The following is a 72,089-nucleotide window of genomic DNA, read 5'->3' on the forward strand; positions in this document are numbered from 1 at the left end:
AAATCTCGACGCCATCTTGCAATGACTGGCTGTTTTGCAGCCTGGCCAACACGTAATATAAGAAATTCACGGTGTCCTTTATCTGTTACATGTCTGCCACTTACTTGGGCCACAGCTTTCAGCACATGGGCAGAACAGAGGTGGATAAATGTAGAGCTTCTGAAAGTCTTCCACTTCTGTTTGCCCCTGCAAATGGCAAAACACCGGTTAAGGTAAGCTGAAACGCTTTCTTTGTTAAAAGAAAGGAGAACCGCTTGAATCAGGGCCCAACTGTAGTCTGTCTCCACATGCCTGACTGTATGTACCGTAAATTTTGAGACAGTGTGGAGAAAGCGCATCAACCAGTGGGAGATGGATGGAACGGTGTGGTCATTTGACAACATCTCCGCTACTGGTAAAGGTGGTGCGCCACCGTCCCTCCGGCCAAAACCAGTGCGGAATATAACATACGCTTGTTCTGCTTCTGGATTTTAGACACCACACTTCCTGTGGCGTCTAGGTAAAGGCTTACTGGTGCTTTCTTCCTCAGATGGCCAACCAAAATCCCAATCCCTGTCTCGCGGAACATATGAGTACTGAATGGGTCAACTTGAAAATCTTGGATGTACCCAGGGAAATGTATGAAGTTTGTGTCACATTCCCTCATTATTTTTTGAGTGAGAAGGACCTCCAACACCACATTTTCATTTAGGGATGCAGCCTTCCTGACTTCAGAAGATATTGCTTTTAAAATGTCTCTGTTAAGAGATCTTGTCAGGTTACCTGCCCTAACTTCTTCACTCGGTGTTTGACTGAGGAGCTGGTAGTACGTATTGCTCACTCCCTTTTGACTTTTGGCAATTGTACCTCTTTTCATACCCTTTTCGCTGCGTTTCCTTTTTTTTGTTGTCTGAGGTGACACACATGTCCGTGGCGGTAAAACAGTTAGGGGACACCTTTTTGTTATAATGTTGGCCTTTTGCTCATCCAAAATGTGTATTGTGCCCGGCAGGAGGGAAATGTACACACAGCCTTGATATGAACATATGGGCAATTTCCTTTTCTGCTGTTTTGCAATCGAGCAGGTTGATATTTGAAGGCAAGAACACAGCAATGGTTTGTTTGGTTGAATTTATCATAGATTACATGTGTCCATGGTTCCCTTAATTTTTTGTTCCTTTCTCTGGTCTGATTGACCTCCAAGTTTTATTATCTAAAAATATTCTGAACTTCTTAAGAACTGGAGAAATCTTTCTATTTGTATTCTTTTTGTATTCTTTTTTGTTTGAAATGCAACCACTTTTTCTGCTGTTACAGGATTTGAAGCATCCTCTACACTGTCTTCTGCCTGATCGTCTCCATCTGTAGCCACAGAACCAATCTCTCTACCAAGCTCTTCATCACTTACATGTGTTTCATCCTGTTCAGTCTTTTCTTCCTGATCATCTTCGTCTGTAGCCACAGAACCACTCTCTCTACCAAGCTCTTCATCACTTACATGTGTTTCATCCTGTTCACTCTTTTCTTCCTGATCATCTTCGTCTTTAGCCACAGAACCACTCTCTCTACCAAGCTCTTCATCACTCACATCTCTTTCATTCCTTTCAGACGGGGCTACATCATCATTGAACTCGGGCAAGTTATCTATGATCATGTCTGATCCAGCTCCTTTACATACATCTGATGGAATACAGTCTTCAACTTCAGCATTAGTTTTGCTTTCCTGTCTATGCACCCTGTCTCTAAGACCCCTCCTGTTGCTGCTCCATATTACCCACAACCAGTGTTTTTGGAATAGTTTTTAATTCCCAAAAGTGGAAATGGACAATTCTGACCATAGATCTGAACTGTAAGTGGCACCTCTCGAGTTAACTTTTGAAAATTCCCTCACAACAGCCTCCAGTCCTCCTGCTTCCCCCCCATAAATAACTTTCTGGGATCCGCTTTCCCTTTCTCAGTTTTGGCATTTTCCTAAACAAATTCAAAGGACAATTTAAAATGTAATAGTTGATGAAAACGTAATACTCAAAGACACAAACAGTATTTTTTATAGATAGACACCCGTAAAATGCATATGTGAAGGTGGTTCTGTCTGGGATGTTTTTTTTACCACAAAAGTTGCTTTGTTAGTGATTAATTTATTCTTTGTTATTGCAAACATAAAACTAGGCCTATACTTTTTTGTCTCACTATAATAATTATAAAGTAATATATAATATATTAAAGTAATTAAACATTATAAGTTAGTGTTCTATCATCCTGTCTTTTGTCAAGCTCTTGAATGAAGCACATAGACCTAAAACCCCCATCTCAAACCGCTGTAAATTTTGATATAATTTGACCACAATTAAATGTAGCTCACCCAATATTTAAGCCCACCTTAATATACCAGACCACCTTAAAGTGTTCATATTATGCTTTTGGGTTTTCCCCTTTCCCTTTATTGTGTTATATATCTTTTTGTTGCACGTTATTGGTTTACAAAGTGAAAGGCCAAAAGTCCCCCCAAAGGGACTTACCATCTCCAACAGAAATCACTGTTCACCAACTGCTCCAAACAGCTCTATTGTAGTCCAGCCTTTACTTCAGAGACAAACGTGGTCACTTTGAAACACACACGTTATAATGCTCGCCTAGCTGCTAACGTGTACGCCCCATAACTCTGCAACTGACAAGCTAGCAGTACTTACTGAGCATGTGCAACTCCCAACAAAGATTGTACAGAATTGAGATGTCTCACTCTGTAGCTAAAACTGAAAGCTCAACACACAGGGTGAAAAGAGGAGCTGCAGCAATGTCCACTACAACAAATATATGGTGTTTTCTGAAAATTAAACCACATAAACCTATTCTGCTACAACCTCAAAATACTATTATGAACCTGAAAATGAGCAGAATATGAGCACTTTAATGTTCTCCCCCTCCAATGTATCAATCACTCTGCTCTACTGTCCCTACGCGCTCCCCTCCCCGATACCCCAGTTTCTTGCAACATTATCAAATTTTCCACACATTGAAATGAGTGCCAGCCTCACTATACACAATAAAGTAATAGTCCTAAACTGTTTTTGCATTTTAACATGCTTGCAAATACAACTTTAGGTATCACATGATAAAAACATTTTTTTCTCTTTTTCCCTACAATGCACTGCGCACCAAGCATTTACTTCATAAAAACTCAATAAAATATGTTTAAAATTTGACATGTTTACACTATTCATCAGTAACCTATTGTTGTATTTTACCTTACCTTAAAGCCCAAAACTTCGAATAATTCCATATATTTGAGGAGATAACTGCATTTGCATGTGCATGTGTGTTTCTGTCTGCATCACAATCTTCAGAATAAACCCTGCCCCCACCAAGCACACATATATGTAACACTTATTTTGTTCCTCTAGAAACAAGAATTCTAACTTTGATTCCTTTGACCAAAATAGAGGAGGCAAGAACAAGGCCTGTAAATAGATGCTGTTTACAAACATGGTGTTTCACTATCATGTGACATATGAGACAAATATGACCTGTAGTAAGTAAAGGCTTACTCTTAGCAGCTACTACAGCAATCGGAATGAGAAAAGTCCCTTTCATTGATTTTTGGTGAATATTTTAAACCTTTAATTGCATCGACTGTTTCACCATCATGTGACATATGAGACACATATGACCTGTAGTAAGTAAAGGCTTACTATTGGCAGCGCTACTACAGCAACCGGAATGAGAAAATGTCTTTTGGTTGATTTTTGGTGAATATTTTAATCTTTTAATTGCATACTGTTTCACCATCATGTGACATATGAGACAAATATGACCTGTAGTAAGTAAAGGCTTACTATTGGCAGCTACTACAGCAATCGGAATGAGAAAAGTCCCTTTCATTGATTTTTGGTGAATATATGTCTGAGAAAATTCTTTGCAATCTACCAAAACGGTAATTTGTAGACGGCCCCTTAGACAGAACCTAACAACAGAACAGGAAGTTAAAATCGAATATCAAGTGAATATCAAACGTCCAGCCAACTTCACCGCTTTACCACCCAGGTCTGGACCCCACGTGTAGTTAGGACAGACTGAGACTTTTGATTTACCGAGGGAAACGGCCACTATAACCACTCTAGTGGCTAACAGCTGATTCACCGCGATTATCTCGCGGACAGTAACTAAACTCCGTGAAAGGAGTGGTCTAGCAGGTAGCGCTTATGGTTTTAACCCAGCTACTTAACACAACATAATCAAACGGTATAATGATCAGTTATACATTCACAGCAACAGATTAGTAACCAGATATGGCCAGTACATGATTACAATCAGATCACATTAATGGCACAAGCGGTAGCGAAACCTTTTCTCATTAATAACAAACCAAAACGCACTAGTCCTAATATCTGCCCAGAACTGTGTACAGCCTTACTGTGCGTTGTTTGTCAGTTAAATCTCTCGCCAGAGTTTAACGATCCGTTTCGTCCCAGAGCAGGGGACGAGCCGTAATCCAGGTCGACAAGCAAGAAACAGAACGCAGTCCTTTTCTTGAATCCAGGCTGATTAAACCCGCTGCAGATAGAGGGAATACCCGGTCAGTATTTCCTCGGATCCCCTTTGTATATCAGACCGATATAAATTTGTCCCAGTTCAACTCGACCAGCGAGGTGATACTGGCTAGCTAGCTAGCCTGGACTAGAGTGCTTCCTGTAGCGACCTGAGTCACTGTGGAAAAAACGAAGAAACACACAGTGCCGACAGCTTTTATCCTACCTCCGCCTCCTAGTGGCGGGGTGGTGCATTCAAAGACTCGACAGCCAATGGGAAAGCGCAACCTTCCCACAGGTGTGAAGCAGTTCTTTGTCTCACCACTAGTCTGCCTTGCCATCCACGTGTTGAATGTAGAATCTCCATCTTAGGGACTCTGCTTCCAAATAGCAGCCGGTAGGAGATTGGTGAAACTGGTTTTGGGATTCACATGTAGGCCAAGATCCCTTTGTCTCTGCAGTTAACTCAATCTGAGCCAAATCACTGTTTAACCAGCTTCTTGGTCCCCAACATGTGTTTAAAGTATGCCTCCCAAACTTAGTTGCTGGTTTGCCTAGTTATCAATAGTTATTATTCACATTTTCATCATAAGCCCTGATTTTGCCCTCACATGTCAACTATGTCATTGTTTATCAACTGTTCAAGCTCTTCATTAAAGTTGGCATATGAAGGTAATTAAGAGTAAAATATTCTAATCAAACTTAATGTGCTACACCATTCCATCAAAAGGAAATATTCTTGATGAGTTCTCCATCATTTTAGACACGTCGCCCAAAAGTATGTTCGCCTCACCAAAGATCATACCAGTAGAAAATGTAACTACAGATGTGACTGTCCATCAATATTAAACTGATTTGATGCATGACTTATATCTAAGACAGCTATGTTGCTGCTTTCTCTGAAAATGTTTTAAACATTTAAACATGTACAGTATAGGCCTCTTAGCTATATGCTGTTGTTTCTGTATGCTGTGTTTTCATTACCCAAAAATGATACTCATTTGAAAAGACAGCCAAGCAAGTCTGGACGAACAGACAATGAGGAAAACACAAACACACACACACACACACACAGATTAGCTTTAAAAGCAATGTTTATTTTGCAAGTATATAAGTACAGTAGATAGAAGCAAGTCAAAGAAAAACAAGAACTGCAAGCAGTTATGACGGGGCCCAAGCCTCTGAAGCAAACATTGGTGAATATCGAGAGGTTTGATGCACGAGGTCTGCGGTACTCTGCCGTTGCAAATGTAGTGGTTAACAGTTCATCTCTATGCATGTACAGATTACCTTTAACAATTCTCTACAATAAACAAACTTCTTAACCCCCCTGACCACAGGGGACAGCAGAGAGAAATGAGAGAGTGACTGAGAGGGTGGAGGGGGGTAGGCAAGTGTGGTGGTTGAAAGAGCAGGGGAGGTGGTCAGGTTGTTGTAAATGGTGTCATAGGCGCAGATTTATTTTTTCGTCCGTGGGTGCTCACAGGCGCAAGACTTTAAAAAAAAAAGTTTTTTAGAACCGTAGGAAATGGACAGCATCCGATGTGAACACACACGCCTATTAACTCGATAATTTAGCCGTAAAGTAGGCTTTCAACTCAGGACAGCGCCACTTCTCACAAATACAGATTGGATTGGAGATGAAACCGCGAGCAGCTTCATGGGAAATTAAGAATCAATGCCACCAACATAACCAATCACACTATGACAGACGCTCCACTCAGCACCAACTGCAATGTTTAAAGTGATGGTTCGGAGTAATTTCACCCTGAAAAGAGATACAACAAAAATATTTATTAATTTAACTTTTTTTTTTAAGTAAGTGCTGTAGTATAACTAGCAGGAGACAAGTTATAATTGAGGTAAGTTTGGAGACATTACCTTATTTAATCCTTAAATTAATAAATATTTTTGTTGTATCTATACAGCCCTAAGCAGTAGCAGCAGCAACAGAGACGAGAAGCCAACAGGCAAGTGTTATTTATATAAACTTCTGGTGTACTCCAATCCATCGTTTTATGAATGCATAACCTATTTGTACTAGTGTAGAAGTTTGGTATCATTTTGGGTATTATTAGTGGGGTCATTTACGAGATACAAACCTGGTAATGCTACTCTATGCTAACTCTCCCAATGTTCGACCCAGCTGAAAAAAGCTTCTGGGGGGGTGTTTGGCTCAAGGTCATGGTGCAAAGGATCCTAGGGTGAAATTACTCCGAACCATCACTTTAATTGCACTTATGAATGGTGTTGATTTTGGATTGAAAAAGTGGGAGAAAAGAGTTACATTTGTCCACCCGAAGGTTGTAGAAACTTTGTCAGGTGGGTTAAGAAGTTTGTTTATTGTAGAACACCAGGGGAGCAAAAGGTAAACATCAGTAAATATTGAGAAGTGTGAGCTGCAAAGTCTGTGATACATTCCCATTGCAAATATTCCATTAACATTGATTAAAAGGGCCAAAACACTTATAAGTTGATTAAAGTGCCCCCTAATGGCCGATATTTGCCAAATTTGGTACAGATTCTCAGAGCGACATTCGTGTGAATTGCATTTACTGTGGCAGAGATATTGCAATTGCAACTTTCCCATTGAAATGCATTGACTTATTGGCCAAAACAAATACACGTTGCTTATAGCGCCCCCTAAAGGCTGATATATGCCAACTTTGGTACAGAGCATCGTAGTGGGATGTTAAACAATGATCACAAGTTATTTGCTGATAACATTTAATTTGGGTGAGATATGATATATGTGTGTGGTAGCTAGCTAGGAAAATTTGTTTGATCGTCAAATGCGCATACTTTGACGTAGCAAAATTCCTCGAGTAAATTTTCGTTACGTCCATCTGGAGATGCTATAACCAGGTTTTGTGCTGATCGGTTGCACGGCCTAGGACGAGTTCAAAAAAGTTGGTTTTGCGCATTGCGTGATAATATATCATGTGATTCAGCTTGGTGCAAGGAACAAGTGGATGTAAGGTGTTTTAAAGTGCGATGTATAATGTGGGAGTTAAAAGCAAAAAAACGTTATAGTACCACCAAGTGGTCCACATGTGTAATTTTTGGTAGGTGTGGTCCAGGGCCAATTGTCCATCTACCCTGTACATTTAAAGTTGTTCACATTAGTGTAAGTGGTGAATATAGACTTGGGTCCCATAGGCCACGCCTACTTTGACCCCTCAGTAGCCCACTGAAGGGTTGGCCTCAGGAGTGGCCCTAGATGGTACCCATCAAATTTTGTAAAAATCGGATGAGCCGTTCATGAGATACCAATCGGTTGCACGGTCTAGTAGAACATCGAAAAAGTAGGTTTTGATAAATCGTGATTTTCCACGCATAAAAGTCTAGGCAGAAATGGGCGAGGCCTATATCACGTGATTCAGTTGGATCCAGGGAACGCGTAGATCTATGGGTTTTGAATGTTCGGTGTACGGTGTGGGAGTTATAGGGCCAAACGTGTTTTTCCTGCTATATCGCCACCTAGTGGTGGAAGTGGTTCAATTGTTGCGCCTGAAGTCCTTGCAGAGTTTCGGACGAGTCCTGAAAATGGCAACCCCCCACCATGTACGGTTTAGGCTGAAGTCAGAGTTTTATGCGGAGAAGAATAATAATGATGGAGGAGGAGGATAAATTAATCCTTAGAAAAACAATACGGTTCCACAGCCCTGCTGTGCGAAGGGCGTGGACCCCTAATTATTAGGGTTAGAATCTTTTTAGTGTTAGAATAAGTTTCATATTATACTGTCCCAGTGACTTCCACCTCACACAGTGTCAGGTATTCTTGTCTTCCAGGAATCACAATGTTGACATAACGACCTTTCATTCCATTACACACAAAGGTTTGGGAGGTCCCAGCTTTGATAGACGAGATAACAGCACATCTGAAGAAAAAAACAAAAAAACACAACGATGAGTAAAACTTGGTTAACACAAAGACTATGAATAAATCTTACCACTAGTTGTACTTAAATTCTGAGTATGCTATTGCTGTGAAAACTACGACTTTCTATTAGGGAAGTGTGTAGATATCCAGTGCACTAATCTCCTGGAATTTACACTAGAGCTTTAATCGGGCCTTAAAAGTTAGGCCCGACAAGGCCCGAGCCCGACAAGTACATTTTGATTGACAGCTTTTTAAAAGCCCGAACCCGTTTACAGCCCGTTATTATTCAAATGTGCGCACGCACACAGCTCTTTTGCCTTTTGTCAACAATGAGTCATTTGTAATTTTTTTAACATCAATTATTCATGACTAATATATACATACTATAGGCCATTTGGAAGTTGGAACAATTTGCTTTCTTTGCGGGTGCAACCAAAACATAATGTAATTGCCAGAGGCCAGCCTCCGTTTCACCTCCTCAGCATTGATTTTCACACTAATCGAAATGCATCACCTCACCGCTCATTTAACAAGCAACCCGGAGCGCAAGCCTGGGCCCGAACCCGAAATTAAGACCAAACCTGTTGGGTCCCGTCGGGTTCAGGGAAAGATCTTCAGCTCTAATTTACACATCCAATGCTAAATGTTCGAATCTAATAAAAGACAGAAAGTGCAGTTACCTGGGGTTACCATTGCCATTGTCACTGAGGGAATTTCCAATGCGGATCACAGCACCATTGATTCTCTCGGGGCAACAATCTCCTCTGTTGGTGATGGTGACAGTGTTGATCTTATATGTCTTTAGGAGGTCCAGTCTCCACCATGGTTTAAAATCATTGTTAGTGTGGGTACAGGATCCCTGTGCCCAGTCGCTAGCACGATTTCCATCAATGGCCCTTTCAGGGACGGCATTCCCATGCAGGGAGGACTGAATCACGTTTCCTCTTCTAGCAATATTAGGATCTAGACAAGGTTACAAAATGTTTCATTAAAGACAGTTTATGGAAGGCACAGACATATTACATGTGTTGATCTGACCAAATTTTCTACCAAAGAACAGGCAGTCAGTATATTTGATTGAACTTTCAATGTGACTGTCTGCTCAACGTCATCTATTGGTCATGTTAAATGGTAAGAATCACCAGTTGGAGCAGTGTTACCTGAAGGCTGACCAGTGACTTCCACCTCGCACAGTGTCAGGTATTCTTGTCTTCCAGGAATCACAATGTTGATATAACGACCTTCCATTCCATTACACACAAAGGTTTGGGAGGTCCCAGCTGCCATAGACGAGATAACAGCACATCTGAAGAAAAATAAAATGAAATAGAATTATGAGTAAAACTTGGTTACCACAGAGACTATGAAGAAATCCTACCACTATTTGTACTTCAGTTCTGATCATGCTATTGTTGTGAAAACTATGGCTTTCTATTAGGGAAGTATGTAGATATCCAGTGCAATAGTCTCCTGTAATTTACACATCCAATGTTAAATGTTCAAATCCAATATAAAACAGAAAGTGCAGTTACCTGGGGTTATCATTGCCATTGTCTCTGAGAGAATTTCCAATGCGGATCTCAGCACCATTGATTCTCTCGTGGCAACAATCTCCTCTGTTGGTGATGGTGACAGTGTTGATCTGATATGTCTTCAGGAGGTCCAGTCTCCACCATGGTTTTAAATCATTGTTAGTGTGGGTACAGGATCCCTGTGCCCAGTCGCTAGCACGATTTCCATCAATGGCCCTTTCAGGGAAGGCATTCCCATGCAGGGAGGACTGAATCACGTTTCCACGTCTAGCAATATTAGGATCTAGACAAGGTTACAAAATGTTTCATTAAAGACAGTTTATGGAAGACAGACATATTACATGTGTTGATCTGACCAAATTTTCCACCAAAGAACAGACAGTCAGTATATTTGATTGAACTTTGAATGTGACTGTCTGCTCAATGTCATCTATTAGTCACATTAAATGGTATAAATCACCAGTTGGAGCTGTGTTACCTAAAGCCCGACCAGTGACTTCCACCTCGCACAGTGTCAGGTATTCTTGTCTTCCAGGAATCACAATGTTGATATAACGACCTTCCATTCCATTACACACAAAGGTTTGGGAGGTCCCAGCTTTGATAGACGAGATAACAGCACATCTGAAGAAAAATAAAATGAAACAGAACTATGAGTAAAACTGTGTTACCACACAGACTATGAATACATCTTACCACTAGTTGTCCTTAAATTCTGATCATGCTATTGCTGTGAAAACTATGGCTTTCTATTAGTGAAGTATGTAGATATCCAGTGCACTAATCTCCTGTAATTTACACATCCAATGTTAAATGTTTAAATCTAATATAAAACAGAAAGTGCAGTTACCTGGGGTTACCGTTGCCATTGTCACTGAGGGAATTTCCAATGTGGATCTCAGCACCATTGATTCTCTCGGAGCAACAATCTCCTCTGTTGGTGATGGTGACAGTGTTGATCCGATAAGTCTTCATGAGGTCCAGTCTCCACCATGGTTTTAAATCATTGTTAGTGTGGGTACAGGATCCCTGTGCCCAGTCGCTAGCACGATTTCCATCAATGGCCCTTTCAGGGATGGCATTCCCATACAGGGAGGACTGAATCACGTTACCACCTCTGGCAATATTAGGATCTAGACAAGGTTACAAAATGTTTCATTAAAGACAGTTTATGGAAGACAGACATATTACATGTGTTGATCTGACCAAATTTTCCACCAAAGAACAGGCAGTCAGCATATTTAATTGAACTTTGAATGTGACAGTGTGCTCAACGTCATCTATTGGTCACATTAAATGGTATAAATCACCAATTGGAGCAGTGTTACCTAAAGCCTGACCAGTGACTTATTATTTTTTTATAATATACTTATTATCAATTATTTAAATAATTTGTTTCAACCAATCAAAAGAATAATCTCACCTAATGTGGCACTGGTCTGTCCTAAAACAGCCAGCAAGACAAAGACCACAGATGGAATCATCATCCTATGGAGGAAGTTCACATTCAAAAATGTTATTAAACATTAAACTAAATACTTATGTATTATTGTAAAGTAGAATGTATTTATTGACGGTACTTTTTCTTAAGTACTAGTAAATAAACAAGTTGTAAAAAGTAGTTTTAGAAGTTTGCAACAGGTTTATGGCTGTTGACAGGTAAGTATTGACTTTTTACTCATAAAGGTTTTATTGAAGGTATTATTGTACTTACAGTAAGGAGGCTAGCGTTAGTTGATCTGCACTAGGGGCTGTTGATGATCGTCAGGATCGTTCGAGTTGAGTGCACGTGCTGCGTGTTGTAACACACTACACCTCTCGGCTCTTCTTTGTGAAGTGCGGACAGCAGCGTTCAGAATCCTGTCTATCTTCCTAAATATATATAGGCTTAAATAAATCTGGATTACGTGGGTGTAGTCTAGTGCTATTCAATCTTCCCTATGCATGCAGGTTTCTGTCGGGCGGGGCCAGTAAACACAACATTATTTCAGACTCAACACCCCAAATATATCTGAAGCATCACAAGATAAATACATTTATATGATAATGTGAGTGTGTGTGTGTGTGTGTGTGTGTGTGTGTGTGTGTGTGTGTGTGTGTGTGTGTGTGTTTGTGTGTTTTGAGATTTCCTCACACCTGAGGGAGGGAAAAGTTTAAGTGTCTTTGTTTGCACCTGTTGTACAAACAAAGACACTCCACTTAAAAGGTTCATCTAGTAAATCTTTCCCTGATGCTGCTGTCAACAGAAGCACAAAATCAGCAACAAGTGGAGAAAATTATAATTGTAATTATTATAGTTAATACAATTAATTAATTAATTCACACATTCATTCACTAATTCATTAATTCATTCACTCATTCACTCATCCACTCATCCACTCATTCATTCACACATTCATTCATTCATTCACTCATCCACTCATCCACTCATTCATTCACTCACTCTTTGCATCCGATCTGTTTATAAAAGGGTTCCTGGACGATATTTTTTCTCTGCTGTAAAAAGTAACAAAGTAAAATCTGAAATTGAAATGTGTGTCTGTGTTTATGTGTGTTTGTGAATGTGTATGTGTGTCTGTGTTTATGTGTGTTTGTGTGTGTGTGTGTGTGTCTGTGTGGTGTGTCTTGAACTCTGACCTCGGTGTGCAGCTGTCGGCTGGATGAAGCACGGCAGACTCTTCATCCATCCTCTGAACTCCTGTTTCAGAGCCAACAGATACTCCTCCTCCTCGCCAGCTGTCAGGGTCGAGGGGCTACTGTTCCATCACCTGCACACACACACACACACACACACACACACACACACACACACACACACACACACACACACACACACACACACACACACACACACAGACACACACATTTCAGCATTTATATAGACTGTCTATATTACTTTTGCATATCCATTGACTTACTTATACCTCACTTTGTGCCGGCTTTGTAATGCCTACCTAATCTGTATTTTATGTAGCCTATTGTATTCTGTATTTTTTACTGTACTGAATGTGAAACCAGGCACGGCGTTATGGGTGGGCCTGACGGGCCTAGGCCCACCCACTTTTCAACAGGCCCACCCAAAACTTTTCTTCAAAAAACATTAATTAATTAATTAATATATTATAATTTGGTGAAGAATTATTAAAAATCAGCAAATAATCTTAGAATTTGTGCTAAAATTGTCTAAATGTTTAGTTTTCAAAAACTATTTTAAAAAGCTGGTCATCTATTTTTAGGTTTCTGCGCAAGTTCAGCAGACAGTGAGGTTCGGGATCGGATGTAGCTTGTCGGTATGCTAGGCTATCTCCCAGTGATCTGAGAGTGTGAAAATCATTTCCAGTAAAGGACAAGGTTGCAACAGTCGTTGTTTAGGTACCTTAAATGTAGACGAGCGGTCTCAGAGTCATCGCTGCAACCAGGAGATGAAGGAGAGCTGAGATCCACAACGCTAGCACATCTTTGTCTCGGCCACCCCAGGATGCTAGCGATGCTAACACGGCCAGCGTGGCTAGCGCTACCAGCGCCGGTGCTAGTGCCTTTGCCTCTGCCTCGTGAGTGGATGATATAGCCCCTATGGATATAGCCCTGTGGATCGGTCTTCCGTGGATGAGCCCGCAACTCAACCAGTGCTAAAGTATCCTGGTCGCTTCTTCTGCTTTAGGGAGTTTAATTGTGTAGGACCGCCAGAGGATAACAGTAAGGTATGTGGCTACTCTGCCTGTAGTGTATTATGTCGTTATATGAGATATATGGATTAAAATAATCAATTCATAACCCGCTACAAAGCTGCAGGCGTAATTGTATTTCTATAACAGCTTGTTACTGTTGTCAAGTTGTTGTTCCCTCATGGTTTTCTCTTGTTGTGGCCAATAATGCTTTAGGGCTTGTTAATGTGATTTATTTATTTTTGTTAAACATGTTTATAACATGAATCATCACACTAAAGTAAGGAAATAACTTGAGTCTTGTTTTACATGACAGATGACGTCAATGAACACGTTCTGTGGCCGAGTATTGATTGAAACTGTCGGGCAGTGTTGTTGATTTGTATTGTTGAAAACTTTAAAAAATTGAAAAGAATTGTGAAATATTCGGCCTCATGTTATACGAGCAGAACTAAACTATGTTTTGCGGAAATATTAGATTCCTGACTACTTTTACAATCTATAGGCCTTAGGTTAGGAGAGATGCACAGCCCGGTATGGTGCGTAATGGAGAGTCCAAAACGCTCTTCTTTTGGTCAGAACCAAGGGGAGCGATCGCGGATAGGTCCGTTCTTTGCACCGAAACTTTTTACAATGCAACATATTTAAAGAGCATCAAGCTATTACAGTCTGCATTATGTAAGCACATAATATATATATATATATATATATATATATATATATATTACAGTCTGCATTATGTAAGCACATAATATATATATATATATATAACAGTATATTAGTCAGTCATTTGTATTAGGTTGAACAGTGATTTGATAATGTTTTTAATTTAAGGCCCACCCACAATTGGTCTGGCCTCTCGCTTATGCTTTTCTTGGCCAGGTCGCCATCTGTCCTCAACAGCCTACCTGGGTAAATTAAAAATAAATTAAAAAAAACATCCTTGTCCAATCTAAGTAAACATCCTTGTCCAATCTTTCAGTATCCGTGGATCATTTCAAGTTTTTACAGTCCGTCTTCACTGAGCAAACTAAAAGTCCTTGTGAAAACAAGGAAGCAAAACAAAAATAAACTGGCTTGTAGACTTCTACTTTAAGCATATTTGCTCCATGAGCTTGTTTTTTTAGAATTGTATTTTGGACGACGAGCTCTGCCCATCCAGATTCATGAGAATCTTCTGCATCACTTTGAAAGTGCATTTGAGGTCTGCTGGGTAACTCAGGTCCAGACAGTAAATTAGTCCAAATAACAAAGCACAGGCAGATTAATCCGCTTCTCATTGCATTAATCTGTAGGTTTATAATTCATCAGAATTTTCTTTTAATCGCGTTTTACAGACAAGAATGACCCATTTAATGAAGATAAACACCATTAATCCATGTAATTTAAACAAACTCCTAATTTGCTAACCAAAACTCATGCCCAAGTATATTTATTTGAATGTATATATAAGTATATATTATAGATAAGGATGTTAGTCATTAAGTTAACTTTTGATTTCACATGGGACATGAACCCTGATCTCCTGGGGTAAGGTCCTGTGTTTGTTTTGTTAAAGTGAACAAAAAGGCCAAGTCATAAGCTGTTCACATTTACCTATACAGATAGCACCCCTTTTGGGATCGTGCCCTATTGGTTTTTAATGTACAACAAGATGCAAACAGCAAAGTAAAGGGAGTTTAGTGAGGGTTCTCTTTTCCTGATGAACAAAACAATATTTCAGGACAATCCCATGACTAACCATTGCTGTTCTTTTCTCCTGCAGCAATCATATTGTAGAAAGGCTTTACCTTAAACTGTATTTAATTACTTTAGGCCAGAAGTGTTTAAAGGGAGATTTTTTTGTTGTTAATATGCAATTCAACACCAACTCAAATCTGTTTTTATTCAAGTGCTACTAAAAATTAAACTTATGTAACTTTTCAGTGAATTTTTTTTTTTATTATTCAAACAAAAAAATGTTTTTACAGTAACAATAAATAAACACTGTTTTATCTATCTTCTGTCATGGATGCGTTGTTGCATAGTGGCCTTGCCAAATAGTGGTTACCATCCCAGATAGCAAACAGTTATGGAAACTTAAATCAACATTTCATCAAACTCTGATGTTGATTCTACATCATTTTACACCCTGTTTTAATATTGAAACAAGGTTGAAATCCTGTCCATAGATCAACAGAATTTCAATGTTATTTCAAATATCAGGAATAGTACAGAGCCTGTTGAAAATGTGCCTGCTTGGAACGGGTGATTATTTTGGCCTGTGGTATTGCTGCTTGTAGAATTCTTCAAAACCAAATAGGCCATATGCACAGTTACTTCCTGGTTACGGACAACCCAGCCCAATCTCTTCCGGTAGTCTGTCGTCAGGTGAGTTTTCTGTCAGAGCCGGCAAAACCAAAACAATGACTTTCTACACTCGTTGCCTTCAAGACTTACCCCGTGTCAACTACGGCATCAAGCAAAAAAGAAAAAGGATTTAAGCTGTACATAACCATCTGGCAGTCATAAAAATAGTGTATTAAAGCTATGTTGTTATGCTGGCGTAAGCTAACGTTATACCGTTACGCTCGCTGATATGTTTCTGTTTCTCAGTTTCTGACAAGAGCGACTCAGGAGAGGTGTCTGTGAGGGCAAGCTGCTTCAGGTCAATGAGGAAAAGCGGGAGACCACACAACTTAAGTGTAGGGAAATGAGAGCAGGTTCAGTGTTGTAAAAAATGCATTTTAGTAATGAATGGTATTTGCAGTATAAGTATCAAGATATTAGTTCACCCACACACAGCAAGTGGGCTTAAACACACCAGTGACTAAATTCCAGTAGGTTAATACATGTACAGTATTTTAGTTATATTATACACTAACATACCAGAACATCAAAAACACATAGGTTACTTTACCAACTTGTATACATTTATTTTACAGATTGTTCTCAAAGACTCTAAGCCTGTTGAACTGCTGGCATGCCAGTGCTCATGTGTGGCAGGGCTTGCGCTATGCAATCATATTGCAGCATTGCTGTACCAAACCTCACATTACAGCCAACAGGGAGCAATAGCTGTCCCCCCTACTCACAGCTGTACAGGGTCTGAGCAACAATGGCACAAACCCAGGACCCAGGTATTGTTTGTTTACAACACTTCCACAATTAAAATATTTCAATCAACTCTCAACAGGCTCGCACATAGGCTACATCGTCCTTAAATAAGTTATTGTACATTTGCTTACAGGGTTTCAAGCCTGGTCCAACAAATGAGATGGTAGTGTTGTCAGCTCGGCCCAAGGAGAGAAGAGTGGCTGAAGGAATCAGGTAACATTAGTTAGTGTCTGCTGTGTCTGTCCACACACACACACACGCACTTAGCGTAAAGCTACAGAACACAGAGGTGTTCATTCATTTCTGATAATAATAACATTACTACCTGTTTAACTGATCAGTTATGTTGTATGTTTTCAGGAGTAACTTATACAAAGGAGCCTGTAACCTGACCTGTGACCTTCCAGACATGTCAGTCCTTCAGTTGAATGACATCTACCAAGGCATGCCAAGGGAAACTGCTCCGCTAATAACAACCATGGGAATAGCAGGGGGTGTACCATTAGTAGACAGTGCCTTTGGAAAAGTCCAAGAAGGTAGTGTTCTCTCCTACCATCTTCCAGCATGGACTCCACCAATGACACATCTACATGCGACTGCACCACCACGACCATCCTTACCTCTTGATGGTTACTCTTTGGGGCCCTCGGAGTGTTGTTTTGTGCTTAACTACCATCAGCAGTTGCACATGAAATCTCTTCAAACATCAGAGATCATGGCGCACCAACTTGAGGAAAGCACAAGACAACAGAGCACACTGAAGGAATGGCACCTTCTAAGAAAGCCACGAGTGACTTCCTCAAATTCAGGTATGTATAATCTTTTTTATTGATAGTCATTACATTGTTTAAGATGTTGTTTAAATACTTAAACCAAGTTGTGTGTGTTCATGCATTTCTAGAGAGGTTTGCCATGTGAGAGGACAGTCCTCAGCGGAGAACCTGGCACTCAGGATTTTACGGCCAGGTTATCAGACCGCAGAAATGAAGAGGGGTCTTCAGATGGAGCCCAAGGCTGTAGAAGAGTACTGCCTTGTTAAGGATGTAAACCACTATCCTTGCGGTTTCATCATCCACCCAGATGCACCATGGCTCGGGTCATCACCAGATGGGTTGGTATACGGAACCTGAATGCCGAGCCTGCGTTTGGACTGCTGGAGGTGAAGTGTCCTAATGTGAGAAGCTATGTAGACTGTACTGCACCCTTTAGGGTCTCCGATGGAGTGCTACAGCTAAAACCATCTCACACGCATCACTGGCAGGTACAGGGACAACTGCTCATTACTGGTCTGGAATGGTGTGATTTTGTTGTCTATGCAGAAGATGACATGTTCATTCAAAGAATATACAGGGATGGCAGAATCATGAAAACAATGAAGAAAAAGGTTGATTTCTTCTATTTTTACTTTTATCTACCTATGCTTTTGGCTTGAAAAAAAATCATGCCATTGACAGTACTTGTTTCAATCAGTTTTAATCAGTTAGTATTTATTTTAGGTTTTAGTGTTAATTTGATCATCCATTTCAAAAACTTATTTATCCCAGTGTCTATTAAACTCCTAAATAGCCATAAGTAAAATGAAGATCAGGCCTGCATAGATAGAGATACTTTATTAATCCCGAAGGAAATTAAGGTGTCTAATATCTTATACAAATACACATATGGCTCACAGACATATGACATCCACGTACACATACATACATATTACAGAAATACAAAGGAAGATATCTATAGTGTGCCCTCTCAGTAAAATTAGATTGTAGCATGTTTAAATGAGCGGTGTGCAAAAAAAGCAGAAAGGTGCAATGGTAACGTAGTCCAAGAGAGTGCCAGTGCCAACAGTATCACTCCAGTCCAGGGTACTCCATGACGATGGAGATTTGTAATTGTACTTGTGAACTCTCTTTTTTTATTTTTTTATTTTAAGTAATGTTTAATATGGGATTAGTTTTGTGACTTTAATTAGCAAAACTTCTCAAGTATCAAACAAAAAACACTAACTCAAGCAAAAAATTGTCACCTCAAAGGTAAAACTTAAAACTTGCAAACAAAACATTTGTGTAGTTGTAAACTATTGGTCTTTTATTTGTTTGATATTATGTCCTTTTGTTTACAGTTCCCTCTGCTTCTTTCTCAATGATCAGTCTTTTGCTCTCTCCATCACGTTTGCAGTCATGCTCCCAGCTTTCTCCTTTGCGCTCCCTGACTTTTTGCTTGCGATTCTGACACAAACATGTCGCGTGGGCGGGTCTTACAGGGGTGCGTCCCCATTGGCTAATGAGTGTTAAGGGGAAAGTTTGAGTGACAGCTCAGCCTCAGTGCAGGTAAACTATGAAGGTAAATATGGTGCAAAACGTGAGAGCTTGTAAATGTGATGTGAGCACTTGTAGAATATGATGTGAGAACTTGTACAACTAAAATTGAACTCGTAGATGGGATGTGAGCACTTGTAGAATATGATGTGAGAACTTGCAGAACAAAAATCTGTACTTGTATATTAACATTTCGCTTGTATAAAATATTCACACACACGAGCTGAATTTGAAGTCACATAAAGGAAAAAACACGAGAGGTTGTAGAAAAAAAATCTGTACAGCAATTTTTTTTTTTTTCACTTGAGTCATTTTTCCAGTACAACCACAACTCGGTGATCACAGCTTCTCGAATCGGTCTCTACAACCTCACAAGTGTGCTCTATCGCATCACAAAGTGACGAATCTGTGCGCCTTGGTTTTTGCTACTATTGTTGCGGTACATTTGGTGCAAAACAAACTTGCACTTGAAGCTGTGAAGATGTGAGAGAGCAGAGGGGAGGGGGCGGGGGCACAGATCGGGATAAGCCAATCAGAAGACGAAGCGGTCTTTTCTGTTCTTCTTCATGTCGGCGAAGATCCGCAATGGCTCAACAAGAAAGGGTAAGTTGGTTCCAAAAGCTTAGTTTTGGTAGATTTGTAACGTTACTGTGATTAACGAGTAAATAAATAATGCCACAGACACCTCACATTCCTAATAACGTGTTACGTTAGTAACAAAATAAGAGTCAATGAATGCACTTTGGCTAACGTTAGTTCTATGTTAGCTAGCTAGTTGTATATCGCTAATGATGTAACAATGCAGTATTCAAATGCAGTTGTTTCAAAGGCTTCCAATGAGACTCCAAACATATACTAGGCCGGGCCCTTGCATTGTAACATCAGCTAAAGTTAAGATTTTCCCACTAACAGTTATTTATTTAACATAATCTAGTCTGCTAACTGAGGTTAACTCTAAACTTGTAAAATTAACAAGTAAGCTAATTATCAATAATATCTACATTTCATAAAGTTACAAACTTAATAGCCATTTTTAGCTTTTGGATTTAGGTAAAGGCAACATTAATAATTATAACATGGGATGCGACAGCCGAATACACTCTTATTCCAGACACATAAGGCTCTCATCAATTTCCTGGTATCATTACCTCAACGTTAGCTGCTTAGAAGGGTGTTATTACATTTTTGAAAATCACAGACCTGAAAAATCAACATTTCTTTAATTTTTTTTACAACAATTAGCTAGCTAGTCAGTGTTACAAGTGCCTCTGGTGTGTGTTTCTTGTTTTCTCTCTCTGTCCCTCGTTCTGCCCTCCTCCCTCTGCCTGTTGAACACCTGAGCGTAATCAGTGCTCACTGCTCAGGTAGAGTGGGGGAGGTGATAAGAAGGCAGAGTGAAGGGACAGAGGCACATGGAGAGCACACCAGCAGCACACTTAAACCATTTTTCTCCACAAGCAGGTTTGTGTTTCCCTGCCTCCATACACACTTGTATTGTTTATTGTGTTAGTTTGGGCTGGATATTAAAGGTAGTTCAGTTATCCCTCTTTTGTTTGTTGTAGGATTAGGTTACCCCTTTTTAGGTAATTTAGAGGGAAGATGTGGGGAATGATGGCCCATTGTGAAGTTGGTCCAGCGTCTTCCCATCTTTTGTTCTTTTTGGCTGGGGTCTCCAGTCCCTTTTTTGTTGTCCCTTTGTTTGCTACTTTTGATAATATTTTTGCATTATTTAATCAAGCTTATTGGTAATTGTTAACCTTGTGTCTGGCATCCTTTTTATATGTTGCATCCTCCAATCCCTTTTGAGCCTTTGTTTGTTTCTTTAAATGGAGGCCGGAACAACAGTACTTTTATAGGGTGACAACAGTCCCCTTCATAGAGAGGCAGAGTTGCCGCTCGATCTGTATTACCATATTTTGTTGTCTCGCATCCCAGTGTCACCCTTAGATTTGTCACATTCGTCGTCCGTTATGAATGTATGTAACGTTATATCAATGTCCGTTTTTTACTGAGCTTGGTCCAGTGTCTATGCCTTCATGTGTTATAGTCATACGTTATTTATTTTTCTCTCAGGAAGCACATGATGCTGAAATTGAAAATGCAGTGAGAGGTCTTCTCAGCTGCATCCGGAACTTGAAAAAATCAAATACGGAGAGGCCTAGCAGTTCTGTTGACCTAAGGCCCATGGAATCTCAGGCTGGAACTAGCTGTTCCGTTGAGGTTAACAACCCTGTTCATCGGGAAATGCAAAGGTAAGTTAATGCGGTATGTGCTTAAATTAATCTAATTCCAGGATTTTGTGTTTGACCATGTAAATGCATGGCAATTAAGTATTTTAATTTTAAATTGCAATACTAGCCTGTTTTTACTCCATTGTTCATTAAACCTTTTTACAGCCAAAATATACAGGAAAAACTCTTAAAACATACAGTTTTGTCTAGTGTTACGCCCTGTATCCAAAGTTTAGTATCAATTACTAAACTGAAATGCGTTTATTGCTATTATTTTGCTGGAGATACCCCATAACTTTTTTTTTTTTAAGTGCTTACTAATGCTGAAATGCTGCCATTGTTAAAAATATTTCAAGACCAACAGCTGATTCTGTCAACCTTGTTGATTTTTCTTCCCCATCTTATTTTTCAACTTGTTTCAAGATCTTTTCCAGCAATATATGCTGGAAGCCGGGCACGCCATAAAAGAAAGGCACCTGAACCTCCAAGACCAACATGTTCGAAAGTAATAGAACTCCAGTTCTGCCTGCGGCCCGAAAACTCCGATAGGACACCAAAAGACGAAACCATGCTCCTGCAAGCGGGCTTAGGAAGGAGAACTGTACATCTTAATGACGATGCTGATCACACTGAGGTACTTTTATTTTATTTTTTTACTACAGCATGGCACTTTAGTATGAAAAATATTATCAAATCAAAGAAGATATCATTGTGGAGATACAATACCATAAATGTTGTCAGAGTGAATGAATAGTTCTCAGTATTTTTACAAAAAAAGTGTGCTGTTTGGGTGTTATTTTGGACATGTGACGGTTGAGACATACAGGAGATATTGGGAGGGGGGGATTACATGCTACAAAGGGCCTGGTTCAGATTCGAACACTATACATTGCAGTTACATAGTACATCTGAAAGATTTTGTTCAGATCTATTTTTTAAAATTGGGTTTATAGATGTGCATTTATCTATGAATGTTTACATTTTGCTATCAGTATGGTCATTTCATTCATTGTTAATGAATGAGCATTGTTTTCTGTCTACATGTCTACTGTAGTTTGTTGTTTTTAACTACTGTGCATGTAGCCTGACACTCACCAATGGCAGGGCTCAATCTGGGTGGCACAATAAACGGTTGTCTTTCAAATTTTCTCTGCGCGCTACAACCAACCAGAGCAACACTAGTTGATAGATTAAACTTTTGCCTCATTCGGTCGGCAAAACTCCAAACTCATCTTCCTTTTTTAAGAATGACTTCAGTGCCGTTCTTTTCTGAAAGAAAAGCTGAACTCAAAGTCTTCCAGAGTCGCGACCAAAGCCAATTCCAATTCAAAAGACCGCTGTTTGCCGGCAGAAGCCATCTTCTTTGTTTTCAAGTAGCAGGGAATTCATGCAGAACTTTGCAACTCTGCCGTGATTATATTAAACCCCGCCCACCGACTCTATACACTATGTGATTGGCCTGACCAGAATTTGGTTTATCCAGCTTGCACGCCAACAGAGAGTTGCAGAAGACCCTGGCTGGAAATTACATTTTCTGCTGCTAGGGTGCATCTAGATTTCTAGGCAACTGTTCATGTGCTGTTTTGGATCGAAATCTCTTCTGGAAGGTTATAGGACAGGTGTTGAGTATAGGTTAGATTGTAGCAAAATGTTTTTTGGGCCGTTACAACATAGCAAAGTAACACAATTATAGAAACATATATGTAAAGTAAAAAGTTTTGGCACTGAATGAATAGTAATTAAGTAGCCTAACTTCTGCTACAAAGTGAAAATATTAAATACTGACAAAATTAAAGGCAGCATAAGACAAGTGATTGATTCCAGCCCCCCAGCATCATGTGTATGGAATGTGGTATCATTACACACTTTACATAATTTGTTTTGATCTTCAGATAACCAGAGTTCTGCTTGAGGAATACCCCAAATTAAGACATTTGCGTGGCGGTTGGCTTCTCCAAAAAGCTGCAGGTGAGCTAATTTACACCGGGCAAAAGAGTTGAGCCTCCATACCTGTTCAGTACTTCATATTTGAAAACTTTTGGAATAATATAATGAACTTCCATTTTTGCGCTTCTTTAAATTCTTTATTTCTTTCAAAGGAGGCAGTGGACAAAGAAAGACTACTCCACTGGCCCATGGTTCCCAGGGCTACACAGCAAAAATATTAAAGTCGTCCTCAAACAATGGAAAGAACATTATCTATATTGTCCCCCTTCAAGAAAAGATCGACACAACCCCCTTGCCATATGATTCACCGGAGTTTAAATATGCCAAAAAATGACTGCATTACCTGTGGCACATCAGTTCCTCTTCAGTTGCTGCCTTTCCACATTGAATCCTGTCAGTGTCATGATAATGTAAGTGATCTGATTCAATGCTGTTGCGAAGAACAATAGATTCCCTTAGTTGTTTAAGGCTTTATAATCTATACCTATTCCTAACATATAATACATGTATTTGGGATGTGTTCTGCATATTAGATATTACATGTTTGTAGAAAAAATGTTAATACTTTTTTTTTCCAATTCCTTGTGGAGAATTTTGAACTTGTGGCAGAAGAGGAGAAAGACCAGGAACCAGATGTTATTTGTGTGGTAAGCAATTAAGATTTAAATGAACAAAGTCACAAAAACTCAAATCAATGCTGAAGTCTCATGGCTTGAGTCCAATTCTCACTTTAAATGTTAATCTGATTTGTTACAATCAGTCATTCTAATCTATCTAAAAGGTACTGGCCTTGATGTTATTACTTGAGATTTTACAAGTGAAAAGTGGATGTCAGTGTCGGTGGGCTCGTCCATAATCTGAGGTGCCTTATGTCTGAAATACACCTGGTGTGAATTTCACTCAGCGCCTTGATTAAAGCTGAACTGCTGCATAGATCATGGTAGACACACACACACACACACATCTGCACGGGCATCACACTGCTTGTCTGTAATTCTTTTACGCAGTTAGTCTATAACATAAATACCTCATTGTACTCGTGGCAATGTGACCAGCAGAGCAACCTTGTAGGTGTTTGTACTAGTGTTAATTTCGAAGGAAGCCAGCCAGCCAGCCAGCCTGGTTCAGCCGGCTGGAGAAGCCGCTAGATCCTAGGCCCTGGGCAAGGGAAGGAGACAGGCTTAGCTTGCTGGTTAGCCGCTCTTAGGCCAGTTACACACTGCCGGCGTAGCGTGAGCCTGGCGTTTCTGTTGCGTGTCAGCAGCGTGGATGTCTTTACCCAACAGAAAGGTGTCTGACGCGGCGGCGCTGCTGCTAGCCTTGTCTGGACACATGGATGTTTCACATTGATAAAATGAAATGCCACGTTAAACATAAATATATACTGAGCCCTGGCGCTTATCTAACGTGTCTGTGTACGATTGTATTTGCATAAAGGAAGAGGCTCGATATAAAACCAGTATTAAACAAAGTTGCAGACAACAAAAATTATTCAACAAGTGTATTTTGTCAGGATATTATGACATTTAACCAGTATTTAATGTGTGAAACACTATTTGACTGAAATGGTTATTAGAAATGTCAAATAATTTAAAGACTAAACTGGTTTGACTAAAACTGGATTAAGATACATTGTTCCCCTTTGACTAAAACTAGACTAAAATGACGAGGCTTTTAATAGACTAAAACTTGACTAATAAAAAAAGATGTGTGACTAAATATGACAAACTAACAAGGACATTTGGCACAGACTAAATTAAAAATAGCTGACAAAATGAACACTAGTTTGTACATTTCACATTAAATTAATTAATCAAATTAATGCATCCACTAATAGTTAAAACAATCCAGTTAATAATTCAGTAATAGCCTACGCTTTCACAAGCTACCAACTGCATTACATTAAAATTGATGCATTGAAGCCGGCAGCAACTACACAGAACAAATGTATAGAGTCTGTATCAGGTTAAAAAAAAGTTTGCACAACTTGTGTGACACAATGCATCCCTGCCCCATGTTTCGGCTGTAATATTCATGCATCTAATTTAGTGTCATGTGAACCTGGTTAATTAAGTGTTTTCCTAAACCTCATTTTTGACTCTCCAGGATTCTTGCCCAATATGTGGAGAGCAATTTGATGCTGAGGCGATGGCCCTCCATGCAAGTTCATGTGGGGAAAGGTAATGTCAACATGTCACTGGAGTATCTGCAACAGTTGACACTTTATTTTACACAATGGCAAGTGAAACAAGGAGGGTCCTACTAAACTCTTGGCCCTGAGAACTGCATCACAGACCAACCACTTCCTTTGTAATTTACCTTTTTTTTCTATTAAAAAAAGGAATTTAGGTGAGCTTTGCATTAATTAGTTTGAGAAAATAGTGCAATTAAATGTTTATTTTTAAAGCTTTGTTATTTATCATTTTAGATGTCTGTAATGGATTTACAATACATATATTTTTTTTAAATCTAGTTTTTCTCTGAATTCCATGATGGTGGCTGCATCTGAAAACCGCACTTCAGCACCAGATGTTTCCACAAGCAGTGTCACTGAAAGCAGCCTTGCTAGCCCATCCAATTATGTGTACTTAACACCTGGCACATCACAAACCATACCAACAGGGCCAGTACCTGCAATGTCTGACGGTGTGTTTTCATGTGTCTTAAATGTTTTTACTTTTTTCCAGAAATAGAATGTTAATGATACTCCAACAGAAATATTATACCCTTGTACAAACTCAATCATGAAAATATTTTTCAGCCTGGAAGAGGGTTGAAGTTCCAGAGAGGGCAGCGATATTATACAGAAGGTATTTGCTACAGGAAAAAGAGGATGAACCAACACTGAAAGTAAGACTTGACATGAGAGAGGATGTTGAAGATCAGGAGGGAAGACTAATCAGCTTTTACAAGGTTTATAAAGTAGATTGGGCCAGACCACTCCATTGCAGATTGGAAGGTAACTACATTTTACAAATATATTGCACCTAAATTAATATGTAGTTGATTCATTTGACAAGTAACAATAGTATTTGTTTTATAGGTGATGTAGCAACTGGAGAGGGTGTGAAACGCCATTTCTTCAGCCTAGTGATGCACAAGTTGCAGAACGGATTCTTGATGGATTTTGGCAAATTTTTGGACAGTTTATTAATTTAATTATGTAGCCCTTTATCACAAGCATGTTTCAAATTACTTTAAAGAGAATTAACTTTACTAAAGTCTACATTTCTGTGATAACCTGCATAACTAAAGGAGATGCTCCATTGCTCTCCATGCAGGAAATAGAACAAGCACTATGCTTTTTGAGGGCCAAGCTGATCACCTCATCCCTTCCACCTCGCAAGTGCTTGTGCAGAGTGACTTGTTCAAGATGGCAGGGAGGATGATAGGTCACTCCTTTCTGCATGGTGGTCCTCCACTGACAGGTGTCAGCCCAGCAATTCTGCACGTTTTGTTAGGTGGCTCCCGGGAGACAGCAACCATCGTGCTGGAAGATGTGGCAGACATTGATATACGCGAGACAATACAGCTGGTAGGTTTGGAGCGGAATGCAAAGTATGAACTAAATCACATGAATACTCACATGCATGTCACCATATTCATATACCTTGTCCCAACCATGCATTAAGCTTGAGAGGAAAACAAGCAGTGAGCTGACAGAGGATCAGAGGGCTGCTGTTAACCAGTTGGCATTATCTTGGGACCTTCCTGTGTTGACACAAGCCAACCATGTGTGGCTTTTACACAGTCTTCTACAGCATGCGGTAAGCTCAAACAACCAAAACTATTATGTTCATAAAGAAAGGGATTTCTCTGTTGTTGGAAGAGTTTGATTCATCAACTGTTAATTATGCTATTTCTGGTGAAATGTACAGTATTTTACTGCTTAATTGATTTTTAAACCATACCAAGTTTTTATGCCCATTACTCCTTGAAAAAATTAACAACTCACTTTAATATCTATATAGGTGTTAGGGCGAACCTCCCAACAAGTGAAACAGCTGAGGCAGGGACTGCAGGACACAATGTTATGGCCACTGTTGGAGGCCAGGCCAGATGTGGTTCCAGTGGTGTTCCCTCATCAGTCTATGGCTAAATGCAGTGCTCAGGTATTTTAATCCATGTTATTAGAGATATTTTGCTGATTTAAATCCTGCTGTCATGGCTGTGTGTGTAAATAAATTGTTTGACTTTTCTCTGTAGTGCCAGTGCATGGAGCAGCTGAGGTCTACTGGATCTTGGCAGACCTCCGTTGCTCTGCACAGGTGCCACAGAAGGAAGCCAAACAAACTGTCCACATAAACATGGCACAGATGTTTAAAGTGTAAAATTAATAAGTTTTGCTTTTTTTGTACTGTTCACTGCATTCATAATCTTCAAATATTACATTCAGATGGTTCTAGACAACATCATCTGGCCTGGAGAAGAGGAAAAGGAGGACGACAATGGATGCTCTGTTGCAATCAGATGCAAAATGGCTGGCTACCTACGTCAGTTTGTGGAGACAGGTATATTGTTTTCGTACTTTCCAAGTTGTATGCGTTTAGGATCTACAGGTTTTATTATGGAACATTTTGAAAGCAATAACATTTACAATAATAGTGAAGACTTAAAATAACACACATGGAATTCTGCAGTGATCAAAAAGCTGTGTTAAAAGATACATTTTAGATTGTGGCTTCCTTGTGCCTTCATGGAAAGATAAGGGCTTTAGAAATTCATTCATACATACCTTTTTACTATTTATTTGTCTAAACTAATTTTGAGCAATTAATTGCAAACTTGAGTCTCCGTATTATAATATCATTGATGTAACATTTGTTGTCCTCTCTTCCATTGGTGTGTTATCCATTTAAGTGACCGAGGAAAAACTCAAGCAGCTGGTAAAATTCTGGGTTGGCTGGGAGCTGCCCATGCAGGACATGCAAGTGGAGGTGGTGCAGGCAGACCATCCAACATCGTCCACCTGCTTCCATATCCTGCGCTTGCCTGGTTACTACACCAATTACCAAGAGTTCCATGATCATCTGGAAGGTTGCATTGCAACAAATGATACTGGGTTTGGATTGATATAAAGTCTAAAAACATGGTGGCAAGTTCTACTGCATGCTATTGTTAGGCCACACCACAAATGTTAAAGGAACACGGCAGCTTATTGGGAATTTATCTTATTCACCGTAACCCCCAGAGTTAGACAAGTCGTACATACCCTTCTCATCTCCGTGCGTGCTGTAATGCTGTCTGACGGTTCCAGCAGCATCGCGTCAGCACAGAACACGGCATGAATGGTTCCAGTAATCCTACTGCTCCGAATAAGTGACAAAATAACGCCAACATGTTCCAACAAACCGGGAACTATATTCTCAGGCGTAAGAATATAGTACTTGGGCGGAATGATTTGCTTTGCAGCAACCGGTCTGAGAATATAGTTCCGGTTTGTTTACAGTTAGAAGACGGCTGTGTCTCATGTTACGTTGTTTTTTTGTACACGCTGTGACTCTACAAATCACAACATGGAAATAGGAACATGTTGGCGTTATTTTGTCACTTTTGTCACAATTCGGAGCAGTAGGCTAGTTGGAACCAGTTACCTGCATGTTCTGTGATGGCCTGATGCGAGAACAAGATCGAACAGCGTTACCAGCACATACTGAGATTGTAAGGTATAATTAAGAAAGTCCCAATTATTCCTTTTTAAAGCAATGTTCAGAAAGTAGGGGACATCCACTTTTGCTTTTCATGAAAACCTAAATGCATATGGTAGTTTTCATTTTGTTTTACTTTTAATAACAATTTTATTTATTGAAAAAGTTGTTTACATTTACGAAGATGTTTATATAGTGGCTTCCATTGAAAGTGTTTGTTTTATTTAACAGTGTTTTAAAAGAATTCTGTGCATTTGTTCTTTTAAAAAAAAAGAAGCTTGAAGTAGAAAGTTGTATGCTGCCTGAAAACTGCAGACAGACTGGAGTGCTTTAAACTAAATGCAGTCTCTTGCACTAGTGTACCAGACAGAAACAAAAAATGACTAAAGGTTTTGTCAGTTTCAAGGAAATGGGAAATTGTATAAAAGGAGTCCCTGATAATCAAGCTGTATTTTGACATGTGTTTAAGACTTAGTTAAACTGATATCTCAAAGTATAATAAAGTGAAACTGAAACAATGTGTTTATCTCTCTATTTCTCTGTCATCTCTATCACTCTCTGTCCATCTATCTCTCTATCATCTCGCTCTCTCTCTTCATCTATCTCTCTATATATCAATTATCTACAGTACAGGCCAAAAGTTTGGACACACCTTCTCATTCAATGTGTTAATTTTCATGGTTCATTCAAAACTATGAATGAACACATATGGAATCATGTAGTTAACAAAAAAGTATGAAATACCTGAAAACATGTCTTATATTTTAGATTCTTCAAAGTAGCCACCCTTTGCTTTTTTTGATAACTCTACAAACCCTTGGTGTTCTCTCAATGAGCTTCATGAGGTAGTCACCTGAAATGGTTTTACCTTCACAGGTGTGCTTTGTCAGGGTTAATTAGTGGAATTATTTCCCTTATTAATAAAAAAAGCAAAGGGTGGCTACTTTGAAGAATCTAAAATATAAGACATGTTTTCAGTTATTTCACACTTTTTTGTTAAGTACATAACTCCATATGTGTTCATTCATAGTTTTGATGCCTTCAGTGAGAATCTACAATGTAAATAGTCATGAAAATAAAAAGGAAACACATTGAATGAGATGTGTCCAAACTTTTGCCTGTACTGTATGTCTATATATTTATTCTCCAGATATGCTGCATAATGTGTAACGTGCTTTTCAGTTATCTCAAAGAATTTAATCACACTGCACTAACAACAAAGCTCCTTCCCAGTCTCTAGTCCTTGCTCGTTTTTCAGGGGGACATGAGAAGCAGTTTACAGAGATTACCCTACTCGTAGCCAATGCGGTGCATGTACTCCAGTGCAGCTAAATATCTGTCTACTCCCATGCATGTTGAAGGTCCCATTGGGTCCACAGCAGCACAAAGTCCAGCCAGCTCGTCAGGTGTCAAAGGGCAATCGCTTTCAGGGACATGGATGCCACAGTTTGGATCCGAGGGTATAAGGCCACTACTCTCCCAGTCAATCACAGGGATGTGCAAATCCTGTAAGATCAGAAGTAATTATTTATTCTGCCTTAACTCCATGCTGTGCTGAGCATATTTCAGAAGTACATACCTCATCATTGTACTCTTCTGAGTTGTGCTGTAGTCCCATGTGCCATAGTTGGTTGGGAGTGAGATTTCTCTCAGTTGAAAGGGGATGATTGTCCCAGCCATCTGTGAACACATCAAGCTGGGCTTGCAAGCTGGGAATAAACACATAGTGGCAGCAGAAAAGGTGAGCACTACTCGACAGGTCAAGAAGACCATCCTCTTCCAGCTGGTGCAGCAGATTGTAGAAGAGACATGTGACTGCTCTAAAGACATCTCGCCAGAGACGTTCAATTCTGTTTAAAACACAATAGAGGAAGTGATAATCAATTGATGATGTCATGCCATTTAATAATAGCATATCAATTTTAACACATTTATTTATACGTGTTCTCGTTACCTCTGATTATGCACACTTTTTCCCGCAATGAAGCTGTTCCTCCAACATAAGGCGGGCCACATCAACATTTTCCACCCCATGGTCTCCCCGAACCCTTATAGGTGAAGTTTGTTATAGTTAAAGGTATACATTGTTTTCAATTTAATGAAGAACCTTTACCTTCGTGGTAAGCCATGCTTCTCAACTGCTTCATTGAAGAAGGCAAGGGTAGTGGAGGCCTTGTTGTTATCAGCAACACCAAGATACATTATCTGTGAGAATAATACAGAAAACACTCCATCACACCCTAAACTGCACATTTTGATTTAGGTACACAAGACTTCATGACCTGAACTTTAAACTACTAGGTGTCCATATGAAAATTTAGACTTTCTGTATGAACAAATAATCAGTATTAACATAATTGTTATGCAAAAATAAAAAGGAATGTGTGATTATCAGTACCTTTCTTGAGTAGCCATCAATTCCTCCGAATATCACCATATTGTACCTTAATTGACATGGTGAAAAAATCGGCAATCATTAATTCCCTTTTTTTCTACATTGTGAACCTGCAATAGTTTTCTATTAGACTAACACAACAAACCTTATAAGTTTGTGGTTTGTGTCAATATGCATCAAAGATTTGGGGCCTGGGACAGAGTATGTCCTGCGTACCACACACCGCAACTCAGCCATTCTGGACACAATCCCTACAGTGTCAACTCTGTGCATTGATGCACGAATCCTCTGCCACTGTACACGATGTCCCTGTGCTCGCAGCAGTCCCATCATCATACGGTACCCTGCATTTGGGTTGCTGGAGTGAATGACTGACACCAGGATGTCAAGTTCATCATCAGTTAGGTCACTGTATAGACCCCTCACAGACAAACCCCATTCGTTCATGCGTCTCTGCAGTGTCCACCTAGAAACCCCTACAAGCTTTGCAATGCACTTGACAGATAGGCCCATATTAAGAAGCTCAGACACATATTCCTTGCTTAATATAACTCTAGGGCGCCCACTATTTCCCCTTTCCAGCAAAACTGTTACAGCTGTTTCCTGTTCATTTTTCCTAGAGACTAAGCAATGCACCTCAGTAATGGCATCATACACAGCTTGAGGGATCTCAAGCTGGCTGGATAGTGAGCTGAGTACAACTAGCTCCTGTGAACAAATAAACCTCGAGGTAATCTATGTCCAGAGGGGCCGATCGAGAGGGGCACTTGATAGTCTGTTGTAGAGCCTGGTCAATAAATGATCGAGCAGCCTTTCCTAGAGGAAAAAAACAATGTGTTACAATAATGTATTTAACACTATGTGATAATAGGCCAGTAACAATTCCAAATTTAGCTGGACAATTAATTGTCTCAGAAATAATAATTTATTTATTACTTTTTCTAACAAATTGTTTAAATGAATCCCAGGATACAACTTTTGTTATATATCGCTGTTAGTGACCCAGACACGCGCAGTTCACAGCCTACAAGTAAACCAATAGAACATTTATTGCCGTCAATAACAAACAAAGCATAATCAGAAACAAAAACAGAGCATGTTTAATTCCTCTGGCTTTTAGACGGTCACAGCCCAGGATGTTTGGAGTTGCTATGGCAACAAATGGCCGTTGTAGCTTGGCTAACAGTCCAACCAATAATCACTTATATAATCTCAATTTGGCATATCTAAACACAATCAACAATTATCATCAACAGTTATACCCCTTAGGACGTTAGCAAAAGTTAGAAAACAAGTTGTTCTGTACAGATTAGAAAAATAAAAGCACAATCCCTGTGGAACTAGCTACGTTAGCATAATGTTATTGAATGACGGCCATTTCCGCTACAGCATCGTCATTTAGCTAGCTAGCTACGGTAACGTTACTTGCCAAAGTGCATTCATTGACTCTTATTTTGTTACTAACGTAACACGTTATTAGGAATGTGAGGTGTCTGTGGCATTATTTATTTACTCGTTAATCACAGTAACGTTACAAATCTACCAAAACTAAGCTTTTGGAACCAACTTACCCTTTCTTGTTGAGCCATTGCGGATCTTCGCCGACATGAAGAAGAACAGAAAAGACCGCGCTTCGTCTTCTGATTGGCTTATCCCGATCTGTGCCCCCCCCCCTCCCCTCTGCTCTCTCACATCTTCACAGCTTCAAGTGCAAGTTTGTTTTGCACCAAATGTACCGCACAACAATAGTAGCAAAAACCAAGGCGCACAGATTCGTCACTTTGGTGCGATAGAGCACACTTGTGAGGTTGTAGAGACCGATTCGAGAAGCTGTGATCACCGAGTTGTTGTACTCAGGGTATAAAAAAAAAATTGCTGTACAGATTTTTTTTCTACAACCTCTCGTGTTTTTTCCTTTATGTGACTTCAAATTCAGCTCATGTGTGTGAATATTTTATACAAGCGAAATGTTAATATACAAGTACAGATTTTTGTTCTGCAAGTTCTCACATCATATTCTACAAGTGCTCACATCCCATCTACGAGTTCAATTTTAGTTGTACAAGTTCTCACATCATATTCTACAAGTGCTCACATCACATTTACAAGCTCTCACGTTTTGCACCATATTTACCTTCATAGTAAACTAACGTTATAGACTCAGAGTCTGGTCTGGAGGACACACAAGCCACTCCACAGGGGATTCCTACAAGATTAATAAAGTGTAAGTATTATTAATATATATATTATCTGTGATCTACGTTGCAAGCATGGTTACTAGACATTTGTTGTTTCGTTGTGTTAAGTTACTAGCTAGCTAGCTAGTAAAGCTTTTTTAAGTTAGCATTTAACGTTAGCTATACTGCTAACGTTATCTAAAACTTGTAGCCACCGGCTATCTTACTGAGCTAATAATTTACCATGGGAATCATGTATTCTTCGTGAGGCCTTACTCAATGGAGCTGTATTAATTATCGTCTTCTCTCTGTAGAGACCTGCAGGACCCGAGCAGAGCTACGATGCTCTCCCAGGTAACCTTAGGTTAGTAACGTAGCTATATTATGGTCTATTATGAAAAATTATTATCCAGCTAACTACTAATTGTTGTGGTTGTTATTGGCCTGATAATACACAATGCTAGGGTATTGGTTAAGTTGTACAATGTAGAAGCTGTGAATGTTATATATTATATCTAGAGTTCGACACATCCATTAGATAATGTTCCATCTGTACACACTGTTTCTTCTTTCTTTGCACTACCGTAAGATGGCAGATAACGGACGTATTTTTTGTATTTTTTAGCGCTGTAAATGTCAGCAATATTTAGAATTAATGCATAGTGTTACTACTGTCCAAACTATGTACTTTAACTAACACACCAGGCCCTTGACAAATACTTTGCTTAGTGATCTTTATGGTTTGATGTGATGTGCATGTGTCCTGGTGGCTGGCCATATCTTACTTTACACATGTAGTCAACAGGGAGGTAGGAATCTAGAAAGTGTGATCAATAATATTCCAGAAATAAGTGTTCCAGTAGTGTTCAGAAAGCTAGAAAAATGTTTCTGGAGTGCAGGCTTTATTACAATTATTTATTATTGAGCTAATTTTCAAACACTTTTTTATCATCCAATAAGGTACTTCAAGCTTTACAATAAGAAGTCAAGGAAGTGAAGGACTACAGCCACATCCCAGCCCTTCAGAGAACTGTCCTGCAGAAAAGGCTGTGGTCCAGACTGGAGCGGTGGGCCATCAGTGAGCTCAGGAGACCAGATGATCCCAGGCGTCCAGGAGTTGTGTGTGATATTCCTGCACCACCCTCAGAATTGTTGTTGCAGACACAAGTCAGCAGAGAAATACAGCTTGCCTTAGGTGAAACTGAATATGTGAAATATATACATAACCCATTTACTCAGTATGTTTGTGTATTGTTGGTGATGAAAAACTGACCCTGACCTGTGATGTACTGCAAATAATTACTGACACTGAGTTCCAGCTTCTTCTACCACCGGCGCCCCAGCTAAATATGTTCAAATATCCATTATGTATGTGAAGTTTTATATTGGACTAAAAATAAAGCATTATAATAGTCTCAACCTTATTTCCTGTTTTATATAATGAACCAGACAAGGGTGAATGTAAAAAAAGTTTTAATATATTATGTGCATTTTAAAATCTAATTACAGTAAGACAATGTAAACTATTAAATTACAGGACAGTATACTGTAGTATGATATATTGACATACAATGGACCAAGAAACTACAAGTACACCAATGAAAACTTAAGAAAAAGGTTATTGTAAGTGTTCATTGAGTATCTGACCAAAATATGATCAATACATACACTATTGGTCTATACCCTGGCTGTTTGAAGCCTTCGCACACAGTGTTTCCTCCACAGAGAGACTAAAGGCTCCTCTCCCTCTGCTGCTCCACGTCCTCCTGGTTGGTCTGCCTGCTGCCTGATGTGAGCTGTGATAGAAAATTATAACAAAGTTCTTACCAATAACTGAGGCTTCCAAGGTTGTGTTATTTACAATTAAAATAACTTGCTTTTAAGTAGCCATTAGCAAATGTGTAGGCTTTAAAAACACTATGAACATTTTCCTTATGCTGACCTGCTTGCAAATGCAACAGAAGACATGTAATTAGTTAGGATAGCCAGTCTTTGTCATAACTAGGAAAGTACAGATGAGCACAAAACTATAAAGATGAACCAGTTAAGCAGTGCCAACACTGCATTTGTACTGTACAGTATGTGTCGACCTCTAGATATAATACATTACATTCACAGCTTCTATTGTACAACTTAACCAATACCCTAGCATTGTGTATTATCAGGCCAATAGCAACCACAACAATTAGATTAGTAGTTAGCTGGATAATATTTTTTCCTAATAGACCATAATATAGCTACGTTACTAACCTAAGGTGACCTGGGAGAGCATCGTCCCAGCTAACAATTTTTGGTTCCCAGAACGTTCTGGGAACGTTCGTTTTGGTTGCGCGAACGTTCCCTGAAGGTTAGGTTTGGTTGTGTTTTGGTTGTGTTTTCGTTATTATGGAAAGTTGGTTGAACGTTCTGGGAACGTTCGTTTTTGGTTACATCGAACTAACGTTCCCCTTACGTTGCAACCTTTAGAGAACCTTCCCCTAACGTTGTAACCTTTATGGAACGTTCCCCTAACGTTCTTTTTTAAATTCCCCTAACCTTTAACAAACTTTAACAACAATGATACTAATTTTATTATTACTTTAAACCGTTTGCATGAGCAGGAATTAATTATTATATATTAGCAGGAATGAATGAACAGGCAAACTTGATTGGATTTAAAACTTTAATTAACAATATACAAAGAATAATAAAAAAATACAAAATAGATAAGGATGTAGAGTGCAAAGTAATAGTGCAAATGTATTGTGCAAAATGCATATTGGAATGATAAAGTATGTAATGTGTAGGTGAATGGCCAAAGTGGGGATGAGCCCACTTATCAGCAGTTCAGGAGAGTGATGGCAGAGGGAAAGAAGCTGTTCTTGTGTCTGGTTGGTTTTGTGTGCAGGGATCTGCATCGCGTGCCAGAGGGGAGGAGGCAGGAGGAGGGGAGGAGGCAGGAGGAGGAGAGGAGGAGGAGAGGAGGAGGAGAGGAGGAGGGAGGAGGAGAGAGGAGGCAGGAGGAGGGGAGGAGGCAGGAGGAGGGGAGGAGGCAGGAGGAAGGAGAGGGAGGAGAGGCAGGAGGAGGAGAGGAGGAGGAGGAGGAGAGGAGGAGGCAGGAGGAGGGAGGAGGAGGGGGAGGAGGCAGGAGGAGGAGAGAGGAGGCAGGGGGAGGGAGGTGGGGGGTTTTTTTTTTTTTTGGGGGGTGGGTTTGTTTGAGTTTAAAAAAAAAGAAAGAAGTTTTTTTGGAGGATCAAGGTAAAGAACCAGAAGATTTTTTTTGAAGAAGAAAGAAAAGAAGAAGAGAAAGGAAACCCAGAAAGAAAAAACATACTGGACCACACATGGAGAGGAGCAAGACAAATGAAACAACTTGGCCACACCCTGTTGGGCGGGGGTTTTTGGGAGACCGCTAGAAGTCAAAATGAATTTTTTTTTGCGAAGCAGCATAATACTGAGTGTGAACAAATAACACGTAACCCGCAGATAGTTTTTGATATAAGACCACAGGAGTGTCAAGGAAAAGTGCTGTAAAAATATAGAAACACAAATATACACGTGGAACAAAATGGAGAGTGGCACAATCTCACTTGTAAGAGAAGTTTTTTCTTTTTTTTTAATCAATGGTCCAACATGAAATGCACAGGCGGAAAGCAGGAATACACCATGGACCAACGTACTGAAAGGCAGTTGACTCATCTAAAAGAAAGGGTTGTTCTTTTATTATGAATTTGGAAAGTTTTAAATGTCATATAATATATATTGAGGATACAAAAAAAAAAAAAAAACTTATATGTAGGTGGTGGTGAGTGGATAAAAACAGGCAAGGAAAGACAGAAACCCATCAAGGAACAGGCCATGAGGTAATGCACCAGGTTTTTTTTTGGGGTCAATGGTTCTGGTAGGAATATGATTTACTGAAGAAGTGGGACATAGGGAAAGCCGGAATGGAATGGAAGATGGACGGGTGAACGATAAACAAATGGAACTGCGAGGAAAGGAACGCTACAGACCACATCAGAACGTGAAACCGGAGGACAGGACTGACTCGGTCACCTGAGAGCAGAGGCACGGGTTTTACATGGATTGAGCACGTTACAAGTGAAATGGAAGAAGTGATTTTTTTTTATTTTTTTTTTGTTTTTTTTTGTTTTTTTTTTTTTTTTTTTTTTTTTTTTTTTTTTTTTGTTTTTTTTTTTTTTTTTTTTTTTTTTTTTTGTTTTTGTTTTTTTTTTTTTTTAATGTAGTTGGTTTTTGTTTTTGCTTTTTTTTTTTTTTTTTGTTTTTGTTATAAAATATAGATTTTTTTAAGTATTTTCACACAACACAAAAACAACCAAGCACAAAAACAGAAAGAAAAAAAAAAAAAAATTTTATTTAAAAAAGCAACACAGACCACAGAGCGACGCAAACAATGCTAAACGTCAAAAGGTGAAATGGAGACACAGCAACACATGACCAGAATTCAACTACCACAACGTGGAATGTGTGGAAGAACCACAGTGCAAAAAGCTTAGTAGTTAATGGAACCTTGTAGTGAAAGCCAACAGTTAATGGAACGTAGAACGAATAACAATGTAAACGCTCTTGTGTATGGGGTAGCCCTGCTCGGTCCTGCAGGTCTCTACAGAGAGAAGATGAAATAATTACAATACAGCCACATGAATGGAGGTAAGTTTCAATGCAGAATAAAGTATGATTCCCATGGTAAATTATTAGTTTAGTGGTGGTATAGGAAGTAAAGGATAATGTACAAAATGGCTAGTATAGCATGTAATATAACCTGGAAACAACAAATAAATGTTAGTAACCGTGTAGATCACAGATAATATATATAATGTTAGACTTTTTCTGTTGAATGTGTGGAGTGTCCCCCAACCAAACTCTGGAGTCTCTAATGGAAACTGACGGAACTAAAGTTGTTAGCTCAAACTTCACCTTAACACTCATTAGTAATGGGGACGAGCCCTGTTTTAATGTAAGATTGTTTGTGTCAAAACCAAGCAAGGAGAAGTACGAAAGGGGGAATCGGAAAGTGGGGAGAGGACTGCAAAGCGTGATGGAGAGAAGATTGATCATTGAGTAAGAAGGAGGAAATAGTAAACAAACGTACAAACAAATAAAAGACCAATAGTTTACAACTACACAAATGTTCTGTTTGCAAGTTTTAAGTTTTACCTTTGAGGTGACAATTTTTTTGCTTGAGTTAGTGTTTTTTGTTTGATACTTGAGAAGTTTTGCTTGGAATTAAAGTCACAAAACTAATCCCATAGTTTAACTGATGCATTGCATGACACAATGTTTGGTTTTATACACCATCAGGACCATTGTACACTCTGTTGTATGGTGCTGTACAGTATCTGATGTTTGTACATGCTGTCTGAAATGATGGACATATTTTTTTCCACTGACTGAAATGTATTTAAATTGTTGACCGTAGAACATGTCACCTTCAATTAAATATTTTCTTATGTTCATTTGTTCTGAGATTATTTATTTGTATCTAAACACAGTATTGTGTAAGTGCTGCTTGTAATGACCACAGTAAAATACACATTTTGTGAGATCCCTAAAGAAAGGCTGTGGTATCATTTTATTTTTAATTGCACTGTAGCAAAATTATATGTGGAACGGCCATCAACTGTGTTTTATATACAGTAACGGTTTTAACAAACAATAACATTAACAACTATAACAACAACAATAGCTATATTCTTTGAATGCTCTGCCCTCCACAGTACCACGCCACAAACATATTGACACCTCTACTTAGACCAGGCTTTTACAAGTGGACCATTCTGGTAATTTAATAGGAGACATGCGACCACATACAGCTGGTTAATATTTCCAAACATGTTTAGGGGGATAACTGTATCAAAGAATTTGTGCTCCTTCAACCGACAAATTTGCCGCTCAACATGCACCCTAAGGCGTGCAATAGACTGGGTCTCCCTGACCTCGTTTGCTGGCATTTGAGGTCTTCCGGCTAGGAATGCAGGCCTGTACACTTTACAAGGCACACAGTCATCCACCAGGAAGCCTCTGTCCACCATGATTGCCATATCCGGCCTGAGCAGTTTACCTAGTCCTGACTCCACAAGGATCTGCTTGTCACTGACTGAGCCAGCAAAGAGGGGAGAAACAAAGGTTACAGCACCATGAGGGGCCATGCCAATCATCCCCTTCAGTGTACAATGGGACTTGTAACTGGAATAACCTTCACTCTGGAGTAAAGGAGAGGAAGGTGTTTGGCATCTGAGCTCTGTGCAGTCCAGGATAACTGTAATGTCTGGGGAATCTTTGAACTCTGCTGGCAAGTGCTCACTGATTTTGTTTTGGGGTATCCAAATTCGCTGTGAGCCGAGAACACAAAACAAAAAATTACTCCAGGTGTGAATGATCCTGCTAACAGTAGACTGGTGTACCCCATACCGGTCAGCCAGGTCCTTCTGCTTCAGTCCAAGGGCAAGGTAGTTCAGGAAGAGGAACAGTTCATCTACTGCCTGTATAGCCTGTGTCTGTACCATGGCTGTACTTTGCCTTGCTGAGTCACCATCTGCAGTTCTTGTTCTGGTCCCCCGAACCATGTACTGCAGCGATGGTTCGATGACCTGCCAAAACCGCATCAGGTGGTCATAAGATGAAAATCTGTAAAAAACAAAAGTAGGTCTAGTGAAAATAGGAAGCTTTTATTAAATCTACTAGTTATTATTATTGTACCATGCTCACAAGCCTACAGATGGTTAGAGGTGAACCTGTACCTTAGACAAATGGACGTGCATACAGGAAAACAAATGGTAGGCTGCATTATGCATTTTTGAATTGAACACACTAACACTATAACAAGGCTAAACATAAAAAAAATGTAGCGGTAAAGCTAGACCAGGGGTCATCAACTACATTTTTCTAGACTTAACTAGATAGGCTACTTAACTAGAAAATGATCTCAGATTAGGGAACAGTTCACTGAGGAGTGATGGTTAAAGTCTTTGATTACTGAAACGTTGTTGTAGTATGCAGTGTCCTGATTGGTGGAAAATGCTTGCAGAAAGAAAGGCCTGTTTACGCCTGTAAAACAGGTAAGTGGGTATTAAGTGTAATCATGGAGGGTTTATTGTAGGCTAATTACAGTAACGAGTGTAGCGTTTGTTCATCTGCGCCAGCAGCTGTAAATAATCATCGGTACGGTTTCCAGTCAGTTACATGTGCCGCGTGTGTGTGTGTGTGTGTGTGTGTGTGTGTGTGTGTGTAGCGCGGGTATCGCTGTTCAGAATCCCGCCTATGTCGAGCCCTGAATAGTTTAGCAGGTATTATAATAGTATAGCCTATTAAATTACGAAAAAAGCTAGCTTTACATACCTTGTGTAAAAACGAATGTCTGTGTCCGAGCCACCAAATCGCTGTAACCCGAAACGTTGCGTGAGTGACAGCTGCTCCAGCTGCTGCCTCAGCTGGGCAACTTCATCCCGAAGACTCTCATTCTCAGAGACCACCAAGTCCACAAACGCAGGGTCCGGCCTTGAACAATAATCATGATCATTGGCACAAAGAGTGCCAGCAACTTTGTCGGTCTCCATCCTCTCTGGTCTGGCGCTGATCCGCTCCTGTACCCCAAGTCTTACTTTCCGAGAGAAGTTATTCCAGGGAAACAAGACAGGAACGGCGCCTGGCTTTAGCCTCCTTCTACCCCCTTCAGCCGCCGGCTCGACGACGTCCTCTGATACAAAGTGTCTACTGCACACTCGAGTGTGGTGAGAGATAACACAACTGATGGTCGGAGGGGAAAGTATGGAAGCTCAAAGACGAATTAAATTTTGCTGACGATGAACACAGAGGGACACAGCAGTGCTCAGCTGTCATTCCCTCACGACGCTGAAATTTATACGACTTTCTCATCTCTCCATCACTTATGTATTAGGCCTGCTGCTAAGAAATAACTATATAACTATACTAAACTACTATACTTTGCTACTATAATATATATTTACTGTCCTGTCCTGGTCGTTTTCTACAAATGTCCTTTAAAGATGCTGCGGTTGGTGGCTGTTGCTGTGCTGACATTCCACCGGAAGTGAATGAGCTGGCTTACATTAATGCGGAAGTTCTAAAGAGCCTTCCGTGCATAAAGCCAATTGTAGGCTACCCCAAAATGACTTACAGAACCACTTACTACACTGTATAGCCTAGTACTGACTTAGAGTGTAGGCTGTGTCTACATCAGAGGAAGGACTGGAGTCATGGCAGTGCGTTACCTACCCGGCCCGTTATGAGAGCTAATCAGAACATATCTGCGTCAATCAACCACCAGAACCCGACTGTTTGTGTGTGTGTGTGTGTGTGTGTGTGTGGTACAAGTTAAGTGGCTTGACGGTTAACGGTGAAGTAGGGGATTTGTTTCGCGGGGATATTTTGGCGACAGTAATGTTATTAGTGTTGTAAATTAGCAGTAGACTTAATTAACCCAGTAACCCAGAGTGAGTTTTGATGTGCCCGGTTCAGCTCTGAGATTTTCTTGCATTGCACAGCGCTGTGAAGGAATAATCTCCGAGATTACGTTATGTTCTGCCAGCTCACAACAATTTATTACAATAACAGGAAAAGAGTCTAACCCCACAGTCACACTAGCTACAAGAGACAGAGACAAAGCGACAGGCTGCCATTCATTTTCAATGGGAGTGGCCATTAGCCGGCGACAAGCGATGAGCTCACCGCTGCCACGAGCAAGGCGCGGCCAAAATAGACAAGAAGTCTATTTTATGCAAATGCTGAGCGATGCGACAAAGCGACAGCCAATCAGAGTGAAGATAGCGAGAGGGCAGCGTGGCGTAGGTCAGTGGCTGGAGTCGAAGAAAATAATTCAAGATGGCAGAAAACGCTTCAGGACATCGTATTTCTGTATATATCTGATATGTTTGGCATTTTATCTCATATATTTTGTTTTAAGTAACACTAACATCTTGATAAACAAACAGTGTGTTTTATTATATTAGGTTACAATTAGGATAAAAATGTACTAAAATGTAGTAGTAACCACAGTAAAGTAGGCTAGAGAATGTTGAAAAAGGAGGTTTGAAATGTGTGTTATCAGGCTACTCTAAGCATTACAGTTAATAGTTATTACCCTATAAACATCTAGGCCTACAGATTCATGTATACAGAGGCCCGATTATTTATTTATTTTTTTTTTTGGTGGGGAGGGGTGTTGAGGAACATGGGGGCCCAGGGTCTGGTGCTACGCCACTGGCCAACACTGGAAACTGAGAATAACATCCAGAGACTTTTATTAACATGTTTTATTTAATCAAAAAGTGAAATATCTTTAATTGTATTATTGCATGTCTCTTATATTCTTCTCAGTTACAGTTTGGTCGACATAAAGCCCTAAAAAAGTTCATCAGAGAGTTTAGCAAATCTATCTATCTAAAAAAGTTCCATAGTCAGCAGAGAGATTAGCAAATCTATCTATCTATGACAACCACAGAGTTAGTTCAGACGAGTTGGGCTAGTTGTGACTACAGATTGGACTAAAGGATGTTAGTGATTGTCATAAACTGTAAACCTTAAAAGATATGAATTGGATAATTCAGGCATTTCATGCAACACACTACAGGTGAAGAGTTTTAAACATTTTCAGTAACAGATATCAGCATCAAACCTCTCTGATTAATGACATTAAGACTAGTATTTTCTGTTAAACAAAGTGTAGTGACATGAATGTTTTCTGAAAGAAGACATGTTATGGAAGATAAATACAGCTACAGATGATGTTTCTGTCTGTTAGTGTCTCTCAATAAAACCAGCAGCATCATAACATCAAACATGTAGAGATCAGAGCTGAAGGTGAACAGATTATTTTAGTTAGTGCTCCACTTGTGTTCAGTGTGTTCTTGTTTCTGACAGAATCTAAACTGTGTAAGAGAGTCAGGGCTCCATCTGGTGGAACAATCCTCAACTCATCCTCAAACACATATTTATCTCTCTTCATTGTTTCCTTTTTTAACAAGAAGAACTCTGAGGCCTGTTGCACAAAACCAGGATAAGGGATTAAGCCGGGATATTCAAGTTATCCTGGATGAATTCAGCTTAGATTTGGTTGCAAAAAAGCGGTTTGAATTAAACCCAGCCAAGTAACCATGGAGATTTATTCTTTGCAGCTAGCTTGGTCCAGAGCAGGCTAACAGCCAGGCTAAGATTAATCCTGGAGTCTGATGTGTTAAATCAGCTGCCGCTCTGATCCGAAATAAACGTGTTTAACGTTTAGGTTATTCCGTTGTCTTCTGAATGTGTTCCACTTTTTTTATTGACATGCATTACTTGTCACTATTGCTGTCATGAGTTTGATTTAAATCCTACTACTGCAGTTGTTTAGATGGTAAGAAATGGTTGCACTGGCAGAGCACCCGGAGAAAAAGTGGGACGACGAGGAAATGGGCTTTTCCTCCGCTGCTGTCCCCGTGAAATTTGCCCCGTGCAACGTGGAGAGGCGGGGGGAGGCGGGGGGATCCTCCCACACCGTGCAGCGGTGGAGACTTTTAGCGTCAATAACGACGACAATGGCACCTGACCAAACGTCCGTATTTTACGAGATGGGAGTGAGAATGTATTCAAAGCTTCTTAATCTTTTTATTTTGGTGCTGTCACTTGTCATCTTCGAGCTTGGGAGTCAGAATAAAAAAACATGAATAATAGGCTACATTGTTTTACAGATATGCTTACAGTGTATACACTTACTTATTTTTCTAGTTTTTGCCCAGTCATGTTTGTTCTGTATGATCATTAATTGTAGAAAGATATTTAGAATTAGACATCTAACCTGATGATGTCACCTGTCCGTGGTTCTATCCATCCAGCTGTTTTCGGTGATTCTCCAGGTGGTGATGGCAGCTGACTCATTCTGGAAAAAATAATGTGAGATCATTACACTTGATAGGGCACTAAAAATGCATGTTTCTTAGCGTTGCCTAGCGTCTGCGTCGGACAACTCTCCTCCGTCTGTGGACGCGGGAGGACCTGCGAGTCCTCCTACGTCTACGAGCGGGGCGAGCTGCGTGTCTGCGTCTGCGTGGCATTGTCAAAAAACAACCTGATGGGAGTAACGGGTCCTATTCATAAACTCTCAAGACAATGTTCTGTGATGTCACTGATGATGACACAAATCCTGTGCAACAAAATCCTTGGTTCAATCAACAGTGACATCATAGGGTTCTGTGATGTCACCATTGTGTCATTGATGGTGTCACAGGAAATTGACATCATGGTATGTTGTCACTATGACATTCCATGATGTCATTCCATGATTACAGACCATATTTTACAAATAAATCTTCTTTAAAATTGACGATAGTATATTGTTTTATGTTGATCAACACTCTTTTTATGTTGAACACTCATAGATGTGTGTGTGTGTATGTGTGTGTGTGTGCGTGAGTATGTGTATGTGTGTGCATGTGTGCGTGAGTGTGTATGTGTGTGCATGTGTGCGTGAGTGTGTATGTGTGTGCATGTGTGTGAGTATGTGTATGTGTGTGTGTGTGCGTGAGTATGTGTATGTGTGTGCATGTGTGTGCGTGAGTATGTGTATGTGTGTGCATGTGTGTGTGTGTGTGTGATTTTTCAATGTTAATGTTTCTCTATTTTTGTAGCTCATTATTGACAGTAAGCTGCATCAGAACAAAGTGTGAAAACTTCTTCAAGTGTTAAAACATTAAGATCTTAACTTGAGTGAATCAGTTCAGTTCAAGTTTATTTTCATATGCATACTAGTACAGAGTACCCCAGCAATGAAATCCAATCTGCTCCAGCACCAGTCAATAAGTAACAATTATAAATAAAGTTTAAAAACAGTAACCATATTAACTAAACTCAGACCTCAGCCCTCCTCTCTTCTGTACTATCATTCAATAACCTTATTACCTTGGGGTTAAAACTATACCTGAAACGTGATGTATGTGTTGGGATCTTCCGCAAACGTCTCCCTGATGGAAGGTGGGAGAAGAGATTGTGAGCAGGATGACAAGAATCCTGCATATACTCTCAATTGAACAGCGGTACAAGTTCTGTAGCATGTAAAGGGACATACCATATTTCTTGAGACACCTCAGGAAATAAAGCCTCTGATGTGTCTTTTTAATTGCACAGCTGATATGGAAGGCCCATGAGAGGGAGTCTGAAGTGTGGATGCCTGTGTGTGTGTGTGTGTGTGTGTGTGTAGTTGAGCTTTCTAGCTGGAAATCCAGTCACTATTTAGAGTTTGTGTCGGCTAAAGACGGCAGTATTAAGGTCCGTTGTACACTGTGCTGGTGGCGACAAAGTGCTATCTAGCTACAAAAACATTACGTCAAATTTGAAGAACCATTTGGAGTCGCAGCGCTGCAGTCAAACTTACAGAGCAAGTCCCAGCAGGTGGTGCGAAGCAGAGAGGAGGAGGCCCCCCACCACCCAAACAACAAAAGCTGGACATCGGTGCAAAACCAGTAACTGGGGGAGAGTTGAAGAAGTTGGTCGGGCAGTAGTTGTAGCGGAAATGTTGTCCTTAAACACGGTTGACTCGCTCTCTTTCGTGCCATAATAAACCAGATCCGACTACTGGCAACGCCGAGCTGCCTCACAGTAAACCGGTTGTCATGGTTATGTTGAGGCTGTGGGGGTGTTGTCGGCAGTTGCTGAATGTAACTAATAAAGTAATTTGTAATCTAACTTCGTTACTTTTATAATCAAGTAATCTGTAAAGTAACTAAGTTACTTTTTCAAAGTAACTGTGGCAACACTGATTTTTACTAAGGAAAATGACAAAAATAGTAACGCACAGAGACTTGGATAAGTAACTTTAATCTGATTACTGGTTTGGAAATAGTAACGCGTTAGATTACTCGTTACTGAAAAAAGTGGTCAGATTAGAGTAACGCGTTACGTGGCATCACTGCTCATTACTAGCTTTACGTTCATGCTTACCCAAAGTCATCATATAATCATCACAATCTGATATTCCCATAAACATCCCAGGTCCATCCTATGTCTTATTTGAACAAAACCATCCCTTAGCTCTCGCGGGTGTCACCTCCATTGCTTCAGGAGCAACTGTTAACTTATTTTCTTTCCGATCTCGCAAATTCACATAGGCTAAACCATTTAACCAAGAACAATCACGTTTAGGCTTAAACAACTGTGATGACAAAGACATCACTAGATCTACCGCTGATCGTTGCTGATACAACAGCCATGACAAAGCATAAGATTGACACATTGTGGATAAAGGTTGTGCCACTGCCTCCAAAATTGAATCCCATGTACCTGGTGCTGGAATTTTCAACAAACATGGACCAGTCAATCTCCTAACTGATCTCACAGAATGAGTTAACTGCTGGAACCATAAATTCCTACCGGCCCATTTATCTGTAATTTGCAAAGCAGAGGAATCAAAACCATATGCCTTCCATGTAGCTTCTCTCTATTGATCAGTATTGATCAGTCATATCCTGTACTGTTCCTTCAAAATTAAAGAACTCGTTTTGTTCCTCCGGGATAGTATCCTGAACCGTTTCAGATGAATCTACATTATTCTCTTCTACCATTTGCTCTTTTATTTCCAAAATGTCCTTGTTGCTATTTGCACTGAACTCCAACTGTAAAATAGGCTTCTGAGTTATATCCACTACATCCTTTAAAGGGGTGATAGAATGATTATATAAGGTATTTTACACTGTTCCTTAAGGTCTCCTAATAGGGGATGTAACATTGATTGGGATGAAAATTGCCCGAATGCTATTTTATTAGGCCCTTAACTAACCTGTGAATATGGCTCTATTTGGAACAAGAGCTTTTCTTCCAAATATGGTATGATCATGAATATTCCGAATGAGCTACGCGCTGATTGGTTTGAGCAAACTACATAGAAACACATGGGAGACTCGACAGCAGGTCTCATATTTCAGACACTGCAAAGTTATACATTGTTTGTCGGGCTATTTCGTTATTAAATTCACTTCTGAGCCTTTTTTTAGCGAGAAATCAACTATATAAAGCTCAAATATGGGCCGTTTTATGAAAATTGATGGCCAATTGCAAATTTGGTAAGACTGTGTGTCGGAGTTCAGCGCCGGTGCTGCCTGTGTTGCTGCCTCGCCGTCTGGCCTGCCTTCCTTCACAGACCCCAGCCTGCTATGAGGTACTTGGAGCTCCGTCACGGCAGCCCACAGCACTCCATACCCGCGCAAAGTCACTGTTTTTTGCACTAATTGACAACCAAACGCTGCTGCCCTGACAGAGCTCCAGGGCCTGCAACCTTATATACTGTCTATGCCTGCAACTCCCCTCTTCCTGCTAGCTAAATGGTCCGTGTATCAATGAGACTCACGGACAAGCGGTGTTTATTTCCCCAATCGTTTGTTTAAATAACTCAACACATTATAATTACACACATTAAAAGATTAACTGAAACCTGTGGTAAGAGATTGCTGGCGTAACAAGCTCGCTGACTGCGCTGTCACTCACATACACCGGGCATTTAGCTCGCAGGAAGAGGGGAGTTGCAGGCCCTGGAGCTCTGTTAGGGCAGGGGCATTTGGTTGTCCATTAGCCCAAGAGACGGTGACTTTGCGCGGGTATGGAGTGCTGTGGGCTGCCAGTCGTGACGGAGCTCCAAGTACCTCACAGCAGGCCGGGTCTGTGAAGGAAGGCAGACTGGGCGGCGAGGCAGCAACACAGGCAGCACCGGCGCTGAACTCCGACACTCAGTCGGACAAAATTTGCAATTAGCCATCCATTTTCGTAAAGCGGCCCATATTTGAGCTTTATATGGTTGATTTCTCGCATAAAAAAGTTTCAGAATTGAATTTTGTAATGGAATAGCAGAGATCTGCGTCACCTAGATTCAGAAGACTACCTGATCTCAGGTCAGTTGTGTAGCCTATGTAAATGTTGGGGCGTGACCGTTCTCTTAATACACCCATGGGCTGACAAAGGTTCCGGTTTTTGGGAGGTTGACATCAACTTCCAGCTTTGTTGAGTTTCGCCCGTTTTCAGCGGCAGTTTCAAAATATGAGATTTTCATAGTAAAGGGGTGTCAATGGGATTTTGAGCTTCTATGTATGTCCTATTTACCCACCGAACTGTCGTTATTCAACTATGACAGCTATCAGTTTTGCATTCTATCACCCCTTTAATTTCAAAACAGTTGTAGTCGGTGTCGGCATCACAGTTACAAAAGATGTTTTCGCTGTCGAAACATGCATGTTTTTCAAAGTTGTTGCTAAAATATTTGATTTAGTTGGTGTATTAACACTCTTACTTATTATCGTGGGCAACGTGACAGATATCCTCTGTGTATTATTAACTCTTGGAATGATTACTGTGGTATATGGTTCCTGAACTCCTTTGGTAACTGTAGAAACTTCAACAGGCTTTAAATCTTTCATCATAAGTGTCACCTTACAGGTCACATGACACACGGCACACTGCTACCCAATAATTCTGAAACGGAACAAATTTAAACTCCGGATCTAAATAAGTACACCTGTATTCTCCTTGATCTTCCCAGGTAGCATTTCTCAGAACAAGTGAACAATCGTCCAAAATCTTCCACCACTTCACATCATTGTACAAAATATACTTTCTTTGTTTCAGAGGTATAATATCCACTTCTGGTCCTGATAAAACCACATCTTCACCATGACTATTTATCCACTTGGGAGGATTATTACCTCCACTATTCCATCTCCCACATTTGCAAGGAAGATAAGCTGTACACACTCTTCAATGAAGTTGGCATTGGTAAAATAATCCTCGTCGCCAGGTTTGTAGTGTATTTGGTAGCGATGCTGTAATGTTGCTGTGGTGAGGAATCCGCCGACACTGTGTCTTGATTATAAAAGTTTATTTACAACAAGGAATTCAGCATCGATTTACAAGCTCTGAAGAGCCCGGAGAGCGACCAGTTTCCCAATTCTCCATTAGTCACTCTGAGATTCTTTGTTAACACATGGTATATATATTCTTCATAACTTAGGGTGGGATCAATAATTGACCAATGGCTACAAGCCAACTGGCCTTCTTTTCAACATCTTGGGGGCCCCATTGATAACACTTTCCAGATGTTTCCAGAGAGGTGTCCTCTGAAAGTAGAGTAAAGTTCATCTGGATCATCATGCATAAAGATAGTTCAGATGTAACTTAAATACAAGTTATATAGAATGGTCAGATACAATAAGATGATAATATACTTCATTCTCTTATTTCAGATTCAAATATCGAGGAAATGGAGTTTAAACAGTTGCTCTGCAGGTTAAAAAGCTTTTTCAAAGTGTTAAATGAGGCTTTAAGTGAACCGTAATTATTAAATACATATTAACAACACTGAATGATTTTTGAGTGATTGTGCGCTTGTGACTTACAATGACTTACTAAGATACATAACAGCTACAAGTGTATGCACTATACAGGATTGACCCTATTGTACTCTATCAACAGTCACTGATAGGTCAACCGCAAACAGCCAGCCACAAATAGTCTATAAACAAAGCATCAGGCTGTCTTTGAGATTTCACATGAACAACGGTTAAAGTTACCCAGGCTACCAAAGAATACCAGAACTCCTCCGTTCAATTAGGCTTAAGAGACGCACCCAAGCGTCCATCCTTAACCGTTTTGCCAGAAGCGTGTTAGCATTTGAACAGGGTGCTGTGTGTCCACAGTGTGTGCAGACTGTAGCTACAGTATTGCCTGAGACCTTTTGGAGGAACACTTAGTTCATTTGTTTGTGATCTCCCTGCAGGGGAAACAGTCTCTAACATGTTCCGTTTGGGCTTTAACTTCTTTACTCTGCAAACAAAAGTGTATTGGCATTTGGACTTGAACCTGGAATTGCGTATAACATGAAAATAAACAAGAACTTTGATGTTAAAATGTGAAAAGGTGAAGTGTAAAACATGAAGCTGTTACTTGCATCTATTCTGAATAACACCAAATGATGCATCCACTGGCCAAGTGTGACTTTGCTCAAGATGCAAAGGCATTATATTGTCAGCTATTCCATTAATCAATAGATAATCTCTCTCAAGGGTTAAAGATGATACAAAGGTTACCAAACAGCTGCCATGTATATGGCGTCTTCCAGTCTCTCCACCGTTGGCTGTTAACGTTTAACGTGAGAGAGGAGTGAGAGGGGTTAGGATCGTGACCGGCCTCTGACGAGTTGTTAGCCACCATCAGCCAGAGAGGACATTATTTCTTCAGCTTCTTCTTGTCACCCTGGTGGGAGGTGTGCCAACAGGGCTTGTAACAGGTGAATCAGTCGTGCTATTAATGTCATTGCTACACAATTTATTAGTGAAACCAAAATTAATTAAATGCCTTGTTTTCTTTTGCCATGGCTATATAATGCTAACTGCAGAATGGATTTCGAGGACTTTGCGCGCCGATTAATAGCCTCCAACGTTTATATTTTTTCTACAAATCTTTGAGTTAACATGTATTAAACATGATTTGAATTTGCCGCCCAGCCTTGATGCTCATGACAAGAATAGCATATTTGTTGAAGTGAACTAGGTTTAAATCACTGTCAAGCATGAATGAATGATATTTTTGCAATTTTACACATAACAATCCACAGTGATGAGGAGTAAAAGCATTTAAAAATTGAATACAACAACCTTGAGACACTTTTTGACACTTTCTTTGAAGCTTTTTTTAATACATTTTCCAGAATGTTTTATTATGCCGCTTTCAGACACTTTGATGCTTTTTGACGTCAGTTCTAGTTTTTCAGAACTTCAGACACTAAAGTCCACAAAGATTTAACATCTGTCTCCAAACTGACAGAATATACACGGACCATTAACCTGACAAAAAGAAACTATAAACTATAAAAACTGATTCAACCTTTCTGAAAAACTGAAGTTAAAATAACAAACTAAAAAGCTAAAAACTACCTCAAACACGAGTTGAATGAAATATAAAAGTCTAAACTAAAGATAAAGCTACTAGAAGTTAAACCTCTGATCACCAGTAGGGATGATGTGTCACCTGGGCGGCTCGGAGTGGGTGTGTATTATAATATTATATTATAATATTTTACAGTATAAAGATCGAGGAGTTCTCAGACTTTTCTATTTCTCTCTCTCTCCTGTCATTCAGGTAAATATACTTTTTATGACATAAATATTTTATTTTCTATCTTTGAGATGTTAAAACTTCTCTGATTGGTTTAGATTCTGTTTCAACTGTGAGAAACAAACTTTTTACGAATCTTTTGATGCTTCTTTTCATTGTTTTTAACAATTCATGAATGCCAATTTTTAGGTTTTTTTCCGCAGTTCTGGCAGCTCTTTCCAACGTTTTTGGAGCTTTTTTACAATGTTTCTGTGGGGTTTATTGGGCTAATTTCTTGCTTTTTCTCAGTTATTGTAGCTTTATTCAGTGTTTTTTGAAGAACCTTAAAGTTGAATGTGGTTTTGAAACTTTAGACACATTTTTCAAACATTTGCCAGTTTTTGTGTAGTTGTTGCATCTTTTCTTTGTCACCTTTTTAAAGAAGTTAACTGTGATGTAACCTAGGGCTGGGCGATATGGAGAAAATCAAATATATATATTTTTTTATCAATATTTTTGACTAAATACCTCGATATCGATACCGCAATAATATTGTAGTGTTGACTATTGGTGCTTTCACAAAATATTTACACAATGAGATTTTTGATAAATAATCATCAGTAATGTGGATATAATGACTAAGTGGGAAAAGGCAAAAATCTGTTAAGTTCAGAAGATGACATCACTTTGCTGTAATTCAGCCTTTAAAACCAGGAAAAGACACTTATGCCATATCAGGATATTACGATATCCAAAATCTAAGAAGATATCTAGTCTCATATCATGATATCGACATTATATCGATTTATTGCCCAGCTCTAATGTAACCTGTCTGTTATGATGCCATATGGCACACGTTTGTTTTTTTCTGAATAGTCTTTGTAATGAAGTGTGTTATCATGTGATATTCCAGATATACCTCCTGCTGCTGACTCTAGACCTCATCTCTCTCCTGTCATTCAGGTAAATATACTTTATATTATTATTCTATCTTTAACTCATTTCAACTCTGTATGTTTATATCTGCAACCATTCAGAATGTATTCTGTCTGCATCAGGACTTTATGGATTTCTTCTGCAGAAAGATTTAGATTAATAATCCTGTGTGCAGTTATGCTGCACTGTAGAAACTCCTGATGTCACTTAACAAGTTAATATATCATCAGACAGTCAGGAGACATTTATAAAACTAATGAAATACGCTACGTTAAGTCTTTATATGATAATATAAAGAGATGTGAGATATGTCGGAGTAAAGTCTCTTACAGCTTTTATATAATAATATAAAGAGATGTTAGATAAGTCAGAGTAAAGTCTCTAACAGCTTTTATATGATAATATAAAGAGATGTTAGATATGTCAGAGTAAAGTCTCTAACAGCTTTTATATGATAATATAAAGAGATGTTAGATATGTCAGAGTAAAGTCTCTAACAGCTTTTATATGATAATATAAAGAGATGGTAGATACGTCAGAGTAAAGTCTCTAACAGCTTTTATATAATAATATAAAGAGATGGTAGATACGTCAGAGTAAAGTCTCTAACAGCTTTTATATAATAATATAAAGAGATGGTTGATATGTCAGAGTAAAGTCTCTAACAGCTTTTATATGATAATATAAAGAGATGGTAGATATGTCAGAGTAAAGTCTCTAACAGCTTTTTATAATAAAAAAATAGAATTTATAAAAAGATTTTTTTTTTTTCTCGTGTAAAGTCTCTAACAGCTTTTATAACTCTGTGTTCTCCAGATCAACATGAAGATCTCTATCTTTGCCGGTGTTCTGCTGCTCTCTCTGTGCCAACTGTGCAGTTGTGTTGCCCCTGCTTACCATCTTAGGGGGATTGATGATAACAAGTTTGAACGAGAGCATATCGTGGCTAACCTATGCACCCAGGTGATGATTGACAGAGGATTTGATGTCCTCGACAAAACCACCTGTAAACCGGAGAAAACCTTCATCAAAGCTCCAGTGGACGAGGTCCGAGCCGTCTGTGGGGGGAAAGGAAGTGGAGTCAGCAAAGAGAACTTTAAACTGGTTGAGTGTAAAGTTGATCCTGCTCATAACAAGCCTCCCAACTGTCAGTACACGGTGGAGGAGGTGGAGAAGAAAATCCTGGTCACCTGTGTCAAAAACCAACCTACTGAGTTTAAAATACAAGAGTAATCTGTTACTACAACTGATGAATCAGAGTAATCTGTTACTACCTGATGAATCAGAGTAGTCTGTTACTACCTGATGAGTAACTTGTGTCTCCTGTTGAATAAAACACGTGACAGTGTAACTCTGGGTCTGTTTTTAATGTTGTCAAGTTCACTCATTCATGAAGTAGATGTAGGTAAAACTACAGATCAATATAATAACAATAACAACAACAACTTTTGTAGTTTTAACTGTAAGAAACCATCTGATTCTCTGAAGACAAGAAGTCTGAAAACTGCAGACATTAAACATACAATATGTAACTTTATGCCACTAGGGGTCTCTCTTCCTAAACACTGGATGGTAACTCAGACTTCTGATGATGTTGGGAAGTTGTGTGGAATTATGGGAGTTTTAGTTTTTATTGTTAAACACCGTCGCTGATTAGAATCTGGTCAAGGACGAGTTCACCCATTCAAGTTTATTTACGTTATGTTTAGTAACATTTAGTTAGTTATTCTAATAAAATAACTGCAGTTTGCCCCACATTATTATGTTTTTCTTGATATGAGTCATATTCACACACACAAAAACACACACACACACACACACACACACACACACACACACACACACACACACACAGACACACACACTTCTTGTTAAGAAAGGAACCAATGAAGAGAGATAAATGTGTGTTTGGGGATGAGTTGAGGATTGTTCCACCAGATGGAGCCCTGACTCTCTTACACAGTTTAGATTCTGTCAGAAACAAAAACACACTGAACACAAGTGGAGCAGAAACTAAAATAATCTGTTCACCTTCAGCTCTGATCTCTACATGTTTGATGGTTATTTTAAGGAGTGACACTAACAGACAGAAACATCATCTTTACCTTTATTAATCTTCCATAACATGTCTTTTTTCAGAAAACATTCATGTTACTACACTTTGTCTCTTTGACAGAAATACTAGTCTTAATGTCATTAATCAGAGAGGTTTGATGCTGATATCTGTTAGTTAAAAATCAGGCCCGGATTGGCTTATCGGGAGCACCGGGAAAATAAATATGGATGCTGTCCCTAGGCTGCCTGCACTTACAGCAGCCACACCTTTTATTTATTATTTTACCCGCGGCACACTCTTTTTATTTAATATTTTCTGCCAGAGTGCAGCCTGCAGGTTAATGATGACGTGATTATCTTTTGACTCTCTGGCCCTGCCCGACACGGCACCTTGCAAGTTGCTCAAAATAAAAAAAATCAGATAAAAATGGAAAACAGGAAGCGCAAAGGCGGTGCTGAAAAGGACAGAATAAAAAGAAGAAAGCTTTGGAACCAGCCTTGGCGAAATGTTCTCACGCTGAGCACATTTTCCTCGAAAAAACAAATGAAGACAACCAGGCGCGGTAAGTAAGCTAACGTTAAGGTAGTTCGAGACAGTGCAAGATGCTAGCAACCGTGCAAAACAACGTTGTCTGTAAACCACCGTTCATGTATCAAAATTTTTTCTTGTAGCTCTTCAGCAGCAGCCGCCTCTAGTCCGGGTTTGCGGCTAACAGTGAAGAGCAAGACCCGTAACGTTACAAAGCTCCAGTCATGAGCCCAACACACCAGAATGGGCAGGTAGGATTGTCATTCAGAAGAACTAATAGTAATGAAGAGCGCAGCTCAATGAAAAATGCCCTGAGATAATTAATGATACCTGATGATTCAGCAATACATTAATAAAACTGACTTGACTTGATTTGAAAGCTTTGTAAAAAGGGGATATTTGTGGTGAGAAATAAATGTAAAAATGTCATTTAGTGTCAGAAACAGGGCCATGCTCTCACTGTGAAAGACACAGGTAAGCTGCTGTTGCCGTGTAGTGTGTGAATAAGCAAACATTTTCACTGAAAAAATGCTTTTCTTACCTAGTATCTTACTTGTTTCCAGTTCAAATATCTAAATATTATAATATAGTATAATAATATAAGTGAAATGGCATAAGAAATTGTCTTGTTTTCTGAAAAAAAACCTAAAAATTAAGTGATTTTGTTTTTGTCGTTTCTTAAAACAAGCTAAATCTAAAAATAGTATTTTTCTTACCCCATTGGCAGATAATGTAGCTTGTTTTTAAGCAAAAAATCACTTTTTTTTAGGTCTTTTTTCATACTTTTTTTAGATATTTGGACTGGAAACGAGACAAAATACTAAGTAAGAAAAGCATTTTTTTTGCAGTGATCACATTAGTTACAATATAACAACGTTATATGCCCAAGTGTTACTAGTGACCCATTATGTTTTTAATCAAAGAATAGTGAATATAATGTATCATCATTTCCAATTTGGAAATGATATTTTTCAAAATACAATGAATTACAAGGCTGTAGAGAACAGTGCGCCTATTGCAGACTTATATTTTTGATTACATTATTTTAATATAGTCATTCGTGAACTAAAGTGGGCCGGTCTAAGGCATGAAACTCAGGGCTGAAAATGAGTCCCAATCCGGCCCTGGTTAAAATGTTTTAAACTCTTCACCTGCAGTGTGCTCCAAATGCCTGAATTTTCCAATTCATATATTTAAAGGTCCACTGTGTAGTGTTTTAAGTATTTTATTAGCTAAAACCAATGTCTTTATTCATAAATATGTCTTCATTAGTGTAAAATGACCTCTGCCAATGATCTGATTCATCCTAGCGAAAGAATTTCTTATCTGTTTTAGGGGAAGGCAAGTCCAAGGAGATGACCATGTCGTTCCACCATTTTTGAAAAACTAAAATGGCTGGGAGAGGGACATAAAGCACTAGCCTACCTGTGTACCTAATCCACAAACGTTTTGGTTCAGAGCCAGCGCGTCACGTGACTGAAACCAGCTGAAATGGAGAAGGAGATCAGTGAGAGGTCACTGTCCTTTAGTTCATAATGGAGGATCATACTGATACCGAGCCACAGGAGAAAATCCTTGTCGCCAAAAATGAAAATTGGAAAACATCTTGTCATAGCTTCTTGGTACATAACGGCTACCGTGAATTTGCAACACACATTTGAAAGCGAAGGCTAGAGAGCACTATTGGTTTTGAATGCTAAATACAGTTTCACCGCTAGATCATCACAATCACTAACATCCTTTAGTCCAATCTGTAGTCACATCTAGCCCAACATCGGTGTGTTCAGGCCCTCCCATTAACATACAACTCATGTTGTTTCCTCAACATATGCAGTCAGTTAACCCAGGGACATCCTGTTGAAACGTTGCTGATATAGACTACCAGTAACTTAACGCTAATGTTCAGGTCACCTTGTTGTAAAAGACTGAATACTTTTAATTATTAGCTCACCAGAGCATCTTGAAGTAACCTTGCTTTTTACGTACAGGATGTGTTTTAGTTTTTTATTTCCTTTCTTAATTTATAATAATAATAATAATAATAATAATATAATAATAATAATAATAGTAATAAAAAGAAGAATTCATTACATTTATGTATGATAGGGCTGTTAAAATAACGCGTTCATTTTGATTAATTAATCTGAGAAAAATCAATCGCGCTAAAAAAATAACGCCAGATTAATCCATTCCATATTGACCTTTGACCTGGAGCCGTTCTAGCCACCATTTGACTGTAAAATGAAGGAAGGAAGACGATAACGTGCTGCCTGGATCATTGATTGGAACATAAATCTTCTTCCTGAATAGGGTTGGGTACCTTAACGACCGGTATCTACCAGACCGAATAGTGGATTTCGGCGCCTTTTGGTGCCACTGATAGCGTCTCTGCTTCTCTCGGATGCTTTGAAACAGACATTACAGGCAACAGAAACATCGCGCTACGCGTGGCTAGTTGACACTATACCGACAGCGCTAACATTAGCCTACCGTTAGCTAGTAGCTGGATTAACAAACATTCATGGTTAAACATGGATAAAATGCTAAAAGCTAACGCTAAATTGGTGTAAGATGTGACTGTTTTTCACTGCAGAGGATTCCAACACCAGGATGTAACTATCTGCAGATGCCGTTGTCGGAAAAACACGGATGGTGTGTTCAATGAAACTGATAAGCTACAGCCTGGGTTGGTGCATTCAAAGTTATTGTTAAAGGTGCAATATGTAATATTGTATGTAATACTGGCAGCTTAGCGGTTAAAATAGTTACTGCAACTACCAATTCAAAATACTGGAGAGTCCTTCCCCCCCCCCTCCTGCCCGAACCACGAAGTTCCGCGGGGTTGCCAGGCTGAGACCGCAGCATCCACAACAATGTTGCTAGATGCTTTTCTCACATAGCCAGACATTACTTCACAGCACAGCAGAGTAGCTAATGTTAGATGCTAGTCTCACATAGCCAGACATTACTTCACAGCACAGCAGAGTAGCTAACGTTAGATGCTAGTCTCACATAGCCAGACATTACTCCACAGCACAGCAGAGTCTTTTATATATGTCAATGAGTGGAGTAGCTAACGTTAGATGCCTGCTATATTGACAGTCATAAAGCCCATGCTCACGCGAAGCTCTGTAACCAACTGACAGACACACTTTTTCGGCCTAGAATTACAGTATGAACCGCTAAAAACACAACAACCTCACCGTCCTCTCCACACGCCAGTCAAGCACATTTCCTCGGCTTAGAATTACAATATGAAACGCTAAATATACCACTACACCTTGGCCGGGAACACACTTCATTGGCTTAGAATTACGGCAACAATCGCTAAACACACTGCAAACTCACAGTCCTCTCTTACCGATTTACAGCCCCCTCGTGGCTTAAAATAATTCACCGTTGTCGGCTCCAGCCGCTGAACTACACGTTGTAAACAGCCATGGCCCGCTTGCCTGGTCCTCCGGTAACGTTAACAGTTAACAGGGTTAGCATGGCGGCGTAGCGACCAGTCGGGATCACTTTACTGGCTGTGTCTCAATTGTTTTTGCGGTAACCAACTCGGGTACTCTAGCTATATAATTCAATGTGAGTACACAAATGTTGAAATGACATAAAATGCCCGTCCCTAGTAGCTGTGATAAATTAGCCTGAAAGCTATGCTTACCTGTTCAGGAGGAAATAAGCCAACTCGCGTCCTTTTGGGGTTCTAAGCAGTCTCCATCTTTCAAATACATCTCCAATATTTAGCAGGGGGTTGTTACGTCTCTGGTCACGCAACTGTTAGAAACATGCTGTTTTCTTTTTTAGGTCGGGTAGAATCTATCTCCGTTGATCCTGTTTGTTTGTTTGCTGCTTTCATGGCTGTACTACCGTTACAGCTGTAGCGGCGCTGGGTTTACGTTTTTACAGGTATATCTGGCAACCCGGCCTGGCTGTCAAACTGGGCCGTTGATAACATCACACAGATCAAAACATAAACATAAATTCCGTCACGGAATGTAAATTTCAAAAGAAAAATACTGACATTAGCATTGTTGTCAGAAAAGATAGTATTTCAGTTTAACATGTTTCCTTAATATCTGATGAGGCATTGGTGTCATTTTTGGATTTATAACAGTACAAATATTACATATTGGACTTTTAAAAGCCCTTTTCCCATCTGTTGGTTGTTTTGTCGTTGAACAGCAATTTACTGGTGAAATAAGTTATTGTTATAAGTCATAGTTATTACATTATTATTAAATCTTTTAATTTTGACCACATGACCTTGGCAATAAACAAGCCGTTCTTTAATGTCGCACCAACTGACGTTTTGTGCTGCTTTTTATATTTTATATTATATACATTATAAATATATATATTCGGTTCAGGCACCGGCACCGTTTAAAAAAATATTGTTCTTTAATGTCGCCAACGGTTGTTTAGTACCCTTCTTTTTTATTTTATTAAAAGTATCTGTTTAGGCTCCGTTTAGGCACTGGCACTGTTTTAAAAGTACTGCTTTGCGACGGTATCGGAAAAACACAAACCATACCCAACCCTACTGCTGAAGCACTTTTGAATTTATTTCCTCAGCATATTAGGTCATACTGTTGATTCTTATGGCCATTATTTGTGGCATTATTAACAATGAAAATAATAATAATAAAAGAGTTTTTTAACTTTAATGTCACTAATGCTGATTATTCATTGATTCATTTCAACTGAAATGTGGTTTTCATATTATTTTAAGAAAGATTAAGCAACAGTATAACAGATTAATACATTTCCACCTTTTGATGATTCATTAATCATTATTTTACAAAACATTTCACAGTTTTCAACAGGGGTGATTCTAGGATCAGATCTTTAGGGAGGACTCTGCCCTTAATGAGAATGTGACACAGATAAATCTTAGATGAGTCAGAGCAGCCTGTGGTCTCCCCCCTCCTCTGTTTCAGTGGGCCTGATGGCTGCTGGTCTGTTGTTGTAGACAGTCTCTGGCCCAGTGTCCTATAGTGTTCTATCTGAAGAACACCTCAGGGTCATATGGGTGGCGTCCGATGGAGCTTCCTGTCCCCCGACCTCAGTCTCTCCTTGGAACATGGTCAGAGCTGCAGCGTGGAGGTCTTCATCAGCTTTTTCTAGACCAGTCTGTGGTTCTAGTTTCACCATCACAAGTCTTCTTAGTTCAGGCCAGACGGAGGCATCAAAACAGCATCAGTCTATTTGTCCTTTTTGTTGTATTATATTATATTCATGCCAATATCATTACAGAATATTTCTTGCAAATATTTTCATTAGAATTTACGATAGTATCTTGTTTTATTTTGATCGATCAAACAGCTGTTTGTGTAGGATATTAATTGTAACAATGGCTTTGTGAGTTCTTCATATCATCTATGAGAGGCAATATTCGGATTTATTTTGAACAATGGTCTCAGTTTCATGTTACTCTTCCATCTGGTGTGAACCAGCTCTGTGGTTATCAAAGAGGAGAGGAACTACCAACTTGAGGTGTGAACAGCGTGAAAAGTGCATGCATACCTCAGTACATTCTGACTGAAAACTGACTGAAAACTAGTTGAAAACACACACACACGCACACACTCACACACACATTCAAAAGTGCATGCATACATCAGTACATCCTTGGTGTAAAATGACCTCTGCCAATGTTCTGATTCATCCTCGTCAGTGAAGAATTTCTTATCTGACCATGTCGTTCAGCCATTTTGAAAAACTATAATGGCTGAGAGGGACATAAAGCACTAGCCTACCAGTCTACCTAATCCAGAACGCGTTTTGGTTCAGAGCCAGCGTCACGTGACTGAAACCAGCTGAAACGGAGGAGACCACCACCAACCTGTGGTTATCATAGAGGAACAAACTAGATGTGGTCAAAAGAGCATGACCATCACTACATCCTGACTATACATAGAAAACTGCAGATTTATTAGAAAGATTAAGCAACAGTATAACAGATTAATACATTTCTCCCTTTTGATTATTCATTAATCATTATTTTTGCAATAAATGTCACAGTTTTCAATAGGAGTGATTCTAGGATCTGATATTAAGGGGGCTCAGCCCTAATGAGAATGTAACACAGATACAGTGCCTTGCACAAGAGTTAACCCGAAAAACAAAAATGATCATTTGATCATAAATGTGATCTCACAGGGGTAAATGGCAAATATGAACCATAAATGATGTATATATCATTGGTAATTGAGCTAAAGTAAACATCTGTTAATTAGTTTTACATAAATTTACAATGTCTGTATTGATTTAAAAGCCTAATAATGTGGTGAGTCAACCACACCCGGGAACATTGGCATTGTAACAAAAATTGAACACCAGACAAGGCTTAAACACTTATCTCCATGCACCAACCAGCTCTGTCTTCCTGCTGCCTAACAGGAGGCTGCGTAAAGAAACGAGACTCACTAAATCAAAGATGACAAGCGCTGTAATAAACAGATTTCTGTTCAGTAGGTTGCCGATCTGTGTTAAATTTTGACATAAATACTCCCAAATCTTCCCATTTGCGTCCTGGATGCTCAGAGAGGGAGACATGAAGGGATGAATGATACACTGTCAACATGTTCTGTTCTTCAGGGTCTAATGACATACTGCAACACACTTGTTATCTGACCCAAATATTTGTGTGATCGTTACACATTCATGTTTGCTGTCTCTGTAACATTGTTTTTCATACACGTTGTCTGACCCTAATGACACGAGTGATGTTCAGTGTAGGGAGTCCTGCACGTCTTGTGTGTTAAAAGCAGAAGTGCATTTCTTGGCTTCTTCCAAAGTAGGTCTCTGACAGACATACAATAAATGATCAGAGTCATATTTATCAAATCCTGTCACTTTACGAATTTTAGAATGCAATTCCTAATGTTAACATGAGATCACATCCCTTTAGATTGACAGTACTGACTGATGGAGAAATGGGTGTTTGAAAAAGTTGCCTGTGTTGTTGGTGCACGAACATGTGTGTCTAAAAAGTGACAGGTTTCTTCTGTTCTTTAAGTTCTTTCTGACGCACCAACGATATGAACATAGTCATCTCTAACTTTGAGAGAAGCTGTATCAGGAAATACAAAGACTTGATTACTAAATGTGCAACTGAATCAACGTTGAGGCATTTTCTAGAATGGGTGCAAGTGATGTTTATATTTGTTTTGGAGGTAATAAATATCTTGATCTAGTAGTTTATCTTCTCCTAATAGTGTATGTTGTAGTGTGTTATCAGAATGTGTGTGTGCTGTGGGTGTAGTACCATCCTCCACAGGCGTCAGATGAGTCAGAGCAGCCTGTGGTCTCCCCCTCCCTCGTTTCAGTGGGCCTGATGGCTGCTGGTCTGTTGTTGCAGACAGTCTCTGGCCCAGTGTCCTTTAGTGTTCTATCTGAAGAACACCTCAGGGTCATATGGGTGGCGTCCCATAGAGCTTCGGCCCCCTGACCTCAGTCTCTCCTTGGAACATGGTCAGAGCTGCAGCGTGGAGGTCTTCATCAGCTTTTTCTAGACCAGTCTGTGGTTCTAGTTTCACCATCACAAGTCTTCTTAGTTCAGGCCAGACGGAGACATCAACTGGTGTGAACCAGCTCTGTGGTTATCATAGAGGAACTAAATACTTATGGTGTGAACAGCGTGAAAAGTGCATGCATACCTCAGTACATCCTGACTGAAAACTAGCTGAAAACACACACACACACACACACACACACACACACAGCACACATTCACCCTCACACACACACACACACACACACACACACAACACAGACACACATTCACCCTCTCACACACACACACACACACACAGAAACACACACACACACACAGAGACACACAAACACACACACACACAGACAAACACACACACACACATAGAGAGAGAGACAGACACACACACACACACACACACACACACACACACACAAACACACACACAGATACAAACACACACACACACACACATAGAGAGAGAGAGACACACACACACACAAACACACACACAGATACACACACACACACAGAGAGAAAGGGACACAAACACACACACAAACACAGACACACACACACACACACTCAAAAGTGCATGCATACATCAGTACATCCTAACTGACTGTAAACTGACTACTTTGTGATATTAACAAAAGTATTTTTAATGTTAGTCTGTCCTTGTAGGTCATCATTTACCTAGTACCTACTTTAATCAGGCGTCGCATCAGAACAAAGTGAGTAAACCACATCTTAACTTTCCTTCTAGATTTCCTGTGGTTGCCTTTGACCATCACCATCAGTGAAGTGTGTATTTCTAGGTGATCTGTGGGTGTACCACCTGAACCTGGAGCTGATCGTTGACCATATATGGTGATGAACTTCAGAGACAACCTCTCTCTGTCAGATGATATAAGACACGAGATGATTTCATTTTTCTGTCTGCAGACTCTTCAGATTTGCATGGTGTCAGAGTTTACTCTTTCTTTTGGTAACCATTTCATCTTTCTCACTGCATGAAACCAGAGAAGTGAAGAACAGACTGAAGCTTTCTGCAACAACTCTTCAGTAAACTGCTGACTATTAATAATCTCATCTGATCTCAGGTAATTATAACTCTGTGTTCCCAGACTATCATGAAGATCTCTATTTTTGCTGGTGTTCTGCTGCTTTCTGCTGCTGGAGGAAATCCAAGAGTTGATCCATCAACATGGATAGTTAATACATTCACTCTTTTTAAATGCTTTTTGGTTTGTTTTTTATGCCTTTCTATGTTTTCAACGCTGGCCTATAAATCACCATTTCATTGTTTGTTAACATTAAAATAAGTATAAAGTATAATGAACTAAATGTTTACTATTTATTAATGATGGTTATTATAACTGTGTTCTCCAGATAACAATGAAGCGCACAGACACACACACACACACACACACACACACACACACACACACACACACACACACACACACACACACACACAGACACACACACCTTATTGCCACTTTGTACATGTTTTCTTTTAAGCTTCTGTCACTTTTACGTTTTGTTTTCACGCTTCTTCAACATTCACCCACTTATAAATCAGTTGATTATTTGTTTACAGTAAAATAAATATAAAGTATATGAACTGATCTGTTTATCATTTAAAAATGATGGTTATTGTCAAGTGTTACTAAAGAGATGTTAGATATGTCAGAGTAAAGTCTCTAACAGCTTTTATATGATAATATAAAGAGATGTTAGATATGTCAGAGTAAAGTCTCTAACAGCTTTTATATGATAATATAAAGAGATGTTAGATATGTCAGAGTAAAGTCTCTAACAGCTTTTATATGATAATAGAAAGAGATGTTAGATATGTCAGAGTAAAGTCTCTAACAGCTTTTATATGATAATATAAAGAGATGTTAGATATGTCAGAGTAAAGTCTCTAACAGCTTTTATATGATAATATAAAGAGATGGTAGATATGTCAGAGTAAAGTCTCTAACAGCTTTTATATGATAATAGAAAGAGATGTTAGATATGTCAGAGTAAAGTCTCTAACAGCTTTTATAACTCTGTGTTCTCCAGATCAACATGAAGATCTCTATCTTTGCCGGTGTTCTGCTGCTCTCTGCTGCTGTGCTCTCTGTGGCGCGGACAAAGTTGGGATGAGTTTGTAAATAAGCATATCTCCGCTGGGATGACTGATGACCAATGTGATGATGTGATAAAAAAAAGGAATCAACAAAAGACATTTATTTTGTAAGGCAGAAATACCTTCATCATTAAAGCGTCTTTCCAAACCCTCAAAGACATCTGTGGGGATAAAGGAATGGAATACACCAAGAAAACTAATGCTAAGAATCTGAAACAAAGCAAAGAGCCCTTTGACATTGTTGACTGCAAACTGAAGAAACAGAAAAAAGAAAAAAACCTCCGAAGTATCCCAACTGTCACTACGATGGGAAATCAGTCAAGGCAAACATCGTTAGTCGCATGTGAACCTGTTCACTTTGAAACGTTTCTTCACAGTAATCTGTTACTACCTGATGTATCAGAGTAGTCTGTTACTACCTGATGTATCAGAGTAATCTGTTACTACCTGATGAATCAGAGTAGTCTGTTACTACCTGATGTATCAGAGTAATCTGTTACTACCTGATGAATCAGAGTAGTCTGTTACTACCTGATGTATCAGAGTAATCTGTTACTACCTGATGAACCAGAGTAATCTGTTACTACCGGATGAACCAGAGTAATCTGTTACTACCTGATGAATCAGAGTAATCTGTTACTACCTGATGTATCAGAGTAATCTGTTACTACCTGATGAACCAGAGTAATCTGTTACTACCGGATGAACCAGAGTAATCTGTTACTACCTGATGAATCAGAGTAATCTGTTACTACCTGATGAACCAGAGTAATCTGTTACTACCTGATGAACCAGAGTAATCTGTTACTACCTGATGAACCAGAGTAATCTGTTACTACCTGATGAATCAGAGTAATCTGTTACTACCTGATGAATCAGAGTAATCTGTTACTACCTGATGAACCAGAGTAATCTGTTACTACCTGATGAATCAGAGTAATCTGTTACTACCTGATGAATCAGAGTAATCTGTTACTACCTGATGAATCAGAGTAATCTGTTACTACCTGATGAATCAGAGTAATCTGTTACTACCTGATGAATCAGAGTAATCTGTTACTACCTGATGAACCAGAGTAATCTGTTACTACCTGATGAATCAGAGTAATCTGTTACTACCTGATGAATCAGAGTAATCTGTTACTACCTGATGAACCAGAGTAATCTGTTACTACCTGATGAATCAGAGTAGTCTGTTACTACCTGATGAACCAGAGTAATCTGTTACTACCTGATGAACCAGAGTAATCTGTTACTACCTGATGAGTAACTTGTGTCTCCTGTTGAATAAAACATGTGACAGTTTAACTCTGGGTCTGTTTTAATGTTGCCATGTTCACTCATTCATAAAGTAGATGTGGGTTCAAGTTTATTCATGTCATTCTAATGAAATAGCTGCAGTTTTTTCTTTGATTTGAGTCATATTTCACACACACACACACACACACACACACACACACACACACACACACACACACACACAGTTAGTTTTAACTGTAAAAAAACATCTGATTCTCTGAAGACAAGAAGTCTGAAAACTGCAGACATTAAACATACAATATGTAACTTTCTGCCACTAGGGGTCTCTCAACCTAAACACTGGATGGTAACTCAGACTTCTGATGATGTTGGGAAGTTGTGTGGAATTATGGGAGTTTTAGTTTTTATTGTTAAACACCGTCGCTGATTAGAATCTGTTCAAGGACGAGTTCACCCATTCAAGTTTATTTACGTTATGTTTAGTAACATTTAGTTAGTTATTCTAATAAAATAACTGCAGTTTCCCCAACATTGTTATGTTTTTCTTGATATGAGTCATATTCACACACACAGACACACACACACACACACACACACACACACACACACACTCAAACACACATACACACACACAGACACACTTCTTGTTGAAAAAGAGAAACAATGAAGAGAGATAAATGTGTGTGTTTGAGGATGAGTTGAGGATTGTTCCACCAGATGGCGCCCTGACTCTCTTCCACAGTTTAGATTCTGTCAGAAACAAGAACACACTGAACACAAGTGGACAGAGATGGCAAAAGTACTCACTTCCCGTACTTAAGTAGAAGTACAGATACTTGTGTTAAAAAATACTCTGGTAAAAGTAGAAGTACTGATTTAACTTATTTACTTAAGTAAAAGTAACAAAGTACAGGCTTTGAAATGTACTTAAAGTATAAAAGCAAAAGAAGCCTTGCGAATGACAACCACTTTTTAAACAAAGCTACCTGGACCCACACACGTACTAGAGTGCAAGATGAGAAACTTCAGTGGACATAAAAACCAGGCTCTTTATATGCCATTGTCTACATTTTAAATGGGTGTGTGCGCAACATCAACATATATGATTATTGTGACAGAGACTGGGACTCCAGCTTAATAAGATTCTGACTGAGTAGCAAGATATGAATTCAGTTGTGATTCTGTGAGAATTCACAGATCCAGTTTCTCTTTTTAATCGTTCCCCTTAACATTTAGGAATCTACATGTATGTGTGTGTGCTCAAATATAGAAAGAAAATAAAGGATACAATATGAATTACTAAACATAGATTAATTAAGAAGTTCCCCATACTTTTAGAGTTACACAGCACTATTGGCCAGGAGTCATACTTGATGCCTCCTAGCCTATCTCAAACATCTCTCTCAGATAAGGCCAGATGGGATGATTGGGAATGTCTTGCTGCTTGTCTGCCTAATCTCTGGGATCTCTGTTTTCTTCATTTTCAATCATGTCGCCGTCCATACTACTAGTGCTAACGTTACCACCATCAAGCTGCAATTATTTGCCGCCAATGAATGCAGAATTGCGGCGAATCTGTCGAGTCGTCTTGTAGTGGTGCGTTACATGCAACGTAGCCTACAGTATATTCCCATCCAATTAGATTGAATTCGGTATTGATCACGTGAAAAATAATAACGGTAACTCCAGCGAAATTATTTGAAACTTGCTAGTGAGGACTAGATTAGGACCGTATTTAAAACTGATGCTGGTTTCCAACTTCGCCCCCCCCCCCCAGGTGTGTCTGTAAAACACGGACAGAGACAACTTCTCTCTTTTGATGCTTTACAAGCAACGTGAGACCTAGCTAACAGGTGAAGAACACAAACAACTAAATCACTAGCTAACCTACTTTAACTGTGCAGGAACTATAGACCAATACAACAACAGGCTTACATGAACTGACAACATAAGTTATTGACTTACAGTTCTCAAGGACGCACACACACCATCTCAACTGATTATCCTCCGGACAGCAGTCTCTCTTTCTTTTTCTCACTTTTTTCTGTGGCATGAACACTACTCACGTGTGAGGCGTGCGGTCCGCGCTATTCTCCGACATTACGACCTCTTGTACAAAACTAAAGTAACGAGCCAATTTTTAAAATGTAAGGAGTAGAAAGTAGAGATATTTGTGTTAAAACGTAAGGAGTAAAAGTAAAAAGTCGCCACAAAAAAAATAGTAAAGTAAAGTAGAAATATCCGAAAAATCTACTTAAGTACAGTAACAAAGTATTTTTACTTTGTTACTTCCCATCTCTGCAAGTGGAGCACTAACTAAAATAATCTGTTCACCTTCAGCTCTGATCTCTAAATGTTTGATGTTTATGTTTTTATTGTCTCCTGCTTGTTCATGGTTGTGTGTTACCAGTTCTGTGTCCTCTCTGTCTAGTTTTAGTTCTATCCTTGTGTATGTTTCATGCTTCAGTTTCCTCTTTTACTTTGTAGTGTCTATTGTTCTTGTTCTTCATGTCTTGTTCTACTTCCTGCCTTGTGTGTTTTCCCTCCTCTGTGATTGGCTGCTCTGCCCTGATGTGTCTCACCTGTTCATCAGCCCTCATGTCACCTGTCCTCGTTTCTCCCCTCGTTACCTCATGGATTTAGTCTCTGCTTTCTGGTTCTGGTGTTGGTTTGTTGTCATACTTTTGTCAAGAAGTCTGTCCCTGTTCCAGCTGTTCCTGTGGTCCTGGTATCTTCCCTGTGATTGGACGGTCATCAGCTTACCTGTATGTTAGCTCTCTTTGTGTTCTTTATTGAAGTCCTTCATACCAACTGCTGCCTTGTCCTCACCTGTTCTGCTTTAGGGTCAGACTCTGAACTGCTCCGTGACGTTACAAACTAACCAAGATGGACCCATGAGCTGTCTGTCTGTGAGAGGGGAGACCTAGCAAAGGATATTCCTTTTTAAACCTTAACGTACCAAATGTAAATGGAGCTGCTCCGTGACGTTACAAACCATGAAATGTATCTGCCTGCCTCTCTGCCTGCATGCATGCATAGTAAAGGATATTCCTTTTCGAACCACAACGTAGCAATGTAAATGTAGCCTCACTGCTATTTCCACCGGTTGCCGACCGGTTGCGGAACGGCTCCATGCTCCGCCGTCAGTCAACACCCACCAGGACCAGATTTGTTGCGGCTGTGGCCATGACTGACCGCTGAAGTCACGAGGACACAAAGAGATCTTGCAAATTCAGGTATAGAACCACAAAACCACCACCAGTGTTCCCATCCAGAGGAGTAGCGGGGGAACAGCTCTGTGCTGTGTTTTCAAGGTGTAGTACAGGGAGATATGATCCGCTGTGAGCACGCTGGATTTTATTTTAAGGAGGGCTGCAGACTGCCGGAGCTGGGACTGAGTCTGTGGAAATTAGCTGTCAGACATCACAAATTCTGGAAGTCCTGAAATGTAAACACATGATTAACTCCCGCTTTGTGTCCACAGATCATCCTGCAACCACCTTCCTCCCTCTGTCTGTTTTCAGAGTCTTGCACCCCCTGCTGGTCTTGTCTCTGTACTGCATCTCTGCAGGTGTGATGGTGTCTATCTGCTACAGACAGACAGGGCTGTGTACTAGTATAAATACAACAGACTGCTGTGCGTGACGACAGCAACAGATGAATGGTGAAGGAAGATTGATTCAAAGTATTGAGTGATACAGAGTGCACTGTAAAAATACAAATATTTTCCTTATTTGGGGGGGTTAGGAACATTTTGGGGTAGCGTCAGCCCCCTAAAATAGGCCTAATGACATCCCTAGTTTTAATGCAGAAATGTTACATATACACGTAACCAGTATATTTAGTAAGAATATGTATGATGTAACCCTAAAATCTTCCTTTTTGATTTTCTACAGAATGGTCTTACGTGAGATTCCAAACTAACTATTCTGGGGTTTTTGGAGATGCCAGCAATCAATAACTTTCTGAAAGAGAAAATGACTCTTTGAGCCCATCATAGTTGAATAAAGTGCCCATATTATGAAACGGACACTTGGATTTACGGTGTTATTTTGTGTCTCTGGTGCTTCCATACACATACTAACTTCCATGGTGTTTTGAGTGAGCTACGGTTTCTGAATGATTCCTTCCTTCAGTCTCCTGGTGAGCTGGTCAAAATCTGCACGGCTTTCTACGTCATCGGCCCAAACATTTGACTAACCGTTCATAAGCGTCCTGCTGAATTCTCAGTCTCAGGTTCTGCAGGACACTCCCCTCCTTATGCAGGATCTGATTCTGGTTCCAGCGTGGGTGGTTGAACTACTGCCGCCATGTCGTAACTTTAACACACAGTTCTATCTAGTCACGTTCAACCTGATCTCACAGAACTCCGTGAAATGAACACGGCCACTTAAATCAAAATCTGTGGCAGTTTCTCAAAGCCAAAAAATTCCATGATGGGCCCATGGAGGAATTCTGTGAAAGTCCTGTGTTTGACCCATCCACCCCCCCCCAACCAACCTGCTTATGCGGAGTTTCTGCTTTACGTACTACTCGCTGCCCTAATGCTAGGTCATCTTCTCATTGACTTTACATTGGCATTGTTTTCTGTGGTGGACACACAGAATTTTCACACGTTCCGTGACACCCCCACGTAATGCGCTGAGAACTGATCATTTCACGTATTTCTGTGAGACCAGGCTGTCACGTTAGTCTAGACTCTCGTGTCACTGTCTGTTCCCAAGCACTGACTAAGTATGTACTTCTCACATGAAAATTAAACCATGTAAACCCATTCTGATACAACCACAAAATATATATACAATTATGAACCTGAAAATTAGCATAATATGGCCAATTTAATCATAGAGATATCCACGTTTGTAGTCTCACTGCCTCAAATTCATCAGTTCACCTCAGACTACAGTAATGGACTGGCTGTGTTAGAAGCAGGCTGTGGCAGTGTAACTATCTTCACAAAAAGAGCACAAAGTTATGTTCAAGTGATGTCATGCATATCTGTTTTGTATTTTTTGTTCAGACCACATATATGAGAGAGAGAACACTTTGGCCACATCTCTCCCAGTATACTGTAAACTGTACTTTAGAAGGTCATGAATCCGTCTCATCTGTTGTCTGATCATGCCCTTTTATCATCAATACAATTTCCTTATTACACTGATCCTTAAGACTTCCTGACATTTGCAGTGTCCTACAGTGCCTTGCCGAAAGTATTCGGCCCCTTGAACTTTTCGACCTTTTGCCACATTTCAGGCCTCAAACATAAAGATATAAAACTGTAATTTTTGTGAAGAATCAACAACAAGTGGGACACAATCATGAAGTGGAACAAAATTTATTGGATATTTCAAACCTTTTAAACAAATAAAAAACTGAAATATTGGGCGGTGCAAAATTATTCAGCCCCCTTAAGTTAATACTTTGTAGCGCCACCTTTGTTGCCGATTACAGCTGTAAGTCGCTAGGGTATGTCTCTATCAGTTTTGCACATCGAGAGGACATTTTGCCCCATTCTTCCTTGCAAAACAGCTCGAGCTCAGTGAGGTTGGATGAGAGCGGTTTGTGAACAGCAGTTTTCAGTTCTTTCCACAGATTCTCGATTGGATTCAGGTCTGGACTTTGACTCGGCCATTCTAACAGCTGGATATGTTTATTTGTTGAACCATTCCATTGTAGATTTTGCTTTATGTTTTGGATCATTGTCTTGTTGGAAGACAAATCTCCGTCCCAGTCTCAGGTCTTTTGCAGACTCCATCAGGTTTTCTTCCAGAATGGTCCTGTATTTGGGTCCATCCATCTTCCCATCAATTTTAACCATCTTCCCTGTCCCTGCTGAAGAAAAGCAGGCCCAAACCATGATGCTGCCACCACCATGTTTGACAGTGGGGATGGTGTGTTCAGGGTGATGAGCTGTGTTGCTTTTCGCCAAACATAACGTTTTGCATTGTTGCCAAAAAGTTCGATTTTGGTTTCATCTGACCACAGCACCTTCTTCCACATGTTTGGTGTGTCTCCCAGGTGGCTTTTGGCAAACTTTAAACGACACTTTTATGGATATCTTTAAGAAATGGCTTTCTTCTTGCCACTCTTCCATAAAGGCCAGATTTGTGCAGTATACGACTGATTGTTGTCCTATGGACAGAGTCTCCCACCTCAGCTGTAGATCTCCGCAGTTCATCCAGAGTGATCATGGGCCTCTTGGCTGCATCTCTGATCA

At 39.6% G+C, this 72,089-nt stretch overlaps 4 protein-coding genes across 5 annotated transcripts; 2 read left to right on the forward strand and 2 right to left on the reverse strand.

Annotated features, from left to right (window-relative positions):
• Positions 1-7,841: 7,841 nt before the first annotated feature.
• Positions 7,842-11,777, reverse strand: LOC120562764. Of its 2 annotated transcripts, none has more exons than XM_039806657.1 (8): positions 11,635-11,777; positions 11,344-11,408; positions 10,771-11,053; positions 10,399-10,544; positions 9,921-10,203; positions 9,549-9,694; positions 9,069-9,351; positions 7,842-8,386 (listed from the first exon to the last, which is right to left on the reverse strand). In XM_039806657.1, the coding sequence occupies exons 2-8, from the start codon at positions 11,405-11,407 to the stop codon at positions 8,242-8,244; spliced, it is 1,350 nt and encodes a 449-aa protein (XP_039662591.1). In that variant the 5' UTR covers position 11,408; positions 11,635-11,777; the 3' UTR covers positions 7,842-8,241. The 2 variants fall into 2 exon arrangements, with proteins under 2 accessions (XP_039662591.1, XP_039662590.1); XM_039806656.1 differs by having other exon boundaries at positions 10,381-10,544.
• Positions 11,778-23,763: 11,986 nt separating this feature from the next.
• On the forward strand, positions 23,764-31,929 carry LOC120562767. Its single transcript, XM_039806658.1, has 11 exons — positions 23,764-23,818; positions 25,278-25,351; positions 25,695-25,817; positions 25,933-26,130; positions 26,215-26,301; positions 26,453-26,706; positions 26,804-26,938; positions 27,143-27,283; positions 27,568-27,682; positions 28,032-28,233; positions 31,837-31,929. Exons 1-11 carry the CDS (start codon positions 23,805-23,807, stop codon positions 31,856-31,858), a joined length of 1,365 nt encoding a protein of 454 aa, XP_039662592.1. The 5' UTR covers positions 23,764-23,804; the 3' UTR covers positions 31,859-31,929.
• A 5,458-nt stretch (positions 31,930-37,387) lies between these two features.
• On the reverse strand, positions 37,388-44,623 carry LOC120562512. The gene is made up of 5 exons (XM_039806218.1): positions 44,588-44,623; positions 44,197-44,264; positions 40,730-41,137; positions 39,328-40,018; positions 37,388-37,426 (listed from the first exon to the last, which is right to left on the reverse strand). The coding sequence occupies exons 1-5, from the start codon at positions 44,621-44,623 to the stop codon at positions 37,388-37,390; spliced, it is 1,242 nt and encodes a 413-aa protein (XP_039662152.1).
• A 6,833-nt stretch (positions 44,624-51,456) lies between these two features.
• On the forward strand, positions 51,457-53,942 carry LOC120562768 (ribonuclease pancreatic A-like). Its single transcript, XM_039806659.1, has 3 exons — positions 51,457-51,499; positions 52,368-52,417; positions 53,207-53,942. The coding sequence occupies exon 3, from the start codon at positions 53,213-53,215 to the stop codon at positions 53,621-53,623; it is 411 nt and encodes a 136-aa protein (XP_039662593.1). The 5' UTR covers positions 51,457-51,499; positions 52,368-52,417; positions 53,207-53,212; the 3' UTR covers positions 53,624-53,942.
• The last annotated feature ends 18,147 nt before the right edge of the window (positions 53,943-72,089 follow it).

The sequence above is a fragment of the Perca fluviatilis genome, chromosome 7 (genome assembly GCF_010015445.1).
Source record: "Perca fluviatilis chromosome 7, GENO_Pfluv_1.0, whole genome shotgun sequence".
NCBI classification, from domain to species: domain Eukaryota; kingdom Metazoa; phylum Chordata; class Actinopteri; order Perciformes; family Percidae; genus Perca; species Perca fluviatilis.

Bases quoted from the DNA above. Each gene is read 5' to 3' on its own strand.
- LOC120562764 (XM_039806656.1), bottom strand. From the start codon at position 11,407: ATGATGATTCCATCTGTGGTCTTTGTCTTGCTGGCTGTTTTAGGACAG. The intron at 11,054-11,343 runs GTGAGATTATTC...AACCTTGTCTAG, and splicing joins ACAGACCAGTGCCACATTAG to ATCCTAATATTGCCAGAGGT. The intron at 9,352-9,548 runs GTAACACTGCTC...AACCTTGTCTAG, and splicing joins AGTCACTGGTCAGCCTTCAG to ATCCTAATATTGCTAGAAGA.
- LOC120562767 (XM_039806658.1), top strand. The intron at 27,284-27,567 runs GTATTTTAATCC...TATTACATTCAG, and splicing joins TGGCTAAATGCAGTGCTCAG to ATGGTTCTAGACAACATCAT. The intron at 27,683-28,031 runs GTATATTGTTTT...TATCCATTTAAG, and splicing joins ACGTCAGTTTGTGGAGACAG to TGACCGAGGAAAAACTCAAG.
- LOC120562512 (XM_039806218.1), bottom strand. From the start codon at position 44,623: ATGTCAATTTCCTGTGACACCATCAATGACACAATG. The intron at 44,265-44,587 runs GTGACATCACAG...TATTTTTTCCAG, and splicing joins ACACCATCAATGACACAATG to AATGAGTCAGCTGCCATCAC. The intron at 41,138-44,196 runs GTGACATCATCA...TCCGACCATCAG, and splicing joins ATGGATAGAACCACGGACAG to TTGTGTTATCTCTCACCACA.
- LOC120562768 (XM_039806659.1), top strand. From the start codon at position 53,213: ATGAAGATCTCTATCTTTGCCGGTGTTCTGCTGCTCTCTCTGTGCCAA.